The sequence below is a fragment of the Thermobia domestica genome, chromosome 1 (assembly GCF_964235325.1).
Source record: "Thermobia domestica chromosome 1, izTheDome1.hap1.1, whole genome shotgun sequence".
NCBI classification, from domain to species: Eukaryota; Metazoa; Arthropoda; class Insecta; order Zygentoma; family Lepismatidae; genus Thermobia; species Thermobia domestica.
Genome location: NC_137454.1, coordinates 396,426,142 through 396,498,230, shown reverse-complemented (window position 1 = coordinate 396,498,230; position 72,089 = coordinate 396,426,142). Strand labels below are relative to the sequence as shown.

The following is a 72,089-nucleotide window of genomic DNA, read 5'->3' as shown; positions in this document are numbered from 1 at the left end:
GATTTGATTGAATGTTATTTTCCGTTAACTGAATGCATTCATGTTGATAATAGTCTGCAATATATTTCTCTTGATCTTGTTTACTTTTGCACCAGCTAGGAAATCCTGAAGACTCCTGTTTCATTTTTAAGAAGGAATTGACATAATCTTTAAACAGATTATCTTCTGATCCAGATAATTTGAATTCCCAAATTTCGATAATTTGTAGAATTTTGTATCCGAGATCTAAAGCTACATGAAGTTCAGGAGTACAGTATGTACCAGTAAGAACACGTTCAGTATCATTATGCATGCACTTGTTGTCACTTTGTTCCATAACCCAAACAAAAGGGGTTCATTACATGTATATGGTAAAATTGGAAAATATAAGTCTTTCGTAGGTACATTTAACTAATCCATGAATACTTTGCACTTGTGGAAAGTCAGACCCCTTGTATATTATAAGTTTACCTATAGGCAATGGCTTACGTGCCATCACCCAGGGGTAAAAACTGGTAATATCATAATATGCCACAAACTCTTCGCTGGCACATTCGTACAACGCATTAAAACATTCCACCATGAAAACTATCTTTAGGTACCAAATGATCAACAAGATCATGACACTGTGTTTGAATAAACTGTTGTAATTTTTTATCATTTTTTACCATGTGGTCCCATTCACATTCCCACATTTCAATGACATTAAGATTTAATTTTTTAAGAAATGCTATTTTTGTAGTGGTGTTTTCATACCGATCTTGTAGTGATGTACATTGCTTAGAAGTAGAATCTAGGGACACGTGTCGTAGTGTAGGATAACAGTTTAAACACCCGTGATAGTAACATCCATGAAATTCGTAAACTGTATTTGTTTTAGTTTCAAATCCATCAACCTTATACCTCCCAAATCGTTTTTCCAAACCATTTCCAGAATGAAGAATTTTATTACCAGTAGTACGTTCTAAGTATCGCAGCCAGTACATTGCCTTTAGACTTTGACGATCACGATGGTCAAACCCATAAGGCGGAATAATTGGAATAATTTCTTTGGGTAAATATAAGGTACGATATGTTAGTATTGCTAAACTAGCAATAGTTGACGCGACGATAAAACATTGGATACCATTTGTTTTGTCTTCAATTAAGTTTGAAAATTTAATGACAGCCTCTGCTAAAATTTTAACATCATTCCGACAATATTCAATCATTTCCTTTTGGAGATTATACTCCTCATTACTTGGAACACGTTCTTTGTGCCATATGATAAGTTGCTCTCGATCTTCAGTGCTCCTTGAATCAGGGTCAAAATATTTTAGATCAGGAATTTTGCCTATGTAATTTTGGTTTTCTAATGTATTAAACAAGTACGGAAAATCTCCCTTTTGTAAATTTGCAGAAAGACCTAACGTCTTAGGTAATTTAGATAATTTAACTCCCATATACAAATATGTGTCACGGAAGTAAATCTTTTGTCCTAAACGCATTTCAATAATTTTTTGCCCTGACATTATTACTTCAGGTGTAAAATGATGGTTTATGATCAAAGTTTTAGCACAGAATTGCATATCATAATTACTGCCATTATTGGAAAGCACAATGATTTTTTTAAACATTGGTCGAGTTATTAATACATGATTAACAAATTCTTCAATGTTGTGAAAATCAAACGAACGGAACCCATTTTTATCACCGCATACAAAGCATGTATCATCAAGTTTCATGTCCTTACACTTGTAACAAGCATGAATACAATTTACAAAATTTACATGATGTTCTTGTTCTCCCTGTTCATTTTTAGGAAGCAACATTGTTTCTACATCAAAGATAATGTACAAAAAGGTATCTACATGTTGCACTATAGCCGTTTGAATAAAACAAATATGGTCATCGCTTACATATGTGTAACATGTTTTACAATAACGTTCACCACATTCATGTTCAGACTTGCGTGAACGCATGTCATTCATAGTACCACAACGGACACAAATTTTCTTTGTTTCGCATAAACTTTTTCCGCAAACATTTATCGCTTTATGATTAGCAAAACATTCTTCTGAAGAAAACAGTCTATGACAATCAAGGCATTCAACTTTAATATTATTATCATTATTACAAACATTATGATACTTTTCGCACATTGGACATTTGAAGTTACACTTATGATTTTGTGTATGATAATAACCTTTCAAACAATACTGACAATATTTCCGTTTGTTTAATAGTGTTGTAATGTTGGTAATTAATTCGTAGTGTCCTTCACTGTACAAAATCAAAATTTTCTTTGATGCATGTATTCCAGGATAAATTACATTATAGTTTCGAGTGAATCCACTCTTTTCGTAAACAACAATTTGATAATGAGGCGCTAACTTATTTTGAAACTTTTTTACATCATCAATAGTACACCCATTACGGATTTCAATGTCAACTTTAGCATTGACACACAATTGCTTTGCTTGTTTCATCAATCGTTCAGAATGATTTTTCAATTCCTATACGTAGTTATAACGATGATCAGCCTTACCCATTCCAAGAATAATACTCTTGGGAAGACAATAAACATCCTTTTCTACAGGAATAGTACATTGTTCCAGGTGTGTTACAAGATCAACAAATTTTGATGAACCCTTGTTCGTCCCCTACCTTTACGTGAATCAACAATATGAATTTTGAAATTTACTTTATCACCTAATAAATAATTTTCATTACTATTTAAAACATTTTCAATTTTACGAAATAGAATGTCGGAGCTTAAATCCGACTTTTGACGCCACGAAATGTATATTGGTTTATTAATCGTAGAAGCAGAACTTTCTATTGTTATACCAATATACATATCATCATCGGCACCATTTAAAACGTGATCCTTTACAAATTCAAATAACAACTGAATATATTTTTCAGGATCATCTATTCCGCTAGTTTGCATACGTTCAATTGTAACTTCCTTTCCTGTAAGTCCAAAATAAGTATATTGTTTGATTCTACTATTAACAATACGAAAATATTCATTTGTTTTACCACTTCCATATATGTTAGGTTGTGATACAGTATTAGTATTAGGACTTGGAAAGTTTATAAAATTTTCCATGAACACGCTAAAGTCATGTGTAGTTAAACTATTAGCTTTTCCTTCAGACACAAGTTCCATAAACTTTTCACGAGCTAAATTCTTTATATTATCTTGACGAAAGAAGCCTATATGATATAAATCAATAATATCTTTTGCAGACTTACATTTTTTCAAAACAACATGAGGATCACAACCAAAATATATAAACAACGCTTGCAATAGCTTAGAATAAGCTTCATTGCTTACCCTTGCACCCGTAGCATGACATTGTGTTATCACTTCCCATGTAAATAAAACTTCGTTTGGATTTTCATATCCACGTGCTTCTTGTGCTGACAACATGGTACAGATGACAGACTGTCCTTCCATTGTATTATTGACACACTAAATATGTAATTGCAATTTGAATTATTGTGTTTTATACAGTAAATATTTTACACAATGATGTACACAGAACTTTGATAATTGTTTTCACAGTTTTTTAAATGATAGGGTTTCGTAAGTAGACTTTTATGATATGATTCACAATGTGTTGACCAAAGATACACTTTTTAAGAATTTTACACTTACCAGTAAGTATAATAATAAAACTTTCCCGAACTTGTTTTAGTTCACAACAGATTTAGTTGTAAGTTTACCGACACTACACTTGAAAGCTTGTTGGGAATTGCACTAACACTTGCCGTTAACTACAATCATAAAACTTCCCGTAACTTTTTTCAGTTTAGTATCGATGCACTACCAATTGTCACTCACTAACTATATTTTAGTTCACCGAAGATATACTTTTAAGTTTATCGGTTAATCCTTTAGCACTTTCCGATAATTGTAATTTACAAATTGCCGTAATGAAATTGTTTTAGACTAATTACAGCACGCAAAGTACAAACAGGAAGTGTGTTTACTTTTTATTGATTGTTTATTATCAACACTAATAAATGGAAATTCCAAGAACTCCACACGAAGATTCCCGAAAATTGCCGAAGGTTCCCGAAGTTTCCCGAAGTTTTCCGAACATTGCTGAGCCTAACCGAAGATGAACATGAGAGTTTATTCACAATTCCTGTACATGCTGGTTAATGTACCACACGAATGGTTCCGAAAATTGCCGAACTTAACCGAAGATGGACATAAGAATGTATCAACAATTCGTGTACACGTTTAGTAAATGTAACTTGCAAAAGTCTTGTAACTTTAAAGATCAGCAAAGATATATTTCAAAGTTTATTATTAGATGTAACTTTATAACAAAATTGGTATTTTAAAATAAATGATTTAACAACAGAGTATACCAATGATTGGCTTTACTTTAACAGTAGTAATTTTATAGTGCGCGGCGCGGCTTGCTGCGCTGGATTTATTAAAATTTAATCTCGTACCCAAACGCACTTAGTTTTTTGTAATCTCGTACCCAAACGCATTTCGTTTTGTAATCTTGTACCCAAAAGCATATGGTTTTGTAATCTCGTACGCAGGTGCTTTAACATATTTTATATTAGTAACAGTAATATTACACAATGAGATGTAATTTGTAAATGCACTATTAAAGTTTGCAACACTTCAAATAATTATAGATACTTGTTTTGTATGCTTTTCCACTGTGTTATTGGTTTTTTTTTTAAAAATTGCTTTCTTAGTAGTGCTAAGAATTTGTTTTGTTTGCATTGCAACAGGTGTTTAAACTGGTTTAAACTAGTTTATTGTTTTTGTTATACAATTATTCAGTTCTGGAAGAACTTCGTTGTTAATTTTTTTATTTGTTTGCTTCCAGCGTAAACTCTGAACAATCTTTGATTGTGAAAATATAAAAATTCCTGTGCAAACTCCTTATTTATTTATTCTCTCATATATTTTATTCTATTGTTTCCTTTGGAAACTCGTTGTTAAAAATGTGAGCATACCAAAGATAATCCGAAAATAATAAAAGTTGTGTCAATCTACAAATAATTCCAATAGAAACACAAAGTAACATAGTTACAAATATTTTATTCGTTCGCTTCATTAGCAGCTCAGAGGAATTACATTCCAAAAATATTAAAATTAACAAAACATAAACATAAGAAAGTTATTTTAGCACGACACAAGATGATTAAACTTAAAATTTATTACATGAAGCTCTGTGGTTGTTAAATGGAGAAGTAAAATTTAACTCAGTGTTGCAATCTAAATTGCAAGAGAAAAAATTAAAAGTACAAGTTTAAAAATTGAAACATTCAAAGCTAAAATACAGAATCAAAACGCACTGTTGCAATCCAAATTGTAAAAGAATATTAAAAGTACAACTTTTAAACAAAATGACATTTTCAAATTTCGAAATAACATAAAAATTACAACTGAAGAAATAAAAAATGCAAACTGAAAACTAAAAAATGCAGAAGCAAAACACAATGTTGCAATCCAAATTGTAAAAGAATATTAAAAGTACTTTTAAACAAAATGACACATTTTCAAGTTTCGAAATAACATAAAAATTACAACTGAAGAAATAAAAAATGCAAACTGAAAACTAAAAAAATGAGAAGCAAAACACAATGTTGCAATCCAAATTGCAAAAGAAAAAATAAAAATACAAACATGAGACATACGAACATTAACTAGTAGTATACGGACCTGGACTTTTACCGTCATTATTTTAATGACATGAGTTTGCAACACATTTTCGGAAGATAAGGTCCGTATACTACTAGTTAATGTTCGTATGTCTCATGTTTGTATTATTATTTTTTCTTTTGAAATTTGGATTGCAACATTGTGTTTTGCTTCTGCATTTTTTTAGTTTTCAGTTTGCATTTTTTATTTCTTCAGTTGTAATTTTTATGTTATTTCGAAATTTGAAAATGTGTCATTTTTTTAAAAGTTGTACTTTTAATATTCTTTTACAATTTGGATTGCAACATTGTGTTTTGCTTCTGCATTTTTTAGTTTTCAGTTTGCATTTTTTATTTCTTCAGTTGTAATTTTTATGTTATTTCGAAATTTGAAAATGTGTCATTTTGTTTAAAAGTTGTACTTTTAATATTCTTTTACAATTTGGATTGCAACATTGCGTTTTGATTCTGTATTTTAGCTTTGAATGTTTCAATTTTTAAACTTGTACTTTTAATTTTTTCTTTTGCAATTTGGATTGCAACATTGTGTTTTAATTTTTTTCTTCCTGTATTTTTGAGTGCAGCACTGCTTTAAGTTTTGGTTATGTATTTTTTAGCTTTGGATTTCGATTGCAACATTGTTTTTAAAATTTTGTTTTTGCACTTTTCATTTTCGATTTGTACATTTTTTTTGTAAGTTGTACTTTTAATTTTCTCTTGCAATTTAGATTGCAACACTGAGTTAAATTTTACTTCTCCATTTAACAATCACAGAGCTTCATGTAATAAATTTTAAGTTTAATCATTTTGTGTCGTGCTAAAATAACTTTCTTATGTTTATGTTTTGTTAATTTTAATATTTTTGGAATGTAATTCCTCTGAGCTGCTAATGAAGCGAACGAATAAAATATTTGTAACTATGTTACTTTGTGTTTCTATTGGAATTATTTGTAGGTTGACACAACTTTTATTATTTTCGGATTATCTTTGGTATGCTCACATTTTTAACAACGAGTTTCCAAAGGAAACAATAGAATAAAATATATGAGAGAATAAATAAATAAGGAGTTTGCACAGGAATTTTTATATTTTCACAATCAAAGATTGTTCAGAGTTTACGCTGGAAGCAAACAAATAAAAAATTAACAACGAAGTTCTTCCAGAACTGAATAATTGTATAACAAAAACAATAAACTAGTTTAAACCAGTTTAAACACCTGTAGCAATGCAAACAAAACAAATTCTTAGCACTACTAAGAAAGCAATTTTTTTAAAAAAAACCAATAACACAGTGGAAAAGCATACAAAACAAGTATCTATAATTATTTGAAGTGTTGCAAACTTTAATAGTGCATTTACAAATTACATCTCATTGTGTAATATTACTGTTACTAATTTAAAATATGTTAAAGCACCTGCGTACGAAAGTACAAAACCAAATGCTTTTGGGTTCGAGATTACAAACGAAATGTGTTTGGGTACGAGACTACAAAAACTAAATGGGTTTGGGTACGAGATTACAAAAAACTAAGTGCGTTTGGGTACGAGATTAAATTTTAATAAATCCAGCGCAGCAAGCCGCGCCGCGCACTATAAAATTACTACTGTTAAAGTAAAGCCAATCATTGGTATACTCTGTTGTTAAATCATTTATTTTAAAATACCAATTTTGTTATAAAGTTACATCTAATAATAAACTTTGAAATATATCTTTGCTGATCTTTAAAGTTACAAGACTTTTGCAAGTTACATTTACTAAACGTGTACACGAATTGTTGATACATTCTTATGTCCATCTTCGGTTAAGTTCGGCAATTTTCGGAACCATTCGTGTGGTACATTAACCAGCATGTACAGGAATTGTGAATAAACTCTCATGTTCATCTTCGGTTAGGCTCAGCAATGTTCGGAAAACTTCGGGAAACTTCGGGAACCTTCGGCAATTTTCGGGAATCTTCGTGTGGAGTTCTTGGAATTTCCATTTATTAGTGTTGATAATAAACAATCAATAAAAAGTAAACACACTTCCTGTTTGTACTTTGCGTGCTGTAATTAGTCTAAAACAATTTCATTACGGCAATTTGTAAATTACAATTATCGGAAAGTGCTAAAGGATTAACCGATAAACTTAAAAGTATATCTTCGGTGAACTAAAATATAGTTAGTGAGTGACAATTGGTAGTGCATCGATACTAAACTGAAAAAAGTTACGGGAAGTTTTATGATTGTAGTTAACGGCAAGTGTTAGTGCAATTCCCAACAAGCTTTCAAGTGTAGTGTCGGTAAACTTACAACTAAATCTGTTGTGAACTAAAACAAGTTCGGGAAAGTTTTATTATTATACTTACTGGTAAGTGTAAAATTCTTAAAAAGTGTATCTTTGGTCAACACATTGTGAATCATATCATAAAAGTCTACTTACGAAACCCTATCATTTAAAAAACTGTGAAAACAATTATCAAAGTTCTGTGTACATCATTGTGTAAAATATTTACTGTATAAAACACAATAATTCAAATTGCAATTACATATTTAGTGTGTCAATAATACAATGGAAGGACAGTCTGTCATCTGTACCATGTTGTCAGCACAAGAAGCACGTGGATATGAAAATCCAAACGAAGTTTTATTTACATGGGAAGTGATAACACAATGTCATGCTACGGGTGCAAGGGTAAGCAATGAAGCTTATTCTAAGCTATTGCAAGCGTTGTTTATATATTTTGGTTGTGATCCTCATGTTGTTTTGAAAAAATGTAAGTCTGCAAAAGATATTATTGATTTATATCATATAGGCTTCTTTCGTCAAGATAATATAAAGAATTTAGCTCGTGAAAAGTTTATGGAACTTGTGTCTGAAGGAAAAGCTAATAGTTTAACTACACATGACTTTAGCGTGTTCATGGAAAATTTTATAAACTTTCCAAGTCCTAATACTAATACTGTATCACAACCTAACATATATGGAAGTGGTAAAACAAATGAATATTTTCGTATTGTTAATAGTAGAATCAAACAATATACTTATTTTGGACTTACAGGAAAGGAAGTTACAATTGAACGTATGCAAACTAGCGGAATAGATGATCCTGAAAAATATATTCAGTTGTTATTTGAATTTGTAAAGGATCACGTTTTAAATGGTGCCGATGATGATATGTATATTGGTATAACAATAGAAAGTTCTGCTTCTACGATTAATAAACCAATATACATTTCGTGGCGTCAAAAGTCGGATTTAAGCTCCGACATTCTATTTCGTAAAATTGAAAATGTTTTAAATAGTAATGAAAATTATTTATTAGGTGATAAAGTAAATTTCAAAATTCATATTGTTGATTCACGTAAAGGTAGGGGACGAACAAGGGTTCATCAAAATTTGTTGATCTTGTAACACACCTGGAACAATGTACTATTCCTGTAGAAAAGGATGTTTATTGTCTTCCCAAGAGTATTATTCTTGGAATGGGTAAGGCTGATCATCGTTATAACTACGTATAGGAATTGAAAAATCATTCTGAACGATTGATGAAACAAGCAAAGCAATTGTGTGTCAATGCTAAAGTTGACATTGAAATCCGTAATGGGTGTACTATTGATGATGTAAAAAAGTTTCAAAATAAGTTAGCGCCTCATTATCAAATTGTTGTTTACGAAAAGAGTGGATTCACTCGAAACTATAATGTAATTTATCCTGGAATACATGCATCAAAGAAAATTTTGATTTTGTACAGTGAAGGACACTACGAATTAATTACCAACATTACAACACTATTAAACAAACGGAAATATTGTCAGTATTGTTTGAAAGGTTATTATCATACACAAAATCATAAGTGTAACTTCAAATGTCCAATGTGCGAAAAGTATCATAATGTTTGTAATAATGATAATAATATTAAAGTTGAATGCCTTGATTGTCATAGACTGTTTTCTTCAGAAGAATGTTTTGCTAATCATAAAGCGATAAATGTTTGCGGAAAAAGTTTATGCGAAACAAAGAAAATTTGTGTCCGTTGTGGTACTATGAATGACATGCGTTCACGCAAGTCTGAACATGAATGTGGTGAACGTTATTGTAAAACATGTTACACATATGTAAGCGATGACCATATTTGTTTTATTCAAACGGCTATAGTGCAACATGTAGATACCTTTTTGTACATTATCTTTGATGTAGAAACAATGTTGCTTCCTAAAAATGAACAGGGAGAACAAGAACATCATGTAAATTTTGTAAATTGTATTCATGCTTGTTACAAGTGTAAGGACATGAAACTTGATGATACATGCTTTGTATGCGGTGATAAAAATGGGTTCCGTTCGTTTGATTTTCACAACATTGAAGAATTTGTTAATCATGTATTAATAACTCGACCAATGTTTAAAAAAATCATTGTGCTTTCCAATAATGGCAGTAATTATGATATGCAATTCTGTGCTAAAACTTTGATCATAAACCATCATTTTACACCTGAAGTAATAATGTCAGGGCAAAAAATTATTGAAATGCGTTTAGGACAAAAGATTTACTTCCGTGACACATATTTGTATATGGGAGTTAAATTATCTAAATTACCTAAGACGTTAGGTCTTTCTGCAAATTTACAAAAGGGAGATTTTCCGTACTTGTTTAATACATTAGAAAACCAAAATTACATAGGCAAAATTCCTGATCTAAAATATTTTGACCCTGATTCAAGGAGCACTGAAGATCGAGAGCAACTTATCATATGGCACAAAGAACGTGTTCCAAGTAATGAGGAGTATAATCTCCAAAAGGAAATGATTGAATATTGTCGGAATGATGTTAAAATTTTAGCAGAGGCTGTCATTAAATTTTCAAACTTAATTGAAGACAAAACAAATGGTATCCAATGTTTTATCGTCGCGTCAACTATTGCTAGTTTAGCAATACTAACATATCGTACCTTATATTTACCCAAAGAAATTATTCCAATTATTCCGCCTTATGGGTTTGACCATCGTGATCGTCAAAGTCTAAAGGCAATGTACTGGCTGCGATACTTAGAACGTACTACTGGTAATAAAATTCTTCATTCTGGAAATGGTTTGGAAAAACGATTTGGGAGGTATAAGGTTGATGGATTTGAAACTAAAACAAATACAGTTTACGAATTTCATGGATGTTACTATCACGGGTGTTTAAACTGTTATCCTACACTACGACACGTGTCCCTAGATTCTACTTCTAAGCAATGTACATCACTACAAGATCGGTATGAAAACACCACTACAAAAATAGCATTTCTTAAAAAATTAAATCTTAATGTCATTGAAATGTGGGAATGTGAATGGGACCACATGGTAAAAAATGATAAAAAATTACAACAGTTTATTCAAACACAGTGTCATGATCTTGTTGATCATTTGGTACCTAAAGATAGTTTTCATGGTGGAATGTTTTAATGCGTTGTACGAATGTGCCAGCGAAGAGTTTGTGGCATATTATGATATTACCAGTTTTTACCCCTGGGTGATGGCACGTAAGCCATTGCCTATAGGTAAACTTATAATATACAAGGGGTCTGACTTTCCACAAGTGCAAAGTATTCATGGATTAGTTAAATGTACCTACGAAAGACTTATATTTTCCAATTTTACCATATACATGTAATGAACCCCTTTTGTTTGGGTTATGGAACAAAGTGACAACAAGTGCATGCATAATGATACTGAACGTGTTCTTACTGGTACATACTGTACTCCTGAACTTCATGTAGCTTTAGATCTCGGATACAAAATTCTACAAATTATCGAAATTTGGGAATTCAAATTATCTGGATCAGAAGATAATCTGTTTAAAGATTATGTCAATTCCTTCTTAAAAATGAAACAGGAGTCTTCAGGATTTCCTAGCTGGTGCAAAAGTAAACAAGATCAAGAGAAATATATTGCAGACTATTATCAACATGAATGCATTCAGTTAACGGAAAATAACATTCAATCAAATCCTGGTCTAAGATATATTTCCAAAATATTTCTCAATTCGTTGTATGGAAAATGGGGACAGCGAACAGATTTATCTCAATCTGTAATTGTAGATACTCCAGAAAAATTTTTAAGTTATCTATGGGCACCACAATATGAGGTACAAACTGTATTGCCTATTGGAGAGCAGCATCTCATTCTATCATATAAAAACAATGAGAACAAAAACAAACCATGGAAATTTTCCAATGTTGTCCTTGCAGCCTTCATCACCTCTTGGGCGCGTCTAAAACTTTACGAGTTACTAACAGCTATAGATCCTGAGCGTGTATTGTACTGCGACACTGATAGTATTATGTTTGTGCAGCAACGTAATGAAAAGCCTCCACTTTCTTTGGGTTCCTATTTAGGTCAGTTAACTAATGAAGTTCCTGATGGCTGGGAAATTGATGCCTTTATAGGCTTAGGGCCAAAAAATTATGCCTATAGAATGAAAGAAGTTCAAACAGGGAAAGTAGATTATGTATTTAAAATTAGAGGAATAACTTTAAATCATCGTACACGACAAGAAATTAACTTTGATCATTTTTATCAACTAGTTCGAGATAAAGCTGAGAAAAAACAGTTACACAATCCAGGAAGAATTGTACGTAAGCCTGGGTTTGTCATCGTATCCAAGTCTGAAACTAAAACACATCAGAAAGTTCAAAATAAAAGACGGCGATTAAATCATAACAGTATTACTGACTATAGAACATTGCCATATGGTTATCAAAGTATTAAGTGTGTGAAACGATTGGTATTCTGTATATATGTAAATAGTAGACTGTCTAAAGGTACTATAATGTCATAACATGGTCATAATATCATCAAATATGTCCATAAGTTTTCACAAGACCTATCAGTTGGTACTTCTACGTATATATAATGTAAATATGTCAATAAGTTATTAAGAATATTCTAAGTATAGTAAATATCTTATTCAAATATATCTATATATGTATATCAATATGCCAATATTGGAAAATACAATATTGTAGACTATATAAATACAATAAAGCGTTACAATTTATAATAATATGTTTTATTTCTCCAAACAAATATTCATATAATACGAAGTATCTGTATTCTATATAAGATAAAGGAAGAATACGTATGCTTCATATAAGGTTATTTATACGTATATATCATATTTTATGTTCCTACAATAAATTATCCCAAGTTGGAAACCATAATGATGGCATAATGTCTTCTACAAGGTGAACAAACATCTTAAAAGTAAGTAAAGGTAGCAATATAAGACATTAGCATACTGTAGTGAAAAGATATCTATATGTAAACGGGTTATAACACAGTGATATCCTTTGTGCTTCAAATACCACTAGGTCATGTCTAAAAAGCATCTACGTACGTAAAATCCAAAATATATATCATTAGAATACTCTAGTGAAAACATGTGTATATGTAAATGCCTTATATCATAGTGATATCCTTTGTGGTTAAAATATCAGTACAACATGTCTAACAAGTATCTGCGTACGTAAAAAATCACAATATATACATTCTAACATGGTATTCAAGGTAATCTAAAACACTTATATACATACGGATTCAGAATATAAGCCTACAATATAATCAGTTCATGTGTTTGCATTCACATAGCATATCACCACAACAACATATACAACTCTACAATACGATAAAATAAGGCTACAATCCAATATTAATACAATAGAAACACTTTAGGTGTTTGCATCCAGCCTAGTATAGCCCCTAAAGCTACGCAACCAACAACACATGTTTAAAACACTTACATGCAAACGAAAGATAATATGTCTACATTATGATACATATATTCCTATCCTGATATCAAAACCAATATACATACATACATACATGTACCCACTTACAAACTAATCACATATACATGCAATTTGTCATTCGTCTAAGCTTCGTACACCATTAGACCCATACAGTATCCAAAAGATGATATTCTATGTTAAAATCACATATCAGCTACACATACATGTACCCACTTACAAAATATTCATATATACATGCAATTTCTTATTCGTCTAAGCTTCGTACACCATTAGACCCATACAGTATCCAAAAGATGATATTCTATGTTAAAATCACATATCAGCTACACATACATGTACCCACTTACAAAATATTCATATATACATGCAATTTCTTATTCGTCTAAGCTTCGTACACCATTAGACCCATACAGTATCCAAAAGATGATATTCTATGCTAAAATCCCCTATCAGCTACTGAAAATACAATATCAATACAAAAAATACCCTCTCATTAATATTCATTACCATCTCATTAATATTCATTATCATTTCATTAATATTCATAAATAATTAATTCAATAATCTAGTTTTTAAAAGGATAAAATCATTTATGCGGAAATACCTTTTAAAAAAAATCTTGTTTGAAGACTTCTTCCAAAAAGCACAAAAGTGAAAGTTCCCTTACGTACACAATTCATTCAGTCTTTTTCCTCTTTGGAACTCAGGTAGGAAGGGCCACCCTTTCTCTCCCCTCTACGTATGTGGCAAGGTCTTAACAAAATGCGTAACAAGTTTAACGCTAATTTAAACTGGTCCTTTGCTCAAAAGGAGACTACAGTTCCCTCATGCAATCCTACGTGCGGTCTCTCAGTATGGGGAGCAATACATTAACTTTTAAAAGTAACATGTCGCATTTAACTATCTCTTTCTTAAAATTTTTGTCCTCAAAATAATGAGCGGTATCTTTCCCTAGGTTGCAAGTCACAATCACAATAAAACAACGTCTTTTACTCAAAAAAACGACATTAGAGTTCGCCCCCTCCATCACCCTGGAACACACACATACAAACAGGTGTCTATGTTTCTTTCTTTAGTAGGCATCAAAGGGCTCTTTCCCTCCTACGCCTTCCATCTTAAACAGTCAATGTCTTTTAACATTTGTTCTTTATCGACATTTTCCCATGTTTCTAAATACATAAAACTAAGTTATTTGACATGCCTCTCTGGCTTCCAACAGTTAAAGTATTATCCGACATCTATATCTCACGTTTAAGTAACAATATATTCTTTCTTTAATTGACAGAAGGTTCAAATTATAACAGTGTTACAGAAAGCTTGTCAATTTCAAATTCTAACCTTTTCTTTTATGTTTCCCATGTTTCTAAAAGTCATTTCACATGTTTTTTCTCACCTCCCATGGTTAAAGTATTCTCCGAGATCTATATGTCACTTTCAACTGACAGTTTCTTATTTCTTTAATTGACAGAATGATGAAATTACGTGACAGCTCCATAAGAGCTTCTCTTACGTTTACAAAAGCTTCTTATTCATTAAACAAAGGTATCACGTAGCTTAGGAATGTTTACATATAGGACTATCCCTACTTTTTTATCCTTTGTTTTCCGTCTTTCTCCTTTAGTTACGTCACCTTACAACATCCCATTTTTTTATTATATGTGCCTTCTTTCTTTAGAATTAGTTTCTTGAATACCAAGACCAACTGCGTTCAAGATTAACGAAAAAGACTTGTGTGGACATGTTCTGAAGTTCCTTTAGGTATTTTCAGCATTTGAAGGAGGAATAAGCAAGGAAGAAACAAGTTTCTTAAAGGCTTGGGGAAAAACGGTAAGTAATCAGCATAAATTGTATAAATTAATATAAAATTGTATTAAAATATATGATAAAACATTCAAGAGGAAATTTACACCCATTTTCGTGAGAAGTTTGCACTGTTGACCAATTGTTGTGAGAATGAAGGAAATTTGTACCAGTTTTCGTGAGCATTTTGCACTATACATTAATTCTCGTGAAAATAAAGGAAATTTGTATCAATTTTCGTAAGAAATAAGGCGAAATTATACCAATTCTCGTGAGAAATTTGCACTTTTCTCAATTCTTGTGAAAAAAAGGGCACTATACTACTAAGTTGATATGGCTCGTTCCACCAGTTCTTCTTCAGTCATAAATAAACATTCGTCGGCCATTTGATTGTCCACACTTTCAAAACAACCACTACAAATTAACATTTTATTTGTTTCCCAGTTTTTAATAGCATTTAAAATGCATTTTCTGTCCACTTTAAAATTTCCACACGTACAATGTAATCTAGAAAAAAGCGTACCGTTCTTGATAATAAGGATGGTGATCCTGGCACAAATTCTTCATCTTCAATATCAGTATCATCATCCGAAGATGATGATGATGATAAATAAATAGTTTTCACACTATTTGGAGAGTCTGCTCTGCCGTTTACCGATAAATCGCTATTCTCGGTCTTCGGCTTATTCTCCACACATGGCGGAGAAAACAACGTCTATTCATACGCGTACACGAAATCTTCTTTCTGCATAGCAGCCATAGCTAAAATACATACATTTTCCAAAACTCCCGTATTTAAACAATTCAAACAAACAAAATGGCGTCCACCAATACCATCAAGTTCATACAAGTCACCTATTCCTTTTCAAAACAATATTTAAACATCTCATTAACACAATACAAAAACAAAAAAAATCCCAAAATTCTTTTCATATATATACGTTCAAGGTAAATACTATTGTCTTCTTTTAAAATTCTAAATCATCCTCTCTTTTTCTTCATTTTCAAGTTTATTGCCATCCGCCCCACATTTGTTTTACCGTTCGCGCCCTGCCCCTTCCCGCGCCGCGTTCGCGTTTCCGCCGCCAGTTTAAAAAGTCTTTTAATTTTCTTTTTAACAATCTACCATTGTTCATCACCTAAATTATTCTTCTTTAAAGCATACACCTGCGACGATTCTCTTTTATTATTCTTTACATACAACTACGATGTATTGTATACTTCTATTATTCTTTATAACAAACTAGCCTTGTTCAATGATTTTCCCAAGGTCTTTTTATTATTATTTTAAAACATACACCTGCAAAGTATTCTATAGTTCTATTATTTCTTTAGAACAACTTACCCTTGTTCATTGATTTTCCAAGGTTTCTCTTTTATTATTTTAAAGCATACACCTGCGAGGTTTCTCTTTTATTATTCTTTACATACAACTACAATGTATTGTATACTTCTATTATTCTTTATAACAAACTAGCTTTGTTCAATGATTTTCCTAAGGTTTCTCTTTTATTATTTTAAAACATACACCTGCAAAGTATTCTATAGTTCTATTATTTCTTTATAACAATTTACCCTTGTTCATTGATTTTCCAAGGTTTCTCTTTTATTATTTTAAAACATAAAGCTGCAAAGTATTCTATAGTTCTATTATTCTTTATAACAATTTACCCTTGTTCAATGATTTTCCAAGGTTTCTCTTTTATTATTTTAAAACATACAGGTGCAATGTATTGTGTAGTTCTATTATTCTTTATAACAAGATGCCATTGTTCAACAAGTTTCCAATGTTTTTTAAAATCATTTATCTTTACAACTTTGACATCTTTTATTATTCTCTTTTATGTCACTACTATACATACAATAGTACACCAGCCATTACCTGTCATCATATGTTATTTAAACAATAGTGTATTTCTATACAACTATACTCTCTACCCATGTATGGGGGCGACCCGCTGGTGCTTCTCTATTACGAATACAAAGGGTTACTATTGTGTTTTTAACTCCCCCCGTTTTGGTTACATTTAGCACCAAGACACTAAGCTCCACAGAAATCTTACTTACTATAGTAAAATATATGAAATATCTTGCAGAATTTTCATATTTTCAGGCAAAGCCCCACGAAACAAAATCATAAATACGCCACTGGCTCTACATATTCAAGTAGAAATAGAGCTTCATAACTTTTAAGGTGCATTGGGGGGTGTTGGACAGTCAGAATGAATTCATTCTTCGCAATAGACGTTGTTCCCTAATGGCAGACGAATCAACGAATGTTAAAAATCACAGTGAGTTGTCTTTGTGTGTGCGTTATGTTGATCCAGTTTGTTTTGAAGTTCGAGAGAGATTTTTGTGCGTGGTTGATCTAAGACAGCGTTCCCCAACCTTTTTCAACTTGCGGCACACTATAGGTGTAGCTTGAATTCTCGCGGCACACCCATATTATATCTATATATCTATATCTATCTATCTATCTATCTATCTATCTATCTATCTATATATATATATATATATATATATATATATATATATATATATATATTACTATTATTATTTGTAAATATAAAATACCAGAGGTAGAGACGCAGGGTCAATATTTTTTACGATTATTAATGAATTAAAAAGGGTAAACTTTGTTATGAAAAGTTAATATCTTGTGCATTTGATGAGACAGCTAACTTCAGTGGTTGTATTAAAGGTGTTCGTGGTCGACTATCGAAGGAAAAAGGGACAAGAAATACCATATATATACTGTAGAGCACACATTTTGTCAATCGCGGTCACAAATTGTAGAAACAAGCATTCGATTATCAGACGCACGCTGCATGTTGTACTCACGCTTCCCCCAAAAGAGAAGGAATTCTACATGAAATCTAGAATGTTTTGGAAGAGCCTGTGATAATGATTCCCGAAGCTGGTGATGTGTGTTGGCTTAGTCATTATCATATGGTTCACGCAGTATGCGTCTGCTACAAATTCATATTAATGGCATGTGAGCAGATTCATAAGGATGGGGCCGATCTATCTACTTTGACACGGGGAAATGATGGATTTCAGTTTTATTGTTGGTTTGGTGATTCTGGATGAGACATTTAGTGAAGTTAGTAACCTCAGCAACTTTTACAAAAGGAAACTATAAAACTTTCGTTTCTTCCTGCTCTTGTATCTAGAACTGTATAGCATTTAAAGAGCATAGCCTCTCTGCGCTTCAAGAGATTAAAAAAATGAGGTGAATAACAAAATCAAGAAACGAGGAAGATGCATCAGAAGTCAAAAGTGTATATTTTAATGAGGATAAAGTGAAATGTTTAAAGAATGCGAAACACTTTGTGGAAAGTATCGTTAACGAAATGCAGGAAAGATTCAATAAGGCCATGGAATTGATTTTACAGCTTAGTGAGAATGAATTTATAGAACTCTATGCTATATTTGGAGTTAATGATGATGATGTTGCGGATGCACGTTCTGTTAAATATATTGCACACAGCAAACTTGAAGATTCTGGAACAGATGTTGTTTCTTTTATTTTAAAAGCTGGTATTGGTTACGAGGCTCTTAAATCTCTGATTGAGTGTGTGTTGTATATCCCTATTTCTACTGTTACTGTAGAAAGGCCATTCAGTGCTATGAACAGAATCATGACAAAATTACGAAATCGTATCGGTCAAGATAATCTTCAGTCATGTTTAAAAGTATCGATCGAAGGAGACATTGAGCCTACAGAAGATTTTATTCACGAGGTTATCAACAGGTATGCTGTAAAGAAACCCAGACGCATTCAATTGATATAATTAAAAAAAAATGTGACTGCTCTAATTTGTACGTTTTATAATAATTTGAAATAGTTTGTGATTGGAAAACTCAACAAAGCTCTTTCTAAACATATACAATAAATCATTTTCATTTGCAGAATTTGTGAGTACATTCTATCAGTTAAATAAGTCAAGCTCGACACTTGTCTTTCAGTGTAATTTAAGATTTTCAATGCTGTAGATTTTTCAGTTAATATTTTTTTTCATATTGATAGCCATTTATTACCTCTAATTGTGGTATTGTCAGTTAGAAAGAAAGTGGAAATACTGAAATTTGAAGTTCAAGAATAGTGTTAAGTTTAAGAATAATATATTATCTATTATTAATATATTATGATATAATATATGCAAGTTTGTAACTATTGTGCAGATTTGTCTTCTTGTATGAGATACAATTATAAGCTGTACGAATGACCAGAAAAGTGTAAAAGTTCTTTATATATCATCAAAATTTCCTTACGTCATATCCTCGTTTATGCTCAATGTAGAACTCTTGTGTGCAGGCCGGTAGCCAGCCCAAAAATGTAGGGGGGGGACGGTAGAAGTTAGGGGGGCCCGACCCAACCATATTATAGTTCATTTGCAAGCCTACCGTGAAAATTTTATGGGGGCTAGCCCCCGTGCATACGAGCCTGTTTGTATGTGTGTGTATGCCTTTGAATTGTCAGTTCAATTATATAGGAATATCGACAACCCAACTTTCTAAAATTTAAAAATTCGCTCTCTATTAATAAACTTTAACTGTAACATATTTTAATAGTTTTTCAAAATTTTTGTCGCCCTTTCCAGAGTCGATAATATTTATGCCCCTTCTTCAAGTAAGGATTATAGCGGGAACTGCTGTAGGACATTTATGGTTTGTAATTTTCTTTCCCCTCTTGTGTATTAATATTCCGCTTAGGGAGAATGTTCTGAAATCATCACTGATTCTAAAACTTCTCTTCAGAGAAAACTTACTTTTAATGTTTTTCTTCTTCGCAAGATTTACTCTTGAGTGTGTCTGTATAAATATTTCAGTTTCCCAGATCTAAGTACTAATAACAAGCTAAAACACTTTATTTTATATTTCTCACTTACATTAATGTACAGAAAGCATTTTATTTTAAATACTTGCAAGAATGACGATATCGGAAAGAGGCATTGCTATCCATCGTTGTTTGATTGTGAACTTAAAAAGAAGTGATAATTGGAAAATATTCCTTGCTACATATACAGCATTTCTAAATTTTTGACCACTGGTTTTTATTACTTGCTTCTGAACCTATGTTTTGAAGGTCAGGAAGATAGGGTAATTCCAAAATCATTAACATAGAAATTTCTAAAAAAAATAGAATTGGCACTAATAATGTTTTCCTGTTGCTTCGTCCGAACCTACTTAGGTAAGGAGCTGCTCACATATTACGTAACTCCTGGCCGTGGTTAACTAATTCAATGTTGGTTTTATCAAAGACAACATGCGAAATATGTATAGTAAGAGTAAAGTGAATATTTTAAGTTCCTTGAATATTCGCCTAAACAAGCCGCTTATTTTGCCACCTGTTATAGTTCTTAAAACCCTTTTTTGAATCACGAACAACATATTATTTTTATTGGGAATTTCCCCAGAATATTATGCTGTATGTCCGTAAAGACTGAAAGAGTCTGAAATGTGTCACGAAGCGTATCTAGATTTAAAACGTGTTTGATAGATTTTATTGCATATAGTATTTTATTGAGATTTTGTCCCATTTAAGATAGGCCTATTGCCCAAAAAAGATTTTCCCAAAATGAAGTGTTTTCAAAGAAAGACTGTGTTTTGGCCAAAGTCCTAAAATTTGGTTGAGTTTGAATACATTATTATTTAATTATTTAACTTTATATCGATATGTACGCAATATTTATTTTGAATGTGATGCAAATTTAGGGTTGCAGATTTGTCTGTGTTTAATTTGTTTTGGGCAAAAAACAGTTTTCTAAACTATTGGTTGTCTCGTCAATTTTATCGCGGATAATATCATAAGTTTTGTCTGTTATATATATCAAGAAAAGTTCAGATAGAAATTCACACCAGAGGAGGAAATGCAAAAGCTTAATTTTCCATAAAATCAGAGATATTAGAATTAATTTCTTTTGTCTATGCTGAAGCAGGAAAATCTTCAGGTAGGAAGACCTCTCTTAACTAACGAGGAAACTAACCACGTAATAGGAAGACTGGGAGCGATCCTTAGCACAATATATGAAAAAAAAATACAAGAAAAGATGTCATTAATTAGTGATTAACAAAATTTGAAACCTGTTACAAAAAATTTAACACAGCCTAACAAAGCGACAACATAGAAACTATCATAGGCAATTTTAATAGCAGGCTGAAATAGATGACGGGCTTTTAACAGCAGTTCTAATAATGCAAATTAAAAGACAATTAATTTAGCTCATGTTTATTTTTCCAACATGGACAGTGGTTATTCTAAATTTTATTGGAATAACACTTTTTGCATTGTTAACAATCCTGTCAATTAATTTGTATTTCTATATGGAGAAAAGTTATCCGGCAATGTTGAATTATCACGTACGATTTGCTAGTTCTCATCTGGAAAGCTGTAAACGTGTTCTTTGAGGCGGTCTCTAACCCTTGGAGCGCGCTGAGTTTCTCCCTATCTAAAAGCATGGAAATTTTGGTCATGATTATTTCAGGAACTATTGTACGTAGAACATTGTAATTTTGGATGTTTCAATGACCAATCTCAAGAAAATGATTGAGCTGTTTTGTAGATATCCCGTTTCATTTTACAGTAGACTTTGATCATTTAAATTTGACAACCGCACAATAACACTGGCTGCTGCTCGCACGGAAAACAATCGAATCAAGGATGTTATAAAATAGAGGATCTGCCCATACAACAAAATCGTAAAGCCATACGTCACAGCTTCGCAACACCTACTCTGCCCACTCCAAGCCACTAAGATCGAAATATTTCGAGCCAACAGTCGTGGTGGACACGAGAGTAGCCAATCAGACGTGCCGGCTCAGACGCTACTCGGTTGTTTTTTTGGCTTCATTGAGTTCATATGATGTATTTACGTATGGGCAGATCCTCTGTTTTATAACATCTTTGAATCGAATTGTTTTTCTCTCTCCCCTACCCGCGTTGTTCTGTCTCCCTACACGAAATGCTTATCAGAAGTTTGTTTTTCTTTACAGGTTATTGAAGTACTATATTATTTAGTCATTTTCCATCTCGAATCTGAAAATAGATTGAGGCACACAGAATGTAACTTTTCTTACAGCACGAGCATAACAGTCAAGTGATTGGGAAAAGAGCATAACTGTCTCCTTACTAATTTTCACATTTCTTTTTAAAATTCAAAACGTAAAATATTTGTAATATTCAGAATTATACTGAAATATGAAAGTACTGAAGCAAACTGCTTTTTGATTTTTTTTAAAAAGTTTTCAAATTTCAGGCTAAGTCCGTTTACAGTATAAGCAAAGGAGAATGTGTTCAATTTAAGCACAGAAGGGTACAATATTATTGGGTTCGAATTAATTTGTTCAATCATTAATTTCGTCTTGTACAGTGTGCTTCAAAAATGTCTGGTCACTCTCCTAACTCTTTGACATCCATCAATCATACTCATGATGGAGTGAGTGACACAATGAAAATCTCTTTTGGACATCTGAGATCTTTCTTGAAGCTATAACATCATAATTTCATACATACAGCTGATTAAACATGGCTTTTGAATGACTGGTGGGTGGCCAGTCTTTTCAAGTGACAATAATACACTGAGAAGAATCCGGATTAGGCCCGTATCCAGGGGGTCTAGGGGGGCCGCTCCCCCTAAATTTTTGCTGCCCCTTCTAACAATTTTACGATAGGCTTGCAAATGAACTATAATATGGTTGGATCGCCCCCCTCTAAATTTTGGGGCTGGCTACCGGCCTGATCCGGATAACGGTATATTGTACTAATATACGGAATCCATATATTTATTAGGGAAATCTGTACGAATATATATTATTCATATACTACATACGTACTACCTTTTTCTCCGCTTAGATATTACATCATGTCGCTGCAGGGTGTCTGACATCTAACAGTCTTCCGTATATTATATATGTATACGTATGTTACATACTTCAGCCAGGGGCGGATCCAGAAAGGACTTCTGGGGGGCGGTCGGTAGTAATACTGCTACTTAGAGCTACTTTTAAGAGCTCCAAACTTTTTTATGGATGGGTTTATTTATATATAAAATAAGAAAGGGTCAATGTTCCGTTACGGGGGTCCAAAAGTACACTGGACCCCCTTAAGCTAAGCTAAGCTAAGCTAAGCTAACCTAACCTAACCTGACCCTTCTTAACCTAACTTAGCCTAATATAACGTTATATTATATAATCAAACGAAAATCAATAGAAAGAAGTGGTGTCAAAAGGCGCTGGATCCCCTTAACGGAACATTGACCTAAGAAAGTTTCCTCTTGTGGGGGGGGGGCGATTCCTCCCTGGATCCGCCCCTGACTTCAGCTATATTTTATACGGTATATGCTCATCCGTATGTGAGATCCTTACCACCTATATACACACGGAAAGTACAATAGGTGGTACAAATGCCGAAAGTATTATAAAACAGGTTTTCAGATATATGTTTGTTGTACTAAGTTATCTAAAATAGTCTTACGTTAAGTCCAAAAAACTACAGGATTTACTCATGTAACCTACGTGTTTACGTACGCCAAATACGTTTTTTTTCTCTGTGTAGGAGTGAAGAAAGTTCTGATCGTGGCATACAATGAATTGGTAATATTTCAATTGGTAATAGCGATCAAGACTTTTGAAATAATGCTAGAAAGAAAAAAAATACGAGTATACTAACACTAGAATTTCTTCTCGTATTTTAATTCCTGCAGTGCATAGATAGGTTGTTCGATGTTTCATTAATTTTAAATGTATCTACTGAAATACACTGAAATTTTAAAGGGCTTTCTACTGATATCTTGAGTACTAGGTTGGCAACGTTGATCATGGTTGAAAAATGTGTCCAACATGCCTGTAAAGTAGAATAAATTTAAGATGTATTGCTGATATAAGTGTAAATATATAGTTTTAAAATTGTAATTTTCGGAGTCTACCCATCTTTGAGCATGGATTATAAAGAGGAACAAACCAACGAAATAGAAGCACTGGATTCCATTTATTGTGGAGAAATGGAGAGTGAGTTATCACGATATGCTATACTATCAAGTGTATGGTAAAATCTATAATCGGCTTTTTTTTTTTTACATGTCATTAATACATAGATTATAGGTTAACACATACGTGTATATGTTGCAGTATATACATTAATCAATATATAATGAAATAAGGCAATTTGAGAGCTCATCAAGTGTTAAAATACCGCATCGTTTTTAGTACAAGGGAAAATATCGGATTTATCAAGTACGATATGTTAAACTTGCGATATTGGTTACGCAAATTATAGATAATAAGGTAAATGATAACGGTGCAGGTATAGAATCAGGGATCATACATGAATTAATATATTCTTTCTTCAGGAAGTGTGTTCTTAGTACGTAAACATTGTTTCTGGTGGGCCACTTGCACACCTGGTTACAGATTAATTTCAGAAGGGCTTAATTGTTATGTGTAGAAACATGGGTGTCTGTAGCGGGGGGCATGAAAGGGTAATTGCCCTTCTGAAATTTCGAAAGGGGTTGGAAATGCATGACAAAACACATTAGATTTTCTTTCTCACCCACTGCGATATTTAGTAAGTCAATAAAAATATGGGAAAGGTTCTAGAATGCGGATCCGCACACATAGGTGAAGATGAGTTAGTACCCATTTTTTTGTTTTTTTTTAAGTAAATCTGAATACTGAGTTCACATAGTAGTAATGCCGAGCGAGCGATAGCGAGTGAAGGCGGGTTAGTAGCCAGTCTGATTACTTTCTTTATTACAATTCAGTGATCGTGAACCAGTTTTCTAGAATCTTGTCAAGGTATGCAATAGCCGCCAATAATAATTGTTTTACAAAAAAATATGTGTATAAAGGTGTGTATATTCGCGACTTCGCTTGTATCTGTCTTTTGCCTGCCTTTGGAAAAATCCCTGCGTGCGTTTCTGAAATAAATAAATATTTTTTTCGTAAAATATCATAAAAAGACTATAGAAAACACTAACTAGCCTCAGTCAGCTAGATGGCAATAACTACAAGAATTGTATGTAACCTGAATACATGAAGAGTAAACCTGAGGGGCCCACGCGAGAGTGTGTCCGTAGGAAGCATGTTCATAAACGAAGATGTACGAAAAAAATAAATTGCTTAGTTTTTTTTTTTTTTTTTTTTATCTGATAAGTTTTATAGCAGTCTTTATTAGAGAATAAATGCCATAGAGAAATGGGAGGTTCCTGTGGAAAAAAGTGTATTTTACAGTAGAAAGTGAGACAAATATCTTTGGATAACCCTTTATTTTGAAACCTGAAAGGAAAATATGAAACCTCTACTGGAAGATCGTAGTAAAGTAGGAGTATCAAGTGGTCGGTATCTGTTGTGTATAGCAGTTGAATTTGTTCATTTTTAAAATCATGCGTTTTTTGTTTTTCTGTCTCGTGTGTGTGTTTTGTAACCAAGAGAGCTAACAGTTCTTTTTCCCGATGGTTCCTCACAAGAACTACGGTCACCTTCACCCCCATCCATTGAATTTCGCCCTCATAGCAGGAGTAGTGGACAAAAGAAGGGAATAAGCAAGGGACATTTTCTTCTTTTTGGTTGGTTCTTTTTAAAATCGGTCAATATTCCGTTAAGGGTGTCCAGTAATTTCTTGCACACGAAATTTGCAATTTCTCCACGTTTTTTCCATTGATTTTCGTTTGATTACATAATATAACGTTATATTAGGTTAGTTTTGGATCCCCTTAACGGAACATGGACCTTAAAATCTAACCGAAACGAGAGAAGGGCAGTAAACAAGCTAGCTAGTGAACGTGAGAACGTTGGTTGGGAGCAAGCAGCTCAGCCGCGCTCAAAACGTTGCATTTAGTTCAGGTTAAATATCATTCATAATATATCGTGGCGGAACAGCGCAAATACAATCACCATCAAGTGTTAATGAACTATATCAAGCCATGACACAATTATCATAATAATTTGACAACATTTGTGTATTGTCAAGTAGTTAAACTGTATATAATTGATTTTGCTTAGTGTTAAATATATATCAGCCTAACGTCCCGACGTGTATCTGTGGATTGAGCTTAATCCTATGGACACAGTCCATTATATAATCAGGTCCTCTGACAACACAACCGTACCGGTATTTCATCAGCCTGGCCGAAAATGTTGAGTAAGGCCGACGACCGGTACAGACTTCTTACCAGTCCCTTTATGACCGATATTTTTAGAATCTGTAATCCAGAATTAATCTATGACACTTTTTTTGTTCATTTATTTAACATAAGAAATTTGATAACAATTTGATTTTATTCTGAAACATTGTTTTCAGCAATAGAGCAGAAGTATATAATTTGTCATAATTGTGCGGCATAAATATAGTGATGAATTTCAATTGCTCACCGCTTGTTAGCAAATGAATCTTAGGCATTTCGCTAGTACAATGTTTGTTGCATTGTTTATTATCACGTCCCTAGCTGCTGCATACGACAACTTTTCTTAAACTTCCAACTTCCTTCCTTAGGACTACTTAAAGCAATTTTCTGTAGTTGAAGTAATAAGTTTAAGCTACTATAAATTTCATTTTCGAAATCCAAAATTGTCACTTATCGTAAGGATTAATATACTTTTGTTTATCTGTTTCTATAATTCTAAAGAAGTTGCAGTTACTGGTAAATACAATAAAATGATCGATACCGACTCCAGTTTCTCATTTTAGCACAACTTATCCATTAACTTTATAAGTGAATGTACTAAGGATATGCAGAATACAGGTACTAATGCACTTTTCTCCACGATAGTACATTTCCTTCCCATGGATGGGTCCGAACAGAGATATTTCACACTTAGGCCTATATCATAGGAAATTGTAGGGGGGTGCCGGTAATTTTATTTTCCAGAAATGGCAACCCCTATAGTAGGGTGAGGGGTGTAACGTGCAAATTGTACCGTTTATGACGACAATGTCCACCATTTTGAATGAAAGTTCGAAATTTCAGGTGGAAAGTGGGCATGTTGCATATCAAGTAACATTAGCGTGAGCTCAGGGATCCAAAAAAGTTAATTGTTTCTTTTATATCTTGTATGTTTTGTACTTTTATGAGCAGTTAAAGGTTAGAAAACACCTACCAACGACACATTACAGCACATATTATATGCTGTGGCCATCTATCTTTTCACTCCAATTGCACACGCAGGAGAATGTCCGGTGAAATATGATCATCCGCATACTTCCTGTAGGTGCCTTATTTCGCGGGGTTTTTCAGCATACACCTTCTATTTTAGATAACCCGAACAGACAGAAATAAGGGGTGTGAGGTTATGTCATCTGGACGGTCATTGTACGGGACCATGGCGAGTTATCTATTTCCTTGGAAATCATGCATTGAGCCATCAACGCAGATCAATGCCACAGTGGAGAGGGGCTCCACTATATTGAAAATAAGAAGGAAAGGTACCATCTGAGTTCAGCACAGTATAAGAATTGTGAGAACTTGAATGCATGAGAAAAACTTGTACAATTTAAATTATCAATAGTCATTCTATACAACTAGTGATAGTACTGGTGAAACAGTAAAAGTAGTTTGCAAAATCTCCTTAAGAAATAAATCATTTATGCTTTTGACATGTACAGATTCTATAAGGAAACAACAAAAGAAATTCTTTATACCAAAGCTAGACATGACGGCATTAGGTATTGAATTGATTGAGCCTACTTCCGGTTGGAGTTTCTAATTCATCTATGACAAGTGTTTTCTTTTTTCTTGCATGCAGTATGTAATAAGCAAATACATTACATACACAATTAATTATAATGCCAGTTATATATGGTGTTCATTGGGCAAAACACTCCAAACATAAAGGTTCATCTTAGACTGGAGAAATGGTTATCTTTCCTTTTCCATTATTATTTGGCCATGAAACAAACGCCTGAGGCATATACAACCCCTATATACAACAATGTGGTGTTGGAATGTACAGTGAAACCTGTCAATTTGGCCACCTCTCTAAGTTGGCCACCTGCTTATCTTGGCCTAGTTCGTCTTGAACCTGCATTTTCCCATAAGACATTCGTTACTTACTACTCTATAAGTTGGCCACCTGTCTATCTTGGAAGTTGGCCACACTGAAGCAATGTTTACCCTATGATGATAATGATAAATTTACCTGCGTATCTTGGCCACGCAAAATACAGTTTTCTTATTTTTCTTAACTCTTTCGAATTCCCATATGAGAGGCAGATGTTCTGTATTTGTGACTAGACACAAAGTAGCATAGATTCGCACGATTTGTTCTTGGAGGTCAATGGCCAGAACACTACCCTCATAAACGGGTGGTGAAGGAAGATGTGAATAAGAAAAAGCACGTACAGGAATTCAGGAAATGGTTGTACGTATTTGTTTACCCTGTCTGTTTTGGTAAAACCATTAGCTATATCGGCTCCTTTCATCAGTGGGAAGCTATAGTAATTCCGGAAAATTCTCAAGGTTAAAGCTTAGTTGTCATTTATTGGCACCTGACTGCATGTCAAAAGGTAGCGGAGGTTTTGAGATATGAATTCCCTCAAGATTTTCTCGAAACATCTTTTGCTCCGAAGGAAACACTTCCATGTCATTAACAAGAGATACTTAACTACAATATTAGAATGTGTATATCTGCCAAAAAGAATAAAGCAAATATGTCTAGAATGAACCACCATTCAGTAACAACTGAAAAGAAGTCATATAAATTACATATGAATTTCTCAATTTATAACTTAGCTTTTCTTGTTTTCAGTCTGAATAACTCAGTGTGCTATAATATCAATTTCAATAAACTGCGTACATACACTTCTATTTCATGGATGTTTGTGTTATTGTGTTTTCAATCCGAATAATCTAATGTACCAGACTAGTTTTCAGGAAGAGAAAGGTATGCATATATAATAAACATACTATCAAGAGCGCCGATCCAAGGGGGACCGAGGGGCCCCCCAAAGCTCATGTGGCCCCTATTTTATTTATGAGTATACAATATTTGGTATAATTTGAGTGCAATTTGTCTTAAAATCTTCATATATATACCTTCTGCATCTGAATTCCCCCCCCCCAAAAAAAAAAATTACAGAGAAATCGGCGCTCTCGCATACTATAGTAATATTTTCTATGATTACTCTATACACATTATTTATAAGTAGCTGTCGTGGCACTGCTTATTAAAATTTTACAATTAAGTAATACGACAAATCCTATTCTAAAAATACACAAATGACACTCATTTTCTGTAAGTTGGCCACCTGTCTAAGTTGGCCACTTTTCGATGGAACCGATAGTGGCCAACATGGACAGGTTTCACTGTATAATGCGTAGGATGTGATGCTTTAGGTATTTTTTTTTAATTTCAACACTTCCAATGTACCCGTAAAAATGTAATAAATAAATATTGGTCATGTTTTTTAAATATTCAATTAGAACTGGACAATCTACATGAAATTTGCAATCGATCAGTGAAAACGTCATCTTTCTACAGCCTGTAGTTTCCGAGATCTCATTGTCGAAAGGATTGACCACAAACATATAAACGTCCACAACATATAGTTTAAAAGAACTCGGAAGATGCCAGCACAATTCACGTGCATTGATTTTAGAGAAGGCTTATTAAAGTACAAAGGCTTTGATCAATAATTTTAAAACCTAAACTTTATGAAAATGATTTATTTAACTAATTTATTTAAAGTACACATACTCAAAATGCTATATTTGTCTCTGTTAAACGTGAAATCTCACACATCCGTAAATGAAAGATTTGAAAGCCAAAGTTATAGGTTGGAGCTCAGTCGCTTTTAATTACTATTGTAGCAGTTTAATATATAGATAGATATTAAATATACATGTGTCTACATCTAAGAAGACAAGAGTTTGTTTATTTTCGCCAAATTATCCAAAAGTAAAAAGTCCCGCCTAAAGTTGAGAAAACCACCAAAAACCAACTCAAAACAGTGATTTCTGATGTAAAATGACTTGTTCTTTCAGAATATGTAATTATTTAAAAAAAAATGGCTTTAATAGTCGAAAACCACTTTCTTATAAGGGTGGTAATATTTTTTAAGCGCCACAGTAGTTAGTTAGTTTAAAAACTCAATTAGAAAGCCGACTAGGTTCCATTTCAATACTGGATTTAGTCCTCATGAACTTTGTGTTGTGTAAGCAAATAAAGTACGATGTACTCCAAAACAAATAACTAGCACTATGGTCTATGAAAGCCGAAGGTTCAATGCCGTATTCACAAAAGCTCTCCACTGACTTCTATCCTTAGAAGACTAAATCCAGTTTCTATTTTGTATTCGCATTTCTACGAGATCCATCTTAATATTGCCCTCCCATTTGCGTCTAGGTCATGCTAATGATCGTTTTCCGATTGGTTTTCCAGTTAAGACTTTGAAAGCATTCCTACTTTCGTCCATCCTGGCTACATGACCTGCCCACCTGAGCCTCCTAGATTTGATGACCGTAACAGTGTTTGGTAAACGGTATAAATTATATAGTTCCCCGTTATGAAGTTTCCGCTTTCCGCCATTCCCCATTCCCGTTCCTCTTGGGTCCCAGTATTCGTCTCAGGATCTTGTTCTCAAATACTTTCAGTCTACACTCTTCCCTCATAGTAAGCGACCATGTTTCGCAACCTTACAGAACATCATGCATGATTATCGTTTTATATATTTAAAGCTTCGTGGTGGAAGGAACCACAAACCGGTGAAAGACTATGAACGCAGTGTTTCTTTATCACGAAACCCAGAATTCACATATTGCGACGAGATTGGAACTCACGGTCCTCGAGGCCCGCGGTGGCTTAATGGTAGAGCGTTCACCTCTGGTGTATCGGGTCCCTACCTCGATCCCAGCTCGCACCAAGTGAACTTTATGGATGAGCATCTTGTGCATGGGTTTTCTCGAGGTTCTCCCGTTTCCTTCCATTTTCTTCATTCCACTATTTCATTCATTTCTGGTCGTCACCGTCTCCTTTAGCCTAGACGGCATAAGCATGAGACGTAAACCTGATAGATTTCATTTTTTCACGGTCCATGGTCACTGTATCCGGAAAGTTTATATAAAGATCGATTCATGGCAACATATCTTCGATAGTTGCCATGTTAGGACAACTTGCATTAAATCTTTTCAATGGTATAGCTTCATATAGGTATCTGAAAAAAAAAGTACTTTTTTATACATCAAATTAAAACAAAAGCTAGACTACCATAAATTTACGGTGGCTTCACTTTTAAACTAGAAATACAATTCACTGATCAAAACGTTTATTTAAAAATAATCAACTATGGGCAACTAACTGAACATATTTATTATTTTTAAATAAACGTTGCTTTCTTTGGTGAACTGTATATCTAGTTAAACTGTAAACTAGTCGGTGAACTGTATTTAAAATAGCAAAGCTAATATGAACTAGTTAGTTATTGGCTTCACTTTCTAAATCTAGAATTCTAGATTATTAAATTTTAGATTCACTCTGTATATTTTGTAATATTGTTAGTTGCTAATTTGTTTGTTGTAGTTCTAGCGACGGAACCTCATCATAGATTCAAAATCGGAATCCGTTCCGAGGAGTATGAACCAGAGACAGAGAATGGACTTGGTTGTGCTTTGAAGTTCACGTACACACCCTCGTACCCAGATGAACCTCTGTTGGTGGAAATAGTAGACAATGAAAACTTTGACGATGAACAAGTGGCCTTACTGCAGAAACATATTGAACAAGAGGTAGGTAGTTGACAAAGCTTCGAGTTATATATATATATATATATATGTTTATCCATATTTATATATTTCATATTCATATACCTATTTATCCATGAAGTTCGAGATAGAGCCGAAAGGTACAGGTAACAGTAACAATGATTGTGTAGTGTTGCCCATAATACTCTGTGGTTGAAAATGAGTGGTTAGTTATTCCATTGTACGAGACACAGATACAAGTATACTAGGGCCCTTGCGGGCAGAGGATTTTTTTTTCTGTGTTGGTCACACTGTCGTGTAGCTTAGCTCCTACCTTTTCCTGCGAGCTCAGTCATGCGGAGTACGACCAAAACTGTGACTACAGTAACATCTCCCATGAAAGATGTTGATAAAATCTATCGCCAAGTGCGAGATTTGCAGCGTTATCCGTTATCTCGTTGTGAAGGGAAAAATCTTCGTCTGAAGTTTCTAACGAGATCAAAACAATTGAGAATTGCATCTCAGAACAAAAGGAGGGGACTGCTGAGGAAGGGAGTCTGCTTTCTGCACGACAATGCCAGACCGCATACGGCCAATGCAACAAAACCACTTTTGGAGTTCTTCGGATGAACTTGGGATGTTTTGAACCACCTCGCGCATTCCCCTGATTTGGTGCCTTCAGACTATCATCTGTTCACCTCTCTGAAGATGCACATAGATGGGGAAAAAATTTCAACCGGAGAGGAAGCGAAGGTGGAGATGAAGAATGGGGTAAAAGAGATGGCGGCAGTCTTCTTTGAATAAGGCATAAAACAAATGATTCCTGTCTCACTAAATGTATGGAGAGGGATGGTGACTACGTGGAAAAATAGTTTACATATGTACTGATGTAAGCATGTAAAAGTTTTGTTTTAAATAATTTTTTTGAAACTCACAAAAATCTAGTACACTTATTTTCTGAACGTGCCTCGTACTAATACTATGGATGAATAAAAGGCAAGGATATACAAGAGTAAACTCTTGATGAGAACTGTTTGTGGCAAAAGAGACATAGGAACAGTTTAATGGAGAAAAATTACAGAACACGGAAGTTCATAGTAATGTAAAAAAGAAAAAAAAATATCTTTGTTTTGTACGTACGATATTTGTATTGAAAAACATAAATTTGAAAAAGGTATATTTTTGCATTATTATTCGACATACACACGAAAGAGGGCAGTACGATGTTGTGATATTATCTTTCCCAAGCTTTTTACACACGTACTTGAGTATGACTTTTTTCCTCTCAGCTGGAAGAATAAGGAATGAATGTAAATAAGGAACATCTGTACCATCTTTGTTTCGCTTATGACATCGTTCTCTTTGTAAATAATAACACAGATCTGTAGAATATGGGATAAAACTTAAAATAGAGTTTATTCTAAAGGAACAGCTTCATATTGAAAAATCAAATGCCAGTATGTCTAAAGCGTAAAATTTTCAGTGAATGTATTCTGCTTTTGGACACTAACAAAATCAAGACACTCGCTGGGCTACAGTGGCTCAGTGCTAGAGCGTTCACTGGTGTATGGTTCTTTTGGTTCGATCCCAGCTCGCACCAAGTGAGCTTTGTGGTAGATTCTCGTTTCTTCCCACTTTCTTCATACCACCATTTCATTCATTTCTCATCCTGGACGTCTCATTTAGCGTAGTTTGTTACTCTCTCTCTCTCTCTCTCTCTCTCTCTCTCTCTCTCTCTCTCTCTCTTGTGTCCATTTTATCTTCTTCATCTTCCTCCAACACGACATTTCGAAACTCTCTAAATATTTCTTCTCTAACTTCTGTAATGTCCAAACTTTTGATTTTGCAGTCCAATACTCCATGTAGCACTTGATAACTTTTTCCTTACTTCTGTATTAAGCCTGCTAGTTAAGTGATCGTTTTTTGTTGAATGCTTCTGTGATAATTTTAGACCTAACTTCTTTGCTGCAGTAAGCGTCTCTCGTGAAAATATTTTCCAGATACTTGAGATTATCGACCTCTTCAGGTTCTCTTTGTTCTACTCTGACCCGTAAGGGCGCGTTTCCATGGGATATTCTCATGACTTTCGATTTTTCGATGTTGATTTCCATTCCATATAGTTTCTCAGTGCTAACTATTTTGTTAACCATCTCTGTGCGGATTTAGACGAAATCGATCAACTATCGACCAAATATTTACCATTCGCCAAATACTCGAAAAGAAGTGGGAATACAATACCCCGGTACATCAACTATTTATTGATTTTAGAAAGGCTTACGACTCGGTTAGGAGAGAAACATTATACAACGTTCTTACAGAGCTTGGAATACCGAGAAAGCTAATTAGATTAATTAAGATATGGTTAAGTGAATCCCAAAGTAAAGTCCGGGTAGGAAAATTTTTGTCCACGAGCTTCCACGTAGAAAATGGCCTGAAACAAGGAGATGCGTTGTTGCCATTATTATTTAACTTTGTGCTGGAATACGCCATAAGGAAAATCAAAGATAGCAACCAGGGCCTAGAGTTGAACGGCATTCACCAGGTTATGGCATATGCTGATGATGTAAATTTAATAGGGGATGATAGGAGAACAGTAGAAATAAATGCAGAGATATTATTAAACGCTTGCAGGGACATGGGTTTAGAAGTAAATGCAGAGAAAACTAAATACATGGAAGTGCGTCGGGACCGTAATACGGCAAATTGTGGAGGCGTTAAAATATTAAATAATGCTTTTGATAAAGTGGATACTTTCAAATATTTAGGATCAATATTAACAGACGAAAATCATATTCATGAAGAAATTAAATGTCGACTAAAAGCAGGAAATTCGTGTTACTATTCGGTTCAAAATCTCTTGTCGTCGCGAATTCTGTCGAGGAATTTGAAGCTTAAAATATATAAAACGATAATCATGCCTGTTGTTCTGTATGGTTGCGAAACATGGTCGCTTACTCTGAGGGAAGAACATAGACTGAAAGTATTTCAGAACAGGATCCTAAGAAGAATATTCGGACCCAAGAGGAACGAGAATGGGGAATGGCGAAAGCTTCATAACGAGGAACTACATAGTTTATACGGTTTACCCAACATTGTTAGGGTCGTCAAGTCTAGGAGGCTTAGGTGGGCAGGTCATGTAGCTAGAATGGAAGAAAGAAACGCTTTCAAAGTCTTGACTGGTAGACCCATAGGAAAACGACCATTAGGAAGACCTAGGCGCAGATGGGAGGATAATATTAAGATGGATCTCGCAGAGATAGGAATACAAAGTAGAAACTGGATCCAATTAGCTAAGGATAGAAGTCAGTGGAGAGCTTTTGTGAACGTGGCACTGAACCTCCGGGTTCCATAGACCATAGAGTTAGTTAGTTAGTTAGTTCTCCGTAGGATGACGATATATATGTAGTAATATGACATTGGCATGCATTGATTTGTGTTGTGATCATTTTTCATTTTATTATATGAACTATATGGAAAAGGTTGGTTGGAATTCAGCGTTCGTTTTCAACACCAGGTCAATGTAAGTCGTGATCTTCGTTTAGAGTGGGATCTGAATCACTGTAATGTGTTCAAATTTCAAAGCTCACCAGGAGTCGAACCCAGTGCAGCAACTAGACCAGCGGAATTTGTATTATTTGCAGTCTTTGCAGGATGGTATTTTCGTCAGTTTTTATTTATTTATTTATGTTTTTTTAAATGATCTGCTTTCTTTATGTGTTTAAGCAATGACATTTTGGTTGCAGATCCAAGAAAACCTTGGAATGGTGATGGTTTTTACACTTGTATCAGCCGCTCAAGAATGGTTGAACACTAGATGGGACGAAATCAAGAAGAACAGAGAAGCAGCTAGGATACGCAAACTTCAGGAAGACGAAGAAGCGGAAAGGGTAAGTGCTTCACAATCCATTCTTTATTATTTTACAGACCAGTCTTAAACAGGAAAGCATTAACAGTGGTTTATAATATATATCAAACTTACACGTAGAGATTAAGCTCTAACCTGGAAGTTATTGCGTTTTTTTGCGAAGATTCTTTTGTGGCATTTTCGAATTATCTTTAGCAAATTGCAATTTCCCATTGTTAATAGTAATAATAATAATAATAATAATAAGAAGAAGAAGAATGCGGAGTTCGTCATTTTGCAGGATTCCTACTGGTCAAGGAAGTCAGGGAAAATGGAGCAGATCAGAGAAACTCAGGAAAAAAGACTGAAAACCGGTAAAAGTCAGAAAAATTTTATAAAATATATTTTTTTCTAACATTAATTGTACACCAATTTCAGCTTAATGATCACAGTATGGAACGTTGTTCAGATTTTTATGGGAGGTAAGTGGCATGTGCGTATGAACAATTGATTACTATTTGTGTCTATAGAGTAAATATTCTAATATATAAATATTCACCGTCATTTATTTCTTATTTATATGTCAAAACGTCATTCGACTCCTGCCAAAGGTCAAGGAAAGTCAGGGAAATAGATTTATCCAAATCAGTAGGAACCTTGTTTTGTTAAAATGAGGTAGAACACACTTTTTCTTAATAAAAAAAAGTTAACATACTTTGAACCGATTGTTGTGTACAGGTAGCTATATCTACACGATGAGTCTAAAGCCATTTTCGGAGAATACTTTCCCCTGTCAGTAGCAGCGGAAGTAAGTGCTTTTCATAGTGCTTTTCATGAATAGTAAGATGACAACTACTGACATCATGACAACACATAATATGGTTAATGAGATATAGCCCAAATTCATCATTATGTTTTAAACTTTCTCTTCAGTTAAATTATTGTCCCAAAATTAGACTTTATCAGGTAGTCTAAAAAGTAGTGAGCCTTTTGCGCATGAGATGACGTTAGTGTCTTAAATTTCAGGGTATGTGAGTCGCTTCGGGTCAGGCCTAATGTCATGTAACAACTGACAGTTGACAGTAGTAGATGTGCAAGAAATGTTGGATTGCGCCGTGAAGAGAAGTGAACTTTCCGCCAAACTATGCCGCATTTTATAATTTTATTTCGATATAGGCGCAAATACTGTACAGGCCCACGAAAAGAAATATGCTCTTATGGGCAGGATACGTTATTAAAAGATGGTTTAATCCCTTTCGTTCTGGAAATTCCGATGCCCAAGATGCTCCTCGCAGTGGGCGACCATTACAGCAAAAGTAGATGATATTGTAGCAAAAGTCGAGCAAGACCGACATGTAAAGTCTCATGACATCACCAGTGTTCAACCATTTGGAGAAAATCTTTCAATTTGAACGTCCCTCGATTATGTCCTTTAGGCTAAGGGAGACGGATAATTAAGGAAGTATTTTGTGCTTTGAAAATGTGGGAGAAAAAGGGAGTACTCCAAGAAAATCCATGAACACTTATTTGGTCGGAGATCGAACCAGGGACCCACGCACTAGAGGTAAGCCCTCTACTACTGAGCCACTGTGCACCACGAAACCATTTGGAGAAAGCTTGCTACAAAAAGAAGCTTGACGCGCGCGTGCCATATGATTTGACTCAAAAACATTTACTCGATCGAATTTCTGTTTGCGAATCTCTACTGAAACGTAACGAACTCGAGCCATTTCTTAAGCAGTTGATCACGAGTAATGAAAATGGATACGAAACAATAATACACGAAAAAGATCGTGGTCGAAGTTAGGACATGCCCCATAGTCTGCTTCAAAGCCCACACAGATGTTTAGAAAGGTTATGCTGTGCTTTTGATGGGATTGGAAGGGCATTATGCATTACAGTTTGGTGCCGCTGGGTAGAACGATGGACTAAGACGTGTTCTTTCGACAATTAGCGTGAGTGCATCTGGGAATTCAAAACAAACTGCTAGAAGGAGTCAACAGAAAGAGTATTGTATACCACACTGACAACACCAGAGAACATACATCTTTAACGACTCGTCAGAGCTTGAGAGAACTTGGTTGGAAGATTTTAATGCATCCACTATATAGTCCGGAGCTGGCACCGTCAGACTACCATTTGTTTCGGTCTCTGTAGAACTCCCTGAACGGTGTTAAGTCAATTTCAAAAGAGGCCTGTAAAATCATATCATCATCATCATCATCATCATCATCATCATCATCATCATCATCATCATCATCATCATCATCATCATCATCATCATCATCATCATCATCATCATCATCATCATCATCATCATCATCATCATCATCATCATCATCATCATCATCATCATCATCATCATCATCATCATCATCATCATCATCATCATCATCATCATCATCATCATCATCATCATCATCATCATCATCATCATCATCATCATCATCATCATCATCATCATCATCATCATCATCATCATCATCATCATCATCATCATCATCATCATCATCATCATCATCATCATCATCATCATCATCATCATCATCATCATCATCATCATCATCATCATCATCATCATCATCATCATCATCATCATCATCATCATCATCATCATCATCATCATCATCATCATCATCATCATCATCATCATCATCATTATTATTATTATTATTATTATTATTATTATTATTATTATTATTATTATACTAGAAACCACAGAAGTTATGTAACGACGGGATTATGGCGTTCTGGGAAAAATGACAGAAGGTAATCAAACAAAATGTTGCATATGTGTGTCGTAATGTTATATTCAAAATAACAGTAAACATCATCTCAATTTTTACCACCAAAGGCTCAGTATTTTTTATAGACAACCTAATATCAACCGAAACATATCAAGCAGACAAAATGAGATTCGTGAGGATAATCCTCATGCGTAATTTTTGAGAAAGTTGAGCAAAAACAAATTTTTACGCTGATAAAAATTTGTCGTTTGATGTCAGAAATAATTACAGTAATAGTTTTTATTGTGCTCGGATAGATGGTTTTCTTATATGTATATGTAAAGTGTGCGCTGTTAACTAACACGTTATATCTATTGTTATGCGTCTTCTCCTAATGTAACACACACACTCCTAATAATGACATTAGATAATCATACCTGGGCAGTCAAAAAGTTCCCGGAATTTTGTATTCCCACAATATAAGTATACATTTACTTAATTGCGTTCAAAGTAGGCATCTTCGGAATACACACACTTGCTCTTGCCATTGTTTGGAACACAGACGAAAGTCCTCTTTTGCAAGCCGATTTCTCTGTAAATTTGGGGGGCCCATTCAGATGCAGAAGGTGCATATATATAAGGATTTTGAGACAAATTGCATGTAAATTATGCCAAATAATGTATATTCATAAATACAATAGGAGGCCCACATGAGCTTTGGGGGGCACTCCCCCCCAACCCCAGGATCGGCTCCCTTGCTCTTTTGGTATCTTCCGAAGTTCAGCCGTCACATCGGTTTTGATCGTCTTCTAGTGGTGAAACTGGTACCTTTAGGCCAGTTTTTCCTTAAAGCATTATCATCGTAAAGTGTTTTAAGACTATCAAAGTCTTTGAAGTAGATTTCCCCAATTTGCACATGAACTTCATGTTTGCTCGTTGCTTGAGAAGCGACCTTGTGCCAACTGATATCACACACCATTCCTCTCAGCTCTTTCCCGTGGAATACCCGGGTTCGATTCCCGGCGGGAGCTCATGTAGTTAGGATTCCACGTTAATCAAGAAGTCCCGTCTCATATAGTCTCGTTGATGAAAGGGACGTTAAACTCAAAATCAAGTCAACTCAACTCCTCGGCTCACCTATACTTCTCGTACACTGCCTGATATCACCTATTCACACTTATCAAACAGGGTTCCCACTCGTCCTGGAAATCTTGGAAAATTCGGAAATGTCTTTGAATTGATTTTGTCCTGGAAACATTCTGGAAATGTCCTTGAAAATGCATTTTTGTCCTTGAAATTCATAAAAATACTGAATGTCAGATTTTTGATAATTATAATGAAGATTTTAATTGATTGCTATTTTTGTTTGTTATTCCTGTTTTTGTACTGAATAATAATTTGTTATGTTCCTGCATGTGTACGTGGTTGGTGTTTTTTTTCTTTTTTTAATCCCAACAGCGTGGTTGGCTGCGAGAACTTCAATCTTCTTCTTTCATCCACTAGTCTGTCAACCCATTCTTGGATGCTGTCTTCAGTAGCACTATCCTCCAGAAACTGTGCTTTGTACCAGTATCAATCCTCCATAATCAGTCTCTTTTCGCAACAGTACTTACGCTTCAGTAAAATTTCATGTAAATGCTATTTGTGACAAGGTCATATCTAGGTGAAACTCAATTGCTTGCTATACCAAATAAACTTTTAAGTTGTTTATATTAGGATTTCATTAGAAGGTAATGAGTTCTGTAAGTCAAGTGCAGAGCAAGAGGAAAGAGATAAGTGAAAATGTACAGCAGCTGCAGAGAAAGAAAATGAAATTGATGGAAACAAGTGAAGCTTTGAAGACTGAAGCAAACCAGCTTGCACATGAAGCAGAGCAGGAGAAAATAAGGACTGTTGAAAGAGAAAGTCAAGTGCAGAGCAAGAGGAAAGAGAGAAGTGAAAATGTACAGCAGCTGCAGAGAAAGAAAAGGAAATTGATGGAAACAAGTGAAGCTTTGGAGACTGAAGCAAACTAGCTTGCACATGAAGCAGAGCAGGAGAAAATAAGGACTGTTGAAAGAGAAAGTCAAGTGCAGAGCAAGAGGAAAGAGAGAAGTGAAAATGTACAGCAGCTGCAGAGAAAGAAAAGGAAATTGATGGAAACAAGTGAAGCAAACCAGCTTGCACATGAAGCAGAGCAGGAGAAAATAAGGACTGTTGAAAGAGAAAGTCAAGTGCAGAGCAAGAGGAAAGAGAGAAGTGAAAATGTACAGCAGCTGCAGAGAAAGAAAAGGAAATTGATGGAAACAAGTGAAGCTTTGGAGACTGAAGCAAACCAGCTTGCACATGAAGCAGAGCAGAAGTGTTGCTTTACTTTATTGAAAAAGTCAAATGCTATCCGTAGAGCACCTTCGCTAAAGAAAAGATTATTTCTATAGATGAGGAAATCACTCAACTCCATACTCAGTTGAAAAACTTGTAATGCAATTCCTTTTTTCCCCCTAATTATATCTGTCGCACTGTCACGTAATGAAGATGCCATGTACGAAAAATAAGATTTTTGTTGTTTGTAAATTTGTTAGGTGCGCAATTAAAATGTGATGTAGAAAGAATGAAAATACATATGTTGGATATGGGTGGATCGGGTGGCTATAAGAGGAGTTGGAAGAAGAAGAAAAGCACATAACACTCTTCTTTGTGTATTTAATTATTATGCAGTAATACTGTACTTGCATTAAGATTCAGTACATAATTTGCTGTACTTTTCATTTCACTGCTGTGAGTTTCGAACCTAGAGTTGCAATTCTGTTATATCTTCCTGTATCGAAGTCCTGGAAAATTGGTCTTTCGTCATGGAAACGTCCTTGAAATTCTTTTGGGAAAGAGATTGGGGAACCTTGATCAAATTCATAATTATGCAACCTAAGGACTGTACTGTACAAGATTGATTGTGATTGCGTCAGAAATGCCAAAACTACAACTTCTTGACTGCCCGTGTAATAGTTATGCACATGATTTGTAACCAAATTTCATTTTGTGGCTTGCAATGAGTTCTTTGCACACCTTGTTCCATCTTCCACGCTGTTCGTCAGTTCCTGTGGAATAAAAGCATGATGATAGGTGAACTTTTCGACATTCAAATAAAGAAACTGATGAAAATTTTATTGTAATCAGTCGTAATTTTTTGAACCATTGAGTGTTCACACATACATTTTACACCAATTAAACTTATATTATGTTATTATAGGTAAATAAGAAGAATTATTTCACTAACCAAATTTGTCTTACATTGTAGAAAAAGTTCGAGGGCACTCGTGTAACAGTGGAGACTTTTCTCGCATGGAAAAGGAAATTTGATTCAGAGACAAAAGTTCACAAGAAGCCGGAGAAAGATGACAAAGATTCTCGGAAGTTGACAGGAAAAGAACTCTTCTTACAAGACAAGACATTAAATGAGTCGGATCTCAAGTTCCTTGAAGAAGGTGAGTTTTTACTTTTTTTTATGTAGAATGAAACCTGTTTTGTATTAACTACCTTTGATTCCTTTAAAAAGTGACCAGCCCACAATAAATTACTGTATTTTAAAGAAATTCCATTATAGATGATAATTAGTGATGTCAACCGGTTCGGCTCAGCTCAGGTGACCATCTGCTCGAGCCGGCTCGGTTGCGATGAGCCATCGGTTCGGTTCGGCTCAGCTCAGGTGAGCCATCGGCTCGGCTTGGTTCGGTCCAACTGAGTCGAGGGCTCGAGCCGGCTCAGATGGTTGAGCTATTAGCTCGGCTCATATCTCGGCTCGGTGGTGACTGAGCCGTGAACCGAGCCGCTCGAGCTGTTGACAACACTAGATTAAAGTTGCTAACTACGTGCTACGAAATGTTAAAACAAAAGCCCAAATTTCGAACTTAGATTACGTGAAGACAAACAAAATATTTTATACTTGAGTTTGTAGTAACTGATTTGTTAATCAATCTCTTAAATCAGTGGGCACTAGTTTGATCTCTGTTGTGAATATCATTCAAGAAACTAATGAAATAATAGTAGAAATATGTAAAAGTTCGAGTACGCCTACAACTATTAAGACTTGTTTTATTACTTCCATCTGTTTATCAATAACTGAAAAAAAATATTTCTAAGCGAACTTGTATTTTTCTTTGTTAATCAGGACGATGTTGTGCCAAATCGGTTCGGCTCGACACCTGAGCCACCGGCTCGGTTCGGCACAAATGAGCCGAGGACTCGGTTGGTGAGCTGTTGGCTCGGCTCGGTGGTGACTGAGCTGAGAGCCGAGCCGCTCGAGCCGTTGACAACACTAATGATAACACGGTATACGCATTTCTAATGCTATAACTAAATGTCTACATATTAGTTCGTATTGTATACGAGGGGAAGGTAGTAAGTAAGTAACGTTACCACCTCAGTCTTTGGAGTTGGACCATGAAACTCTTCAACAGCTGTAAGCCTTAATACTCTGTATATGTTCACGTATAATTCTGTATCACGTAGATCTATTAAAATTATATATACGAGGGCGAATCAAAAATTATCTACACTTTTCATTCTACAGTTTATTTACATGAAGCTAGGGTTATAGTATGCACATCATTTTTCTACGTCCTTATCAATGCACTTGACCCAACGGTCAACGAGCTTACGTATTCCTTTGAAATAAAAGGTTTTCGGTTGGTCGTGAAGCCACTTTTGCACCGCATTTTGCACGTTTAAATCTGAGGCAAATCGGCGACCACGCAAAGCATCTTTGAGCGGTGATTTTTACAGCGAAGTAGATGAGATGCTTTTTTTTTTCTAATCAAAAAAAAAAAAAAAAAAAATGTCCGTGAGGGACCCAACTTCTGTACATATTTCTGTACTTTAAAAGTAGTGAAAGATACTCCAGATTGTTCCATGTGAGAATTTAAACTGTTCTTTCAACTCTTCATGTGAATTCTGCTACTAGCCCGCGAACTCTTCTTAATTCAAGAGATTAGATCTGACATAGCCCGTCCCACCTTTATATCAATTATGCTTCGACCTTTAAATTCGCGACACATTTTATGCATAGGCTTTACTGACACCACATTTCGGTCATAAATACCTGTCCTTTCATAATAAATTGAATTGGTGCCGTCCCTTTTGCTCATAAAATCCGAATAGCTGATTAGCTGTTCGAACCTTTATTATGACCTTTTACAGCGTGAGTGATCAATTTGAACATCTCTTGTATTTTATAATATGTTGAGGTAATCATTTGTGTAAATTAATTTCCTCTGTGAGGTGTGTTAGAAAAGTAATGAGACTGATTTTCTTTTAACGATGAATACTGTATTATTATTTGTACAAATCAAGATTATTCCCTTCAAAACAGTCCCCTTAGGTAGCTACACAGCGATAGAGGCATTGATTCCATTCTTTGTAGCAGTGTTGGAAGGCCACTGCTGAAATACCTTTCACCTCATCGGTTACGCTCTTATTGGTGTTATTAAAAGTAACAAAATGGCGCTCTTTTAAGTGTTTTTGAGCAAGGAGAATAAAATGAAATCACAGGGACTGAGAGTGGCGAATATAGAGGGCAGTGGAACCACAGGAATGCTTTTTCTGCCAAAAATTAATTGATGAAGACTGTCATGAGATACGGTTCTTTGAAACCATGTTAGCTTACACTTTTCTCATGTCCAAATTCTGTGTTAAAATTCGATGGACGGTAAACATGTTCAAGTATAACTCAACTGATTATTCGCACCGTCAATCGAGGATTTCCCTCTTTCCACATTGTCGTCTGTTTTTGAGTTTGAAGGTTTTTGTGCACGAGATTCGTCTTTCACTTGTTTTCCGCCTTTTAATCTGAACCTTGTGCCCAGGATAGGGAAAGTTCTCCATGAGTCCTTTGTAATTTTTCAAAAGTCACAGTCGCGGATACACCAAACTTTGCACAAAATTTGATGGCACATTGCTCAATTTTTGGTCGGTCCATTTTCGTAACGCACTTTACAAACAAATCTTCAATTTAGGCTTTCTCAACAGTTGTGTAGCAACTGGAGCAGGTTCAAACTTGTATTGATTTAACGGTAGGAATTAACGTAACTTTACTGTGGAGGCAGAAGCTTGACGGTTTGTGCAGTATGTTGCCAGTTCTCATTACTCCTCTAACACATCTCATATTATATTATAGAAGTTAACATAGGGTGCCCGTAATATTTCTGTGCACAGAAAATAACACAATTTTAAAATGTTTTGTATAAACAAATGTTAAAAACGCATCTCTTCGGACGTACAAACATGCGTGCACACCCTCTTGCATACTAATGTAGCAAAGATCTTTCTTCGTATATACACCCCAGTGGAAAAAGACCCCTTGGGATGAAATACGTCAAGCTCTTTATATTTTCCCATGGTGCTTACTTGCCTCAGGCTCAGTTGATGATACAGCTGACTTATTTATTGACGTCATTCAGGCTGTAGTTAAAGACTTTGTGCCTTTCCGAAAAAGACATTCTTCAAAGTTTCCTCCGTGGTTTGATGAGGAACTAAAGTGCATACTTCGCAACAAAAAAAGTGCATGGAAGCTATGGAAGGATTTTCCCAGTGAGTATACTTACAAGAACTTTACAGATATGAGAAGACATAGTAAATATCTTATGAAAAGAAAGTATGAGTACATTGAACACATCACAATTGATACACGTAAAAACCCTAAGTGTTTCTGGACCCTAATAAACAATCGAAGAAATAGTTCTCGCATTCCGTCAGAACTGACCTACAAAAATGCTTGTGTCAATGAAAAAGACAGGGCAAAGGTATTCAATGAATATTTTGCTAGCAGCTTTGCTTCCCCTCCCACCTCACCTTCCTTCCCCTACCCTCTTTAACCGGTTTGTTCTGAGTCTTTGTCTTCTATCAGTACCACACCGACTGAAGTACTCTCTCTTCTCTTGTCTTTGCCCCAACAGCGCGCCTTTGGGCCAAAGAAACTGTAGACGTTTTTTTTTTTTTTTTTTTTTTTTTTTTTCTTTTCAAATGAGCAAAACTTCAGATCATATATAAATAAACTTATCTTTGTAATGTTGCCATTGTACTGTACTATCTTGATTTCAAATTGTTATTCTATTGTTATGTTACATAATTGTTAAAATGTTTCAGTGTAAAATGGTCTAGTGCTGTATCTGAAACCTATTATAAATAAATAAATCAGCGTTTTTAAAAGCAGTATAGCATCGCAGATTGGGAGCAAAAACATAGAAATGCATACCAATTGAAAAAATGTATCGCAAATTTCAATGTATCTTTGCATCTTACATTATTACCATGGAAGCTAAAATAAAGAGTAAGCTGAGAATAATATTACTATTATATCAAGAAACTTTTCTTTGAAGGATCGATTGCTGCAAGAAAAAAATGCCTCGACTTTGGGTTACAAAACAGTTTTCCACTCTGTCTTTCCTTCCCTTTGTCGGTTTGTTGCTAGTACCTAGGTAGGTCATCCTTCAGATCTCTCATGTTTCAGGTCATCCCATTATTGTTTCTGAATGTGTAATAATAATAATAAAAAAAATGTCCATTGAAGAACAAGCGCATTGGCAGCAGAGAAAACAAGTTCAAACTACATTGGACCTAGACGATTCATGGTGCAGCATGAAGGGGCCTTGGATATGGTTAGTAAAACGCAGAAGTACGTACACTAAATCACTGAAACAATAACGGCATTCTTCAGCGCCGAAAATATAGAAAAATACACTCGTCTTTTTCTCTCTTTTCTTTCCGCTTTTCATTTGAAGTACTGATATACTGACGGATACACCGGATGCCCATGTACGCTCCTTCTAAAAACCAACACACAGTATTTGCAAGATTTCTCCTCGCGAGACACCACGAACCTAACTGAAAAACATCGCGACCAAAGGGACTATCTCTGTCTATATATTAAAATGTTAGGTTTATATGTTTGTCCCCAATCCTTTCGACAATGAGATCTCGAAAACCACAAGTACTAGAAACATACTGTTTTCACTGCTCGATTCCAAATTTTGTGTAGATTGTCCTGTTCTCATTCAAATTTTCAAAAACCGTATCGTTTTTGTTCTATTCAACATTTTAGGGACCGTTTTGAGCCCATAAGATTAATATTGTTGCAAACCGAAACCACGGTGTTAGGCAACCAGTAGAGAAGCTACGTGTGGCAAGTTGACTGACATTGCAGGCGCTTTGCTTAAATCTGAATGGCGAAATCTGTTGCATGCTGGCAACTTCAAAGACCTCAAGAGACGCAATGAGGCGTACTCGGACGGTTATGAATTTATTAGGAAAAAAAAAATTTCCACTTGATATCGTGCTACTACTACAAATTTGCTACGAACTCACTCCAACATCTATACATAGCAATTAACTTCCTTTGTAAGTCTCCTATTCTTTACTTGTGTGAGTAAGGAGACATGCACAGTGCGAAAGAGATTCAGTCATAACAGAACGATGCGCTCAGTAGACAGCGCAGGTTCAGCTAGTAATTATTCTATAATTACTCATTATAGTATAGAAAATGCAATATAAAATTTACACAAATTGAAATTTAAAAAAAAAAAACTGATATGTATGAAATTTGGGTTTAATTAATACATTATTTACATTGAAACGTGCGTTCATAGTTCACAGCAGGGTTGGCAAAAACCATGGTTTTTATTTTTAAAAAAAAACAAAAAAACCGGTTTTTTTGGTTTAAACCAGGTTTTTTTTGGTTTAAACCAGGTATTTTGGTTTAAGTAATTTGCTCCATATATTCATATCATACATGGACAGAAATAAGTTTGTTTCGCCTTGATGTTATTATGCAACAACCGGGTTATGCTGGAAGGGGTCACATAAGCTTAAAGCAGAATAAAAACCGCTTCTCGAGTTACATCAGAGAAATTGTACTCCATTTGAACTCGGAACCAGGACTAATTGTCCACAAATGCGATACGTCTGCCGACTCACTCACGAAGGAATCCTGATAAAAATACGTTGTACTGATCTTTACATGCTTCTTAATATAACTAACTGTCAAGAGTCATTTCAGAAGAACAAAAAGATAAACAGTTGCACAAGTGAAACCATTATACAGAATTACATATGGACAATTTCAAAGTACTACGGAGTACAGAAGAACTAATTTAGTTCAAGTTAGTAACAATGACTTTTATTGGTCCAAATTAAAGAAATACAACGACTTAATTTGCATATCAGTAAGAAAAGTGAATAAAGATACGAATTATTTGAGTCCACTTTGGCTCAGACTCATTTATACATAAATAGATAGCAAAGATACTTCTCATTTCACTAAATGCCTCTCGTGGGGTCTGTATGACCCCCTCTCCACACACACACACAAAGTACGTCATTTCGATGTATATTATCAATAGTAAACATTGAAACGAAACAATATTTAGAATTTTTCTTTGATTGCAATTACATAACAATAATAACTACAAAAAAAATCACAAAACAAACATTTATAAACAGATAAAAAAAAAGTTGCCTTTGTAGTATAATCTTTTTGAGTAATGAATGGGGAATTTATGTCTGGATATAATACGAATAATATACGGGAGTGAAACGTGATATCCCAGAAATGTGTGTTCATCAAGATTTTACTAACACTTACACTTTTACGAACAATTTTCGTTTTTTGGTTTAAACCAATTGTTTTTTTTTTTTTTTTTTTTTTTTTTTTTTTTTTTTTTTTTTGGAAAAAACCAGCTGGTTTAAACCATGGTTTAAACCAGCCAACCCTGGTTCACAGTAACTTGACGGACAACTTGTAGAATCCCAAGGTAAGGACAAAGCTACCTTTTTAAGTTAACAGTGATTGTTTTATTCTTGCAGGCGAGGAAGCAGTCAAGGTGGACGAATCTTTGTTTCAAGAACTTGATGATTTGGATTTAGAATATGAACTAAGCGACTTGGAAGACGACTCCTGAGAATAAGTGATTGTATGTGTATGGATGCTTGTGTGAGTGAACTAGACTTCAATAAATAAACAAAAAAGGGGATAAAATGAATGAACATAATATAAGAGAGGATCTGCATTATTGTGAATATGTAAAAGGGTGTAGATCTCTTGCTTCCTCTTTCTCTTTGTTTCTTTTGCTTAAAGAAGTGTCCGTAAGCTCATCCTGATCGATGAATGGCTTTTGTTATGTATTTGTTGGCAATAACGAAGTATCGATTGTTAACGCTGAGAGCTTTTTTTTTTGTTTTTGTATTGTATAAAACCAGAAAACCGAATTACAAGCAGTCATCAACCATGCTTTCCTTCCGACCATTCATTTCTCAGGAAATGTTATAATGTTAACACCCTGTTGTTTCACGAAATTCAATATATAGGTAAGTTAAGGCACTCATGTATAGCTTGTGCTGCACATAGTGCCGGATACGATTTCCAGAGCAATATCTCAATGAAATTAAACATTTGGTTTAACCCTTAAACGCCCATTGACGCAACTGTTGCATTAAGGGTTTAAACCTCAATAGGTTAGCTCCTAATTAAGCTACGAAAATAATTTTGGTATCAATGTGTTTCTAAAAGATGAATCTTTTTGCTGATATGCATTTCATGTATGTTGGTGGAGCGTTTTTTTTTTTTTTTTTTTTTTTTTTTTTTTTTTTTTTTTTTTTTCAGCAGTTTTTGGGTGACCATTTCCCCCTTGGGGATAACACAAAAGTTGGTATGTGAAGCAGTGAAGTAGTCCACTACATGGCAATGCCCTGTACGTGTTCTTGTTGTGTATATGGGGGAGGAAGGGGAGTAAAGTGTGGGGGAGGAAGGGGAGTAAAGTGTCAGTTTTTCTTTTGAGTCTTAATTTTTTTTTTTTTTTTTTTTTTTACGTATTTATTTTCAGGATGATTCCATATAAGAGGCACAAATGTCGGAATTTCTGTTTCATAAGCTTTCCAACGATGTATGAACCATGACTCTGGTAATTAGAGGAGTCACGAGTGCCGCCAACGCGAAGGTCTGCAACAGCCCTTCGAAAATAATATAGAGGGCGCTTTTGCAGTAACTTCGTTCTGAAGTTTCATCTCGCTTTAGCATCATTTTGTAAGCGTAGAGTGACTGCAAAGGTTGCCAGGGCGCCACCCCAAATTCTATTCTTTCATATTTCTTTTAGGACTTTCTTTGTTTCTTCTACGAATAGGGCGGAAATGGCACAAATGTCACCTCTTTGGAATCTATATTCCATAGCTTTCAGCGATGTATATTAATCATAACTTTGTGATAATTAGGGTGGTTACCAAGGTCCCCAACGTAAGAGCCTACAATTTTGTTCAAATTCCTAGCGAGCGTAGAAAGGTTAAATGTTTGTCGATTGTCCGTCAGGTTAAAAGATACAGTGATAAATTAGAGTGAATATCGGCATGATAATTGAAGGATTAGAGAGTGGACAATCGTTCAGCTTCATGCAAACGTGCAACGTGAAGAATAAATTGCGCCTCCGTTTTGATCAAATGATCTGAAAAATTAAATCGAATGAAATTTATAGTTTTACGTCTAACGTTTATGTTCTTTTTAGACTAAGGAGATGAATAATTAATGAAAGTCAGTGATCATGTAATAATTGGTGGAATGAGACTGTAGAAGGAAACGAGAGAACCTCGAGACAACTCACAGACACGATGTTGTCCACCATAAAGCCACATGACTTCGGATTGAACTAGGCACCCCTTGCATCAGAGGTGAACGCTCTACCGCTAAATCACTACTGAACTGGGGAAGTTTCAATGGGAATATTTAATTGAAATGAAGAATCGGGCACGCAGCGTAAACTTAGATACGGGTATCATTTGTTAACTAATGTAACTGCTACTTCTGAGGATCTTATCAAATAACAAGTACTGTTTCTCCACATAAACCACTTTTTTTATATTATATTTAGATTTTTGATCTTTTTTGGGGGGGATTTAGCGTCCCTTTCAAGAGCGAGGCTACATGAATCGGAGACCTACAACTTAACATGAAATTCGAGCCATATGAGCTCCTGCCAGGAGTCGAACCTGGTCTCTTGCGTAGGAAATTGTCAGTACGATTACTGACTGGAATAACGGGAAGTGCGAGGATATACAAGTGATATTAAAGATTTAAACGGGTTTCGGATGGATCCTGTATTCTTCAGTATTTCAGGAAAATCATCATCGGCGATGAGTATGTACAGATGTGTTCAAATTATTAGACTCAACATTCAGTTTCTGAATATTTTACTGTTTTTACAATATTACGTGAGAAAATGCGTTCGAACTTAGTCCAAATTACTACTTTGTAACTCTGTCCTTATTTCTAGTGGGGGGGCATATGCTTTTCAATATCAATAAAACAAATGCGTACGTAACATTCAAATGTAATTACTGTAAAGTGTGTATATCAAAATTGGAAACAAAAAATAAAATGGAATACTTACAAGAAAATTCTCTCTCACACAAGTATTAATATTTCTTATGAAATCCCTTATTCTTTATTAAGTCTTCTATACTTTGTGGCATCCTATGTACGAGTTTAGCACATTTTGCCTGCAAGTCAGCATCGTGATACCACAAATTGTTGATCTTGATCAATTGAAATTTGGTTCTAATGTGCTTCTTCTCTAGCTTTTCTTTCATGAAGCTCCAAAAGTTTTCAATCGGGTTCATATCAGGACTAGTGCCTGGCCACGGAAGAACACTAATTTCGTTGTCCTCGAAGAATTTTGTGACAGCTTTGGCCCGGTGGCATGGGGCTCCATCATGCATAAAGATAAATTGTACGTCATCAAACCAGAGTGCAATCTGGGAAAGCAGTTCATCTTGAAGAACTTGTAGGTATTAGTCGTGCTTCATTGTTCTTTCTACTATATACAGTCTTCCAGGCCCGAAGACAGAGATCACACCCCAGACCATGACAAGTAGGATGCTTCATGGTTTATTAAAGACATTCCAGCTTGAATCCCTCCCAGGTCAACGTCGCACATATTATGAACATTCATCAGACACAAAGATACATGATTCATCACTGAAACACACTATTCTCCAATCGTCAGCAGTCCAATATTCTAGGCCTCGTGCCCATTCGAGACGCTTCTTTGCCATGGTTGGAGTAAACTCTAAGTTTTATTTTCTTTCTTGACCGTGTACTTTTATTCTCTCGGCACAAAGAATCTTTCGAACACTTTCAGGCCAATGTGACTCAGCCATTTTTATGCTTAAGTCTATTAGAAGTTGCACTTCTGTTTCCCAGAGCCAATCTTTTTAATTTTCTGATACGTCGTAGCGATAGCTTTGGTTTTCGCCCACATTTCCCAAACCTATTTTGGCTCTTGTTCATTTCAACAGAGATTCTACTTACAGATTTTTGTTCTATCCCAACTCTACTAGTAATGTATTGCCGTGTATATCTTATTTCCACCAGAAGTATTTTGTCAACTTCCATTTTGCGCGGAGAAAGGTCTTTTGCTTTTCCCATTATGCTACAATTACAGGACTACACAGAACAAGGAGTGATACACAAAACACTTTATGATCATTTTAAACTGCCCATTCGAACTGTTGAACGCTTTGAATGTTGTAACTTCTTCAGACTGTAACCACAACACTTCAGACTGTAACTTGTTGATAGGAACCACAATAGCTATCTACAACTGAAACACCACTTTCAGAATTCCCCCCCCCCCGGTCACTAATACAATTTGATGTTCAAGGGTGACATCACCATTTCAACTGTACAGTAAACAAATGAAGGATCTTATATTGGTGGTTTAAACCATTAAATTAAATGTTCTAGAACTCTGAAATTGAAACTCCTGCATCAATTTTGCATTTTTCGAGCGTGAGTCTAATAATTTGAACAGGTCTGTAAGAAAAGAAAAGGAAGTAGAGCTAAGGTACTGTAATTCAAGAAAGCTTCAGAGAGGCTGATATTATATAAAGAAGAATTAATCGTTTTGGAAATAAGGTGAGTATCCTGTATCATTAACAAATATACTGGCAGCTTTTGTAAAATATTCTTTAACAACGGTAAATCAATAACAACTGTGTTTATATTTTCATATTAGTATTACAACTAATTACCCGTCCATATATTTTAATACACTGTAAAGTCGTCATCCGATTTCAAGGCGTTGTTAGCATGAAAACTGTTGTGTTTGAATGAAACTTGTACAATTCGAAAGAAGAATGGTTCAAGTTCATACACATCCGATTTCCAAGTGTTGTATTGGCTTTAGAAAACAATAAATATTTGAGTCGCCCAGTTGCCCATTTACAGAAAACTGAGAAAACCTATACGATCGATGCATTTTGTAGAACTGGAAATATTTGAGGATGTTGAGATTTTACACGTGAACACACTGAAGTATTCGTAGTCAAGGGCGCCCATGTTGTGGTTTCCAAGGGGGGCAAGTATAAGCGACATTTCAAATATAGTTTCAAATTTTGCTGTAACTAATGTAAAAATTCTATTGGGTTTTCGATATTCCCAAATATAATTTCTTTTTAAGGGGGGCGAGCGCGCCACCTTGCCCCCCCCCTGATGGGCACCCTTGTTCGTAGCTCTGCAAAACATGTAGATCCTACATTTTTGTAAAAGTTTTCTGTTATTTTCTGTAAATAGACAAGAGCAGTTGTGAAACTGGACGACTTACTTGTTACAAAGTTCAAAACAATTGTTAGTTACATTAAGTTTTCAGCTCAGTGGCCTCCTACTGCTCCAATCCACACTTTCAGTCTATTGTCTAACTCGGTCATAGCTTGCTGTTCGATTTCTTAGTAAACTATTATGGAGAGCAAGGAGAAGGCAGCTACTGATAGAGAACAGTGCTTCACGTGAGTCATTTCTAATTGGATGGTGTGTGACGTCACAGCTTCGTGCTCGATTTCTCAGTAAACTACTAACAGAGCAAAAAGATGGGCAGTTGTTGACAGACAACAGTGGGGATAAGCAGAGAAAGTGTAGTCGATGGTTTCGCAAATATAATAGACTGGAATAGTGATGACGTCATTTCCTCTCCGTTACCATGGTGATCGCCATTTTGTTTTCTATACAAACGTGAGTGTGTAAATGAGGTGTTGAGTAAACAATGCCTGTGAAATTATTTAGAATTTTTAAATACTTTGAGAACGAAGTAAAGTTGGTGGAAAAAGGCGAAAATGCTTTTGAATCAAATCACGTGTCTTCCGTAATGTATGATGGTGAATTTATATATTTAAAAGTGCAGAGTGGAGGCAAACATGAAGAACTGAAGTTGAGGCAAGTTTGTATCCATTATTTGTTAATATAAATGCCTCGATGTATTGCACAGAAGGGGAACAAACCTTATGTAAAGATCGTGTTGATTTGTCTGTATCACGTAATATTACAGTTGTGTGTTCTGATCGAATCATATTTGCTCATTTATTTTGCCTTAGTAATTTTACGTTTACGATTAAGAATTTTATGTTGCCTACAGAATATCGAAAATCTTTAGTAAAGAATTGTAGGATATTGCTTGTTCAATTTCTGCTCAATTACATTAATGCTTACAATCAAATACATAACATATCACCATTTATACGTTGTTTCTCAGCCTTCGCTTGTGTTTGTATAGAAAATAAAATGGCGATCACCATGGCAACGAAAAGGATGTGACGTCACACTATTTCAGTCTATTCTCATGGATTCGTGACTAGTCGAACATTACGAACGTTGTTGTTTTCATTGCATTTCACCTACCTCGTTAACACTCCCTTTTGCTCAACCTGTTCTCTTCCTTCGGCCTCTGATCGTAACAGTCTCCTATATCATACTTTATCGGGAGTAGAAAATGACCGTTCTAACTCTTTCTATACCTTGAATACTAACGAGAGTTGCCAAGTTGGCTGATGGTTGGCAGATGTCACTCTTGTATACAAGTGACATATGCCAACCATCAACCTTGGACTGCCCTCTTTCCAACTAGATTTTCACTTAAATGCGATTATCAATTTTCAAGTTAGAGTAAACTATCAAATATCCACAGTCTTCTTCCCGAAAATTTTGTTGAAAGAACTTCAAACACAATTAAAGAAGAGGGTCCTTACACAGAGTCCTTCTGACGCGTTATTAGTGCCATATTAAATAGTTCGACTAACATGTTCCCTGCAGTAGTCAGGACTTTAGTATGACGCTAATCACAACAGAACTACTCTGCATGAGGCGGGAGATATTTTACTACAAAAAGCAAAAACAATTGACCTTGTTTGTGAAAAAGTAAACCAACAAATTTTTCAGTGCAGAAAACTACTGTTTATTAAGTCGTCACAATTGTATGTGTAAATAAAGTATTTTGTTGTTGATTTGCATCCTTTTCTGCCCATTTAGCGGAGTATCCACGGTTGCTGCGCCATCCAATTCCGCAACTAATCGAGAGTTGACTATATATCCCTTTGAAATGAAATATTGGAGTTTTACGTCCCACGGTTATGCTGGCTAAGCTAAAGAAGACGGTGATGATGAAATAATGAATGAAATGGTGGAATGAAGAAAGTGGAAGGAAACGGGAGAACCCCGAGAAAACCCACGCGCACGGTATTTATCCATCACAAAGTTCACTTGGCGCGAGCTGGGATCGAATCAGGGATCCCAAACACCAGAGGTGAACGCTTTACCACTGAGCCACCGCAGCCTCTGTATATTCCTTTGAAATCGGATGCTCTGTACCTTGGCGGACAAAACAACACTGTAAGACTCCACTTAGAAAAATATTTACTACGCATCGTATACACAATGATGATACTCCAATTCCAATATGCAACACATATTAATCAGCGAGAATAGCAAAAGCACTTAGGCATGAAATACGAATTAACATAAGAAAAGAAATGTGAAGAGGGAAATGGAAGATACCTCTCACTAATATCTATTGAAAAAGAGATACTACTGTCTGGCTCAAACCTCTTGACAATTTTTTTTTTCAATACCCAATGAAAGTTACGCGAGGTTGTCTAATATTCGATGCTTGGGAGAAATATTATTTGTACTCACAAATGTCTTTGTTAATCGAATGGTAGTGTATGTTTAGAAGAAAATAAAATAGTTTTTAAATAATTAGGGGAGAAAAGTATGATTCTATGTACCGGTACAGGGATTCATTATTTTATTGCAAGATTGTTTCTTCATATACAAACAGGGGGTAAAAGTGAGGAGGAACGCGGGAGGATGCCGTCCTCCCACCAAAATTTGTGTACGGCGTCCCCCCAGTTCCTAAAAAAAAAAAAAAAAAATACAATGAGCAAAGATAGCAAAATAGGAGGTAGGTGAATGACCGTTCAAGACGTTGCCAATTTCAGTCATCTGCATCTGTCCATCAATCTCTTTCCTCGGAAACGACCTCGGAGCCCAGGAGGGTAGGTATGAGCGGGTCTGTTTTGTCAATTGTTTTGAGAGAAACACCACCCGAAACAATGACGTCATGTGGTTCTCGAAGCCGTACATGAGAACGATGTCGCTTCGTATTTTGAAGTGAAATAAATAAATAAAGAATATTGCCTTCTTTCCTAAACGCTAAGCCTTTTTTTAACTTGATGTAATAAATAACCTATATGATACTGATTGATACAATTGGATTTGAGGGAGTATTCCTTTTCCATCCAGGGGTGTGTGTAAAGAAATTTGGAGCGGTGTTGGGGGGTGTAGATTACTCCTTGATGGCAAAGGAATTGTGTAAGAGGGAAAAAAAGCATATTTTGTACGTTACTGAAAAACTCTAGAAATGTTTCGCATTGGATACTGTACTTCATGATGTAGAAACGTGTACACTACACAAAACGAATTGAAAATGATTAGGGGTTTTCTAAATGTTGATATGAGGGAAACAAAAAAAAAAAAAAAAAAAAAAAAGAGTGGTATAGAAACGTTCCTTTTAGGTCACTTACCGATGTGGATATCCACGAAACAAGACGAAGAACACTGAAAACAACTGAATTAAGCTAGAATCTGTTCAAATGAAAGTTTACGTCCTCAAATTTGCTATTGTGTCACGTGTAACGTTTCCTGTTTTGCAACTGTCTCCCAACACACGTCTACTTCAACTGGTGTGCGCGCGGCCTGCCTATTAAAATCACAGTGCAAGTAACTCTCAAGTAAATGTTTTAGAGATTTAATCACCACTGCAGCATTGTTCCAGTGTAAATTGTGGGGGGGGGGATTCCTATTTTGATCCCCACTAAATAAGTTCGTGGTGGACAACATCGTGTCCCTGACTACTCCCGTTTCCTCCCCCATTCTCCTAATTATTTTTCGATCATCATTCACTTGCCTTGATCATTTAGCATAAAATAGAGGATCTGCCCATACGTATCTTCATCATATGAACGCAATAAAGCCAAAAAACAACTAAGCATCATCCAGGGGCGGATCCAGGACCGACTTCTGGGGGGGGGCGATGGGTTGTCATACTGCTACTTTCAAGGGCTCAAAACTTTGGGATGGGTTTTATTTATATATATAAAATAAGAAAGTTTCCTCTTCTGGGGGGGGGGGCGATCGCCTCCCCCCTGGATCCGCCCCTGGCATCATCTGAGCCGGCACGTGTGATTAGCTACTCTCGTTTCCTCCATGATTGTTGGCTCGGAACATTGCAATCTTAGTGGCGCGGAGTGGGCAGAGTAGGAGTGGCAAAACTGTGACGATTTTGTTGTATGGGCAGATCCTCTATTTTATAACATCCTTGGCCTTATGGGACGTTAAACTGAACTATTTCATTAATAATTTGAGTGTAGGTCGAGCGAGAACATCGATATCTGGTGCCTTTCCCTGTGTGTGCCTCTATTGCAAGGAGTAACATAATATAGAGTAGGTATATAAAATTCATGCAAAATAGCCTTCCTCCATTTGGTCTAATTTTTCAATGAGCCAGGGCAGATCCAGGACGGACTTCTGGGGGGGGGGGCGGTGGGTTGTAATACTGCTACTCAGAGCTACTTTAAAGAGCTCCAAACTCTAGGATGGGTTTTATGTATAGAGACAGAGTAAGTGGGGGCAAAAATCCGCAGTTTGGTGTTTGAATTGGGCTGGAGCAGAAAGATATAACGACAAAATAACGAATCTCGCACAGAAGTATAAGTGAACATTCCTCTATATTTTGAAGGTGCTGGAAAGCCTACCAAATTATTACTTAAAAATAAGATACACCAATTTTTAAAAAAGGATGAACAAATTCGGACTTTTACCCCAGTATAGGGGGCAAAATCCTATCGCAATGAGGCAAACGTCCGCTGAAATACACGAAGTAGGAAATCAACATATAGGCATTTTTATTTAATTATTTTGAATTATGTCTACAAGAATCTTAAGATAAACAAAGAGCATACGAAGCATGAAGTGATTCTTCATATTAAAAAGAAAAAAAAAAGTTAGACTAAGCAGAAAGAATAGTTTATCTCACTTGAGAAAAACTCAATAAACATACAAAGTATGAAGTTATTCTTCGTATTGTTAAACTACAGGGTGGCCCATAAGCCTTAGTACAGTGGATTATTTTGGAAACAAACATGACTAAAGCAAATCTGACTAGCAGACGGCGGACTTGGGTAAAGGGGCTACCAATTGGTGCATGCGTGCTTGGATCCAGATTATTTTTTTCAAATGTGAAAGTGGCATGTGACACATCAATTAACACTGTTTTTTGCAGGGAAATGCAGTCCCACAAGTAGAAATGCGTTATCTTGTATTATTCCAAAGTTATGACGCCCCAAACACATAACCGGAGTCTCTTAATCCAGTCCTCCTGAACCCGTAACAACACAGCGAGGGGTTTGCTATCATAGGCGTCCTGAATACGTCCCTGTAGGTGTGCAACATCCCGAATCTTCTGATATACCAGGTGTTTTAAGTGTCCCCAAAAAGAAAATCCTAGGGAGTGAGGTCCGGCGACTTGGCTGGCCACTCCACAGGACCTCGGCGACCGATCCAACGTCCAGGAAAATGCAGATCCAAGCATTCCCGCACACGCAGCGCATAGTGCGGTGGGTCACCATCTTGCTGAAAATATCACGGCAAGGTGGCATCAGAGCGAAGAAGAAACGGAAACACCAACTCCTGTAACATGTCCAGATATCGGACACAATATCGGGTACCAGGAATGAATAAGGGTTCTATGATCGACGTGTTCCATATGCTACACCACACCATGATATGAGCAGGGGTAATCCTCTTGCAGGGATTGATCGCATGTGGGTTTGCATCCGACCAATATCGCATGTTCTGGCATTTCACTTCCCCATCCAAATAAAAGTTTGCCTCGTCTGTGAAGAGAACGCTGACTGGAAAATGCGGATCTCGGTGATATTGTTACAACGCCCAATGGGTGAATTCCATGTGAGTAGTAGGGGCCGACGTATATTGCGCCGAGTCAGCAAAAATTTTTGTGACGTCATAGGTCAAAGGTCAATGACCTTGGCCCGGGGTCAATGACCGAGGGGTACCTAGGACCACCCCCTCTAAATTTTGGCAGGGGTACCTTGGCCCACCCCTTAAATTTTGGCAGGGGTACATAGGACCACCCCCCTTAAATTTTGGAAATTGCCAAATTTAAAAATTGGGTATGGTAGCCTAGGACCATAGTATGTACCTCTATTAGTATTGGGGGTCTATGTCGTTCCCTTTCATGGGTAAAAAATTGCCAAAAAGTCAAATTTCGGGGTTTTTTGACCTAATTTATCCCCTTGGATGAGGTGTTATTACCTTATATAGTTATATGGGCGTATACAGGGGTTCATTACCTTTCATAAGACATGGGTACATTAATGCACCCCTTGAAAAATTTGGGAGGGGTACCTTGGCCCACCCCTTAAATTTTGGAAATTGCCCAATTTAAACATTGGGTATTTTAGTACTGGACCCTAATATGTATTAAATAAATTTGGATGGTCCACCTCGTTCCCTTCTAGGGGTACAAAATTGCCAAAATATAAACGTAAGCAATACGTAGTACCACGTGTTTGGTTTTTGGTCGATTTTATCTCCTTGGATGAGGTCCTATTACCTTATATGGTTATATGGTCATGTATAGGGGTCCATTACCTTTCATAAGATATGGGTATATTTGTGCATTCCTTTAAAAATTTGGGAGGGGTACTTTGGCCCACCCCTTAAATTTTGGAAATTGCTCATTTTATATATTTGGTATTATAGTACTGGACCCTAACATGTATTATAATAAATTTGGGTGGTCCACTTCGTTCCCTTTTAGGGGTACAAAATTGCCAAAATATAAACGTAAGCAATACGTTGTACCACGTGTTTGGTTTCGACCCAAGTTATCCCCTTGGATGAGGTCCTATTACCTTATATGGTTATATGGTCATGTATAGGGGTCCATTCCCTTTCATAACATATGGGTATATTGGTGCACCCCTTTAAAAATTTGGGAGGGGTACATTGGCCCACCCCTTAAATTTTAGAAATTGACCATTTTACATATTTGGTATAATAGTATAGGACCCTAATATATATATATATTACTATAAATTTGGGTGGTCCACCTCGTTCCCTTTCATGGGTACGAAATTGCCAAATTGTTAGTACAACCACGTGTTTCGTTTTTGACCTAATTTATTCTCTTGGATGAGGTTCTATTACCTTATATGGTTATATGGTCATGTATAGGGGTCTATTACCTATCATAAGACATAGGTACATTTGTGCACCCCTTTAAATTTTTGGGAGGGGTACCTTGGCCCACCCCTTTAATTTTGGAAATTACCCATTTAATATATTTGGTATTATAGTATAGGACCCTAATAGAGATTACTATAAATTTGGTTGGTCCACCTCGTTCCCTTCTAGGGGTACAAAATTGCCAAAATATAAACGTAAGCAATACGTTATACCACGTGTTTGGTTTTTGGTTGATTTTATTCTCTTTGATGAGGTGTTATTACCTTATATGTTCACATGAGCGTATACAGGAGTCTATTACCTTTCATAAGACATGGGTATATTGATGCACCCCTTTAAATTTTTGGGAGGGGTACCTTGGCCCACCCTTTAATTTTGGAAATTACCCATTTAATATATTTGGTATTATAGTATAGGACCCTAATAGAGATTACTATAAATTTGGTTGGTCCACCTTGTTCCCTTCTAGGGGTACAAAATTGCCTAAATATAAACGTAAGCAATACGTTATACCACGTGTTTGGTTTTTGGTTGATTTTATTCTCTTTGATGAGGTGTTATTACCTTATATGTTCACATGAGCGTATACAGGAGTCTATTACCTTTCATAAGACATGGGTATATTGATGCACCCCTTTAAATTTTTGGGAGGGGTACCTTGGCCCAACCCTTTAATTTTGGAAATTGCTTAATTTCATCATGTGGTGTCATAGTACTGGATCCTAATATGTATCATGATAAATTTTAATGGTCCACCTCGTTCCCTTTTAGGGGTACAAAATTGTCAAAATATAAACGTAAGCAATACGTTATACCACGTGTTTGATTTTTGACCTAATTTATCTCCTTGATGAGGTCCTATTACATCATATAGTTATATGGTCATGTATAGGGGTCCATTCCCTATCATAAGACATAGGTACATTTGTGCACCCCCGGGAGGGGTACAATGGCCCACCTCTTTAATTTGGAAATTGCTCAATTAAACATTTGGTATTACAGTATAGGACCCTAATATGGATCACTATAAATTTGGGTGGTCCACCTCGTTCCCTTTTAGGTGTACAAAATTGACAAAATATAAACGTAAGCATTACGTTGTACCACGTGTTTGGTTTTGACCTAATTTATTTCTTTGGATGAGGTCCTATTACCTTATATGGTTATATGGTAATGTATAGGTGTTCATTCCCTATCATAAGACATAGGTACATTGATGCACCCCGGGAGGGGATTCGGTATCATAGTACAGGCCTCAACATGTATCATGATAAATTTGGGTGGTCCATCTTGTTCCCTTTCATGGGTAAAAATTGCTAAAATATAAACATAAGCAATATGTTGTACCATGTGTTTGGTTTTTGGCCCAATTTCTTCCCTTTGATGAGGTTCTATTACCTTATATGGTTATATGGTCATGTATATAGGTTCATTTCCTATCATAAGATATGGGTACGTTGATGCATCCTTTAAAAATTTGGGAGGGGTATCTTGACACATCCACTCGGTTTTAGAAATTGTTTAATATAAGCATTTGGTATCATAGTACAGGTCTTCAATATGTACCACTATAAATTTGGATGGTCCACATCGTTCCCTTTTCATAGGTAAAGAACTACCAAAAATCAAATTTCGGAGGTTATTGACCCCTATTTAGCACGTTATATGGTTTATTACCTTTATATGTTTATGTTCCCTTTTAAATTTGGGAATTATCGAATAACAAAATTCGGTAAACGTTTTCTAGGACCCGTTGGTATTCCTCTTATGGCCAAATATTCAAAATTTAAAGGTTATTGACCGGCTTTATTATTGAATAAGTACAGGATTTATTACTTTTTTCATAAGACACAGGTGTATTTGTGTACCAATCTTAAATTTTGGGAGGGGGTACATTTCTTATTGTCATATCAATAATTGGTAAATGTTCTTTGGGTAAATCATTGTGATCACGTGATCAGTTATTGACCTATGATGGGATTAGGAGTCCAGGACATTGGTACATTGAAACTTTGTAGGATAATTTGAGAATGCGTCATTGGTATTGATTATTACAGCCAAATATAAACGTAAGCAAGACGTTGTACCACGTGATTGACCTTGATGAGGTAGTGTACAGGGATACATAGCTAACCTTATTGAAACTTATGACTCATAGTCTTAAGGGAATACATGCTACAACACTGGCAAAGTTATTGTTGATGCAATTTGATTGGCTGATCACTATCTTTCGTGCAATCTGATTGGTTGATCACTATCTTTCGTGCAATCTGATTGGTTGATGAGTTTTAAATCTTTGCTGTATTCAGTTTTTAAGTTTTGTTTTACATTTAAAAATCTTGTTTTTGTTCAACATTTTGCACTCAATGATAAATATGATCAAAACCGTTTATTTGTTAATCGAATAGTTAAAAACCGGATAAAGTTTGACGGTTAACCGTGAAACGTAAAAATTTTTTAGTTTGAAATTTTTTTTTGCTTGAAACATTTTGTTTGAAAATTCTTGCTTTCAAATTTTTTGTTTGAATTTTTTGTTTGAGAATTTTGTTTGAAATTTTTTTTGACAACTTTTGTTTCAAAATTTTTTGTTTAAAATTTTTTGTTTGAATTTTTTTCGTTTCAAAATTTTGTTTAAAATTTTTGTTTGAAATTTTTTCGTTTCCAAATTTTTTGTTTGAAAAAATTTTTGTTTGAAATTTTTTTGTTTCAAAATTTTGTTTCAAAATTTTGTTTGAATTTTTTCGTTTGAAATTTTTTGTTTAAAAATTTTTCGTTTGAAATTTTTTCGTTTCAAAATTTTGTTTAAAATTTTTTTCGTTTCAAAATTTTGTTTGGAAAATTTTGTTTGATTTTTTTTCGTTTGAATTTTTTTTTTCGTTTCAAAATTTTGTTTCAAAGATTTTTGTTTGAAATTTTTGTTTCAAAGTTTGAGTTGACATTTTTAAAAGTTTGTGCACCTATTAGTAAAGAACCGGAACTGTTTAGAACAAAAACCTTTGACAACATTGTGGTGCAATAGTACACGTCAGAACCTGGGGTTGTACTTGAAATGAAAAAACACAATTCATTGAAATGGATCATTTTATTACACTCCACATACATCCATACCAGATAGTGGTTCTGGATATTGTCGATACAATGTATTTTGAACTTCTTGCACTAGTTTGTCTTTAGCATATAATTTTAATTCCAGTTGAAGTCTTTTAAGGTCTAATGCAATATCAATTGGTGGAAACTCAATGTCCATTTGATCACAAATAAACTGTTTATCAATACAGGTATGCACTAGCCGGAACTGTTTAGAACAAAAACATCTGGCAACGTTGTGGTGCACGTCAGAACATGATAATGCAACGTCATCAGTTTTGCATCATCGTTCGAGTTAGTATTCATGATAACGTCATCATGGCTACTTGTCTGCAGTTTCTAAACACACGTGATGTGATGAAATCATTTACCAAGATTACTAATTTACAACAGAATGTACCTTATAGAATCTTAGCTAGACAAATGATCCCAACAAAGTTTGGATTAAGAATCGTAGTGAAGCTTGAAAATGATAAGAATATAATTTTACCAGCAAGATATTTACCCATGGAGGCATCAAAACAAGAAGAACTGCTGCGTTTCTTAAATACTGGATCTGTATCTTTATGTTACAAAGGATTCTTGGGTCGAAGTCATCAACTTGAATTTAGTACACAGCCAGATTCGTCAGCCATTGTGATGAAATCATGAATCAGCACATTTCTTTCCAATGACGTCAGCTGTAGTTGTATGAATGTGGTTGGTCGGCATGACGTCAGCAACTGTGATGAAATCATGAATCAGCACATTCCTTACCAATGACGTCAGCAATAACTATAAACCAGCAAATACAGTGTCATCCCACGAAATCATTTGAGCAAGTGCTTTTCAGGAGGAAAGATGTGTACTTCTAACGATAAAGAGTTCATCTTCGCAAGCTATTATCCAATAAATATATTTCAAACAAAACATGTGATGATTGGTATCAGTGCTAGAACATTTGAACCAGTAATTCGATTGGGCAAAGCAGAACAATTTGGTGTACAACTGACCTGTGAAGAATGGCAAATATTATGTTCACGAATCGACCAAATGAACGATTATTTTCATGATGAGCTAAATGTGACCATAGTCAAATCATTAGGCTCAAATCATGAAGTGGTGCTGCGTACAGTCCTCGAAGAGAAGATGGTGCTGTTACGTAAAAGAGTACATTCCATGTCCCTCGTAACATGGTGTATCTAACACAAACTGAATGGAACAAATTTATCAGCGTATTTCAGTGTGTTAAACATGCAGTGGAAATGTGCAACAAAACAAGTATATTCCTGAAAAAGTACTATTTTGAAAAATGTGTTATGCATATTGTACAACATGTATCTAGATATTGTGATGGTTGTCAACATCGTTCTTGGGTGCATACCTGTATTGATAAACAGTTTATTTGTGATCAAATGGACATTGAGTTTCCACCAATTGATATTGCATTAGACCTTAAAAGACTTCAACTGGAATTAAAATTATATGCTAAAGACAAACTAGTGCAAGAAGTTCAAAATACATTGTATCGACAATATCCAGAACCACTATCTGGTATGGATGTATGTGGAGTGTAATAAAATGATCCATTTCAATGAATTGTGTTTTTTCATTTCAAGTACAACCCCAGGTTCTGACGTGTACTATTGCACCATAATGTTGTCAAAGGTTTTTGTTCTAAACAGTTCCGGTTCTTTACTAATAGGTGCACAAACTTTTAAAAATGTCAACTCAAACTTTGAAACAAAAATTTCAAACAAAAATCTTTGAAACAAAATTTTGAAACGAAAAAAAAATTCAAACGAAAAAAATTCAAACAAAATTTTCCAAACAAAATTTTGAAACGAAAAAAATTTTAAACAAAATTTTGAAACGAAAAAATTTCAAACGAAAAATTTTTAAATAAAAAATTTCAAACGAAAAAATTCAAACAAAATTTTGAAACAAAATTTTGAAACAAAAAAATTTCAAACAAAAATTTTTTCAAACAAAAAATTTGGAAACGAAAAAATTTCAAACAAAAATTTTAAACAAAATTTTGAAACGAAAAAAATTTCAAACAAAAAAATTTTAAACAAAAAATTTTGAAACAAAAGTTGTCAAAAAAAATTTCAAACAAAATTCTCAAACAAAAAATTCAAACAAAAAATTTGAAAGCAAGAATTTTCAAACAAAATGTTTCAAGCAAAAAAAAATTTCAAACTAAAAAATTTTTACGTTTCACGGTTAACCGTCAAACTTTATCCGGTTTTTAACTATTCGATTAACAAATAAACGGTTTTGATCATATTTATCATTGAGTGCAAAATGTTGAACAAAAACAAGATTTTTAAATGTAAAACAAAACTTAAAAACTGAATACAGCAAAGATTTAAAACTCATCAACCAATCAGATTGCACGAAAGATAGTGATCAACCAATCAGATTGCACGAAAGATAGTGATCAGCCAATCAAATTGCATCAACAATAACTTTGCCAGTGTTGTAGCATGTATTCCCTTAAGACTATGAGTCATAAGTTTCAATAAGGTTAGCTATGTATCCCTGTACACTACCTCATCAAGGTCAATCACGTGGTACAACGTCTTGCTTACGTTTATATTTGGCTGTAATAATCAATACCAATGACGCATTCTCAAATTATCCTACAAAGTTTCAATGTACCAATGTCCTGGACTCCTAATCCCATCATAGGTCAATAACTGATCACGTGATCACAATGATTTACCCAAAGAACATTTACCAATTATTGATATGACAATAAGAAATGTACCCCCTCCCAAAATTTAAGATTGGTACACAAATACACCTGTGTCTTATGAAAAAAGTAATAAATCCTGTACTTATTCAATAATAAAGCCGGTCAATAACCTTTAAATTTTGAATATTTGGCCATAAGAGGAATACCAACGGGTCCTAGAAAACGTTTACCGAATTTTGTTATTCGATAATTCCCAAATTTAAAAGGGAACATAAACATATAAAGGTAATAAACCATATAACGTGCTAAATAGGGGTCAATAACCTCCGAAATTTGATTTTTGGTAGTTCTTTACCTATGAAAAGGGAACGATGTGGACCATCCAAATTTATAGTGGTACATATTGAAGACCTGTACTATGATACCAAATGCTTATATTAAACAATTTCTAAAACCGAGTGGATGTGTCAAGATACCCCTCCCAAATTTTTAAAGGATGCATCAACGTACCCATATCTTATGATAGGAAATGAACCTATATACATGACCATATAACCATATAAGGTAATAGAACCTCATCAAAGGGAAGAAATTGGGCCAAAAACCAAACACATGGTACAACATATTGCTTATGTTTATATTTTAGCAATTTTTACCCATGAAAGGGAACAAGATGGACCACCCAAATTTATCATGATACATGTTGAGGCCTGTACTATGATACCGAATCCCCTCCCGGGGTGCATCAATGTACCTATGTCTTATGATAGGGAATGAACACCTATACATTACCATATAACCATATAAGGTAATAGGACCTCATCCAAAGAAATAAATTAGGTCAAAACCAAACACGTGGTACAACGTAATGCTTACGTTTATATTTTGTCAATTTTGTACACCTAAAAGGGAACGAGGTGGACCACCCAAATTTATAGTGATCCATATTAGGGTCCTATACTGTAATACCAAATGTTTAATTGAGCAATTTCCAAATTAAAGAGGTGGGCCATTGTACCCCTCCCGGGGGTGCACAAATGTACCTATGTCTTATGATAGGGAATGGACCCCTATACATGACCATATAACTATATGATGTAATAGGACCTCATCAAGGAGATAAATTAGGTCAAAAATCAAACACGTGGTATAACGTATTGCTTACGTTTATATTTTGACAATTTTGTACCCCTAGAAGGGAACGAGGTGGACCATTAAAATTTATCATGATACATATTAGGATCCAGTACTATGACACCACATGATGAAATTAAGCAATTTCCAAAATTAAAGGGTTGGGCCAAGGTACCCCTCCCAAAAATTTAAAGGGGTGCATCAATATACCCATGTCTTATGAAAGGTAATAGACTCCTGTATACGCTCATGTGAACATATAAGGTAATAACACCTCATCAAAGAGAATAAAATCAACCAAAAACCAAACACGTGGTATAACGTATTGCTTACGTTTATATTTTGGCAATTTTGTACCCCTAGAAGGGAACGAGGTGGACCAACCAAATTTATAGTAATCTCTATTAGGGTCCTATACTATAATACCAAATATATTAAATGGGTAATTTCCAAAATTAAAGGGGTGGGCCAAGGTACCCCTCCCAAAAATTTAAAGGGGTGCACAAATGTACCTATGTCTTATGATAGGTAATAGACCCCTATACATGACCATATAACCATATAAGGTAATAGAACCTCATCCAAGGGAATAAATTAGGTCAAAAACGAAACACGTGGTTGTACTAACAATTTGGCAATTTCGTACCCATGAAAGGGAACGAGGTGGACCACCCAAATTTATAGTAATATATATATATATATTAGGGTCCTATACTATTATACCAAATATGTAAAATGGTCAATTTCTAAAATTTAAGGGGTGGGCCAATGTACCCCTCCCAAATTTTTAAAGGGGTGCACCAATATACCCATATGTTATGAAAGGGAATGGACCCCTATACATGACCATATAACCATATAAGGTAATAGGACCTCATCCAAGGGGATAACTTGGGTCGAAACCAAACACGTGGTACAACGTATTGCTTACGTTTATATTTTGGCAATTTTGTACCCCTAAAAGGGAACGAAGTGGACCACCCAAATTTATTATAATACATGTTAGGGTCCAGTACTATAATACCAAATATATAAAATGAGCAATTTCCAAAATTTAAGGGGTGGGCCAAAGTACCCCTCCCAAATTTTTAAAGGAATGCACAAATATACCCATATCTTATGAAAGGTAATGGACCCCTATACATGACCATATAACCATATAAGGTAATAGGACCTCATCCAAGGAGATAAAATCGACCAAAAACCAAACACGTGGTACTACGTATTGCTTACGTTTATATTTTGGCAATTTTGTACCCCTAGAAGGGAACGAGGTGGACCATCCAAATTTATTTAATACATATTAGGGTCCAGTACTAAAATACCCAATGTTTAAATTGGGCAATTTCCAAAATTTAAGGGGTGGGCCAAGGTACCCCTCCCAAATTTTTCAAGGGGTGCATTAATGTACCCATGTCTTATGAAAGGTAATGAACCCCTGTATACGCCCATATAACTATATAAGGTAATAACACCTCATCCAAGGGGATAAATTAGGTCAAAAAACCCCGAAATTTGACTTTTTGGCAATTTTTTACCCATGAAAGGGAACGACATAGACCCCCAATACTAATAGAGGTACATACTATGGTCCTAGGCTACCATACCCAATTTTTAAATTTGGCAATTTCCAAAATTTAAGGGGGTGGTCCTATGTACCCCTGCCAAAATTTAAGGGGTGGGCCAAGGTACCCCTGCCAAAATTTAGAGGGGGTGGTCCTAGGTACCCCTCGGTCATTGACCCCGGGCCAAGGTCATTGACCTTTGACCTATGACGTCACAAAAATTTTTGCTGACTCGGCGCAATATACGTCGGCCCCTACTACTATGTGCTATGATATGTCCATGCCATGTGCTATGTGCTATGATATGATGTCCTCTGAAAGGTTGTGGACAAACTACAACTTGAAGGATGTCGCTTGTTCGTATGGAGAATCTTCATCACGGAAGCACGTAGTACGCCTGTTATCGCTGATAGTTGTCTTGTGCTGCGCTTCGGACTTTTCACACTCGCAGCAAGCACCATTGTGGGTGTCTCCTCATCTGTCGCGGTTCGTGGGGGACCTGACCGTGGTCTGTCGGCAACATTACAAGTTACACTGAATTTCCTAATGAAGTAGCTAACGGTGTTGTGGCTTATTGCAGGTGTTTTGGAGTTGTGCGCGTTGAAGTCCTGGGCAATCACACGACTGCTTCTTTCCCCAGACATTAGGATGATGTCAATTCTTTTCTGCTTCGTCAGTGCCATCTCGCTCTACCTGCAACGAAAAGAAAACCGGTCAAATTTGGGGCATCGAGTCTCTCTTACAGTGTTAATGCCACGTATCTCTGCCTGCAAGGAAACAGAAAACAGTCAACTTTTGGGGGTCATAACTTTGGAACGGGACATGATAACGCATTTCTGTTTGCAGGACTGCATTCCCCTAAAAAAAAAAAAAAAAAAAAAAAAGTGTTAACTGATGTGTCACATGCTTACCTTCTTATTTAAAAAAAAAAAAATAACCTGGATACAAGATGGTGGCCATCAATATGAACACCATTCATCACGCATGCATCAATCGGTAGCTCCTTTACCCAAGTCCACCCTCCGCTAGTCAGATTTGCTTTAATCATGTTTGTTTCCAAAATAATCCACTGTACTAAGACTTACGGACCACCCTGTAGAAAAAAGTAAATTATACAAAGTTTCGTTGTTGACAAGAACCAGAAAATAAACTACCACCACTCCCATTAAAAAAAAAAGTGTATTGTAGGTTCAGAGCAAACCATGGCACATTCGTCCAATCAATCAAAGCGACAATGCATTTTTTTCTTTTCTTTTCTTTTCTTGACCTTCCGAAACAGATAAACTACATACTTTACTTTAGGTGGTATCTGTTTAAACTTGAACCATATTTTTTCGTGTTGTTTGTAATAGCAAAGGACAAATCTCTCTCAGCACCGATGAACCAAATGACATCAAGAGCACTTTTCACACCTCAACAGATGGATTCAGCAATACAAACAGGCATTGTAATCTATATTTAAATTGAATTCTTGTGCTCAATGACGTCGGTGGGGGCTTGTACTCATCCGTGCTTGGGTTCATTACCTTCAGTGGGGCAAGCGCTCATAGTTCTCGTTGAGGCTCGCGCTTATTCTGCTCAGGCTCACACTTTTCAATGAGACTTGCGGTGATTAGCTCTCTTGAGCTCACGCCACTTTCCGCCACGTGCTTATCTCGGCTCAGGTTCACATTTTTCAATGAAGTTTGCGGTCACTAGCTCTCTTGGAGCTCATGCCACTTTCCGTCACGCACTTATCTGAGCTCGGGCTCACATTTTTCAATGAGGCTTGCGGTTACTAGCTCTCTTGGAGCTCACGCCACTTTCAGCCACGTGCTTATCTGGGCTCAGGTTCACATTTTTCAATGAAGCTTGCGGTCACTAGATCTCTTGGAGCTCATGCCACTTTCTGCCACGCACTTATCTGAGCTCAGGCTCACATTTTTCAATGAGGCTTGTGGTCACTAGCTCTCTTGAAGCTCACGCGCTTATCTGGGCTCAGGCTCACTACACTCAGTGGGGCTTGAGCACACTGACATCGATAGGGATTGTACTAATTTGTTCTCGGGTTCATTACCCGGAGTGGGGCTTGCGCTTACTATTTTCGTTGAAGCTTGCAGTTACTAGTATTCAGGCTTACATCCTACAGTGAGGCAAGGGCTTACTAGGTCTCCGACTCTACCCTTCAATTTGCTCGCGCATATTAAGCTTCTTGGAGCTCGAGGTCACTATTGTCTCTCAGGCACGCACTTACTAGGGCTCGGGTTCTCTAATTTCACCTTCAACCAGTGGGGCCTATACTCGCATGTTGGCTCGAGTTCATTACCTTCAGTGGGGCTCACGCTCACTATTTTCGTTGAGACTCGCATTCATTCTGGCTCGGGATCACATCTTCCAATGAGGCTCATGTTTATTCAGGTTCGTACTCATTCTTCAATAAGGCTCAACCTCCTTGGAGGTCGTGGTCACTACTCTCTTTCGGGCATGCATCTACTTGGTCTCAGTCTCACTACATTCGGGCTCAATAATCTCAATTAGACCTATGCACTGCTTTCAACTGAGCCTGGTCTACCAATAGGGCTTGAGCCCACTAATGTCAATTGGGTTACACTCGTTTGGGTAAGGGCTCACATCCTTCAACAAAGTTTGCACTCACTATCCTACTAGAGCTCGTGCTCACTTGGATTCTGGCTTACTAATCTGGAGCTCAGTACCCTCGATAGGACTTGAGCTTACTCGGGATTACACTCACTGATTCTATTTGTCATTGGGCTCGATAACTCGCCCGTTGGCTTACCTTCCTCGACTGGGCTCAGACTCACTATTCTCAATGGAGCTCGTGCTCACCACACTCACTTCGGCTTACTTCCAATTTCGTTTGGGCTTGCGGTCATTATCTTCAATGATGTTCGGATTCAATACTTCCAGTGGGGCTTTGGATCGTGTTAACTAATTTTGTTTGTTTTACGTTCACTCAGGCTCGAGCTCCCTAACCTCAAACAGACTCGAGCTTTGGCTCAATTCACTAGCTGAACTCGGGCTCATTACCCTCCACTTGACTCGCAAACAGACTCGAGCTTTGGCTCAATTCACTAGCTGAACTCGGGCTCATTACCCTCCACTTGACTCGCGCTCTCTACCCTCAGTTAGAACTGCTCTCACTTGAGCTCATAAGCAACAATTTTGTTCGGGCTTGAAATCATTTCCTTTTATGGAACTCGGACACATTACTTTCAGTGAGACTCGTGCTCACTCAGGCTCAGACTTACTAACTTCAATTGGCTTCGCGATCAAGCTTACCTCTTTATTGTTAACTTAATTTTCAAGAAATAGCACGTAAGATATGGCAGGCCTTATGCAGAGTCGTTTTGACGTATGATTAGCATTATACTAAACGCCTGATTACTGCAGGAAATATGTTAGTCGAACTCTTTAGTATGGCACTACTCACGCGTCCAAACGACGTTGCATCGCAAGTTTTAACTAATTTACGGGGTATTGATTATAAGTTGAGTTAACAAGGATAGCGGAGTAAGGGTGGCGAAGCTGTGACGTATGGCTTCATCGTTTTGTAGT

At 35.6% G+C, this 72,089-nt stretch overlaps 1 protein-coding gene across 2 annotated transcripts; it reads left to right on the top strand.

Moving 5' to 3' along the window:
• Positions 1-24,010: 24,010 nt before the first annotated feature.
• Positions 24,011-48,648, top strand: LOC145665432 (RWD domain-containing protein 1). 2 transcript variants are annotated; one of them, XM_081732741.1, is made up of 5 exons: positions 24,011-24,227; positions 31,731-31,936; positions 35,635-35,778; positions 41,736-41,922; positions 48,293-48,648. In XM_081732741.1, the coding sequence occupies exons 1-5, from the start codon at positions 24,158-24,160 to the stop codon at positions 48,385-48,387; spliced, it is 702 nt and encodes a 233-aa protein (XP_081588867.1). In that variant the 5' UTR covers positions 24,011-24,157; the 3' UTR covers positions 48,388-48,648. The 2 variants fall into 2 exon arrangements, with proteins under 2 accessions (XP_081588867.1, XP_081588869.1); XM_081732743.1 differs by lacking the exon at positions 24,011-24,227 and adding an exon at positions 24,228-24,264.
• The last annotated feature ends 23,441 nt before the right edge of the window (positions 48,649-72,089 follow it).

Coding starts and splice junctions, on each gene's coding strand:
- LOC145665432 (XM_081732741.1), top strand. CDS start 24,158: ATGGATTATAAAGAGGAACAAACCAACGAAATAGAAGCACTGGATTCC. Junction 35,779..41,735: donor AAGACGAAGAAGCGGAAAGG/GTAAGTGCTTCA, acceptor CTTACATTGTAG/AAAAAGTTCGAGGGCACTCG. Junction 41,923..48,292: donor TCTCAAGTTCCTTGAAGAAG/GTGAGTTTTTAC, acceptor TTATTCTTGCAG/GCGAGGAAGCAGTCAAGGTG.